Source organism: Lithobates pipiens, unplaced genomic scaffold, assembly GCF_037356315.1.
Source record: "Lithobates pipiens isolate NorthernLeopardFrog02 unplaced genomic scaffold, aLitPip1_a1.2 Scaffold_13, whole genome shotgun sequence".
Lineage (NCBI taxonomy): Eukaryota > Metazoa > Chordata > Amphibia > Anura > Ranidae > Lithobates > Lithobates pipiens.
In genome coordinates this window covers 532,851,429-532,923,517 of record NW_027507718.1, presented here as the reverse complement: position 1 = coordinate 532,923,517, position 72,089 = coordinate 532,851,429, and the positions used below count along the sequence as shown (strand labels likewise).

At 47.7% G+C, this 72,089-nt stretch overlaps 1 protein-coding gene across 1 annotated transcript; it reads left to right on the top strand.

The window, feature by feature from the left end:
• The first annotated feature begins 15,375 nt into the window (after nt 1-15,375).
• Nucleotides 15,376-37,412, top strand: LOC143975699 (resistin-like). Its single transcript, XM_077478194.1, has 3 exons — nt 15,376-15,537; nt 30,688-30,765; nt 37,050-37,412. The coding sequence occupies exons 1-3, from the start codon at nt 15,420-15,422 to the stop codon at nt 37,181-37,183; spliced, it is 330 nt and encodes a 109-aa protein (XP_077334320.1). The 5' UTR covers nt 15,376-15,419; the 3' UTR covers nt 37,184-37,412.
• Nucleotides 37,413-72,089: the final 34,677 nt, after the last annotated feature.

Sequence of the window (72,089 nt, the reverse complement as noted above, 5' to 3'; positions counted from 1 at the left end):
CAAAAAAGTATGCCGGAGGCCACACGGGGGGATTGTCCGGCGGACTTGAGTTTGCCGGACTTTTCCACTCGCTTGTTTGATCGTGTGTACGCGGCATTACTCTCATCTGGCTGCTGGGGTGACATGTCTCTGGTACTGTCTACTTGGTGCATGGATCTTATAGCCTGCAGTAGAAATTAGGCTTTTCCTCCCCCTCCTTTTTTCTGTTCAGGTGTGCAACAGGAAGTTGGTGGGAGGAGCTTGGGTTTTTTTTTTTACTTGTGTTTGGAAGGACGAAATCATTCAAATTTTTTAATTTACTTAAGGTTTATACTGTGATACAGTTTTGGGTAGAGAGCAAACACGAGGCACCCATAGTATTGTTGTAATATCGAGGTACAGAGAGAAGCCACATCATTTTGTAGAGAAAGCGGGCATAAGTGTTCTGTGCAGTTTAGTCTGGCGGTGTAGTGTACGGTAGTACAGTGCAATGGGCTTTTGTATGCATACACTGTGAGGGGTAGAGACATAATTCGGGGGGTGATCCGTGGTTGTTGAAAAATCATTTGTCATAGTTAATAGTTGGTTGTTAAAAGAGTGGTACTCTGTAGTGTGCCAAAAGTGTTGGGACAACAAGCCATAGAGTTGACACCTCGTTTAGGGTTTCTAGTTGGGGGACTGGACCAGTTATATAGGGGTTGTAGTCCATTGATCCACCATAAAAGAAGGCACCGGGGCAGTGCTCTCCTAAATGGGTGCAATGGTTTCCCTGGACACAGGGGTAAGACGATAAGCCGATTTGAATCACCATGGGCACTAGGGGCTCCCTGCAAGGGAAGGAATGTGAGGCTTCCCACAGTCAGATGGTTGCACAGTACTAGTTTTGGGGAAAAGGCCATTAAACCCCTTAACCACTTGCCGACCAGCGCACGACGATGTACGTCGACAGAATGGCACGGGCAGGCAAATGGGCGTACATGTTCGTCCCTTTAAATTTGCCGCCCTGCCACCGGCGGCGCGCTCCCGCACTGGTCGGGACCCCCGTGAGTCGGGTCGCGGGACCCGCGGACTCGATCGCCGCGATCGTCTCACGGAGCGGCCGAATGGAGAAATGCCTTGTAAACAACATTTCTCCATTCTGCCTAGCAACTAGTGACGCTGATCTCTGCTCCATGTGATTGGAGCAGAGATCAGTGTTCACTAAATGAAAGCCCAACCCCCCCACAGTTAGTAACACGCCCCTAGGAACACTTAACCCCTACACTGCCACCCACTGGTTAACCCCTTTACTGCCAGTGTCATTTACACAGGAATCACTGCATTTATATAGTGATTGCTGTATAAATGACAATGGTCCCAAAAATGTGTCAAAAATGTCCGATGGGTCCTCCACAATGTCGCAGTCACAATAAAAATCGCTGATCGCCGCCATTACTAGTAAAAAAAAAAATAATAAAAAATTATTAATAAAAATGCTATAAAACTATCCCTATTTTGTAAACGCTATAACTTTTGCGCAAACCAATCAATAATCGCTTATTGCGATTTTTTTTTTACTAAAAATATGTAGAAGAATACGTATCGGCCTAAACTGAGGGAAAAAAATGTTTTTTTATATATTTTTGGGGGATATTTATTATAACAAAAAGTAAAAAATAATGCGTTTTTTTTCAAAATTGTCGCTCTATTTTTGTTTATAGCGCAAAAAATAAAAACCGCAGAGGTGATCAAATACCACCAAAAGAAAGTTCCATTTGTGGGAAAAAAAGGATGTCAATTTTGTTTGGGAGCCACGTCGCACGACCACGCAATTGTCAGTTAAAGCGACGCAGTGCCGAATCGCAAAAAAGTGGTCTGGTCTTTGACCAGCAAATTGGTCCGGTCTGAAAGTGGTTAAAGATTGGCAGATATGGTCAGAGGGGACAGTAAGGTGTATTCCTTTGGAAGGTACTTTCGATGTCTGGAGGTATGAGACCCCAGAATAAAAATACCTTGGAAGTCGATCAGCTGTGGCTCCAGAAATCTGTAATGATGACGAGTTGATGGGTGTGTAGTACACGTTTGTGTGATTAAACGTTTTCAGGCCTGTTTTTGAGCTTTGTGTGGCTGATCCATGCAAAGATGTCAAGATGATGTCTGGTTTTTCCCCAATGTATTTTTTTTTCTATCTCTAAAAGAGTGAAGGCAGCATTCCATCTGCTTGTTTTTTTTTTTTTTTCATTTTTGTTTTTGGAACTATGAAATATCTAAATGTTTGTCTCATGCAGTAACAAGAAGATGTCTGAACCCACTTTGGCGGCCCTCTTAGCCCTTGTACACACGGTCGGAGAATCCGTCGGAATGTGTCCTATCGGACCGTGTCGTCGGATAATCCGACTGTGTGTGGTATGCATCGGACTGATTCCGTCGGAATATCCGTCGGACCCAATTTTCCAACTTGTTGGAAATATTTTCCGACCAACTGGTTCGATCGGACATACTCCAATCATGTGTAGAGAATTCCGATCGGACCAAGTGCCACACATGCTCAGATCAAATTCCTACATCAAAGCTGTTGGCTACTAGCCTGAATGTAGTCCCATCGTAACGAAATTACGTCATCACGTTCTGAAAGATCGGATTTTTTCGCCAACTTGGTCCGACCGTGTGTATGCAACAGTTTCAAACAAAATCCGACGGATTTGGTTGTGGAAATCTCCGACCCATGTGTACGAGGGCTTACGCGTCGCGGGTGTTGTGTTTTAGTAAGAACGTGAAAGTAAGGGTTAGAGAGGGTTTCGTTATTATCGGTTTTGAGGAATGTCAATGACAATTTACCGATGTACACGAATGTTGTATTATTTACCATTCTTTGAAGGACAGAGTAATAACTTTTGTTTATAAGTATCTTTTCAGGTCCGAGGAGTTCCTGAATGTGTATGTACATAGACGGCGGGTGTATAAGAAGGGTATTAGGCTATTTCACTGTTTCATTATTTTTCTGCACCATTCTAAGCCCTGCGTGTCTTCCTCCAGAAAAAAAAGGGGAGGGGATGAGAGAGGTGAGAATGACAATTTGCAAACCAATAATGCTAACCGCTCTAATTCTAGCCACGTTTGTGACACGTAACTGGGCCATTGTAAAGAAGCTTGATGGACGGGACAACTGGGGCCACGCCGGCCACTACAAGAAGCTGCTCAGCTACACCAAAGGGATGAGGAGTATCTTTGTTTATTTATATTTTTAAAGTGTATTTTCCAACCAGCTAAGAAAGTGAACAGGACACATGGCGGGGTCTACTCTGAGTCTCCACCGAGCTCTAAGTGCCCCATCATTGGTGTCAGTGGGGGAATAGTGCCCCATCATTGGTGTCAGTGGGAGGAATAGTGTCCCATCATTGGTGTCAGTGGGAGGAATAGTGTCCCATCATTGGTGTCAGTGGGAGGAATAGTGTCCCATCATTGGTGTCAGTGGGAGGAATAGTGTCCCATCATTGGTGTCAGTGGGAGGAATAGGGTCCCATCATTGGTGTCAGTGGGAGGAATAGTGTCCCATCATTGGTGTCAGTGGGAGGAATAGTGCCCCATCATTGGTGTCGGTGGGAAGAATAATGTCCCATCATTGGTGTCAGTGGGAGGAATAGTGCCCCATCATTGGTGTCAGTGGAAGGAATAGTGCCCCATCATTGGTGTCACTGGGGGGAATAGTGTCCCATCATTGGTGTTGGTGGGGGGAATAGTGCCCCATCATTGGTGTTAGTGGAAGGAAGAGTGCCCCATCATTGGTGTTAGTGGAAGGAAGAGTGCCCCATCATTGGTGTTAGTGGAAGGAAGAGTGCCCCATCATTGGTGTTAGTGGAAGGAAGAGTGCCCCATCATAGCAAAAAAAAAAGACACATATCTTGAGAGGAAAGGGTGCTGCTCACACCGAATGATACAATATGGGAAGATTCCCCCAATGGGGTTTTTAGGCAGCAATATTTAATGATTAAAAAACAATGTATGATAAAAGATTTTAAAATGCATTAGTAAATAATGTAAACATAACAATCACGATATAACGATTAGCATATATGCTCTGGTAACAGACTATTAAAATTCGTACATAAGATGCAAACACAAACTTGTCTATAACACTTGACATATTTCTGCATCTGTGCATAGTGAGTGGCTGACGCGTTTCAACCCCTAACACTGGGGTCTTCTTCAGAGGTTTTTGGTTTGCTGTAAAAAATTATAAAATGATTACATATTTGATTCCAAATCTTGCCCTGGTGTCTTCCAAAATGGCAAAACATGTAGAAAGTGCATAGTTACCAATTCGCTGTGTAAAAAGGGAAAGAATCCTTGCAAACCAGAGTTTCCACTAAAAGAACTTTAAAAGATCCCGATGGACTCCCCAGCCACTGGACACACCATCAAAAACTCAAAAATCTGTAGTCATCAAAATCTCGAAGACCTGAGGTAATCAAAAATTTGAAAATCAGAAGTCATCAAAATCCTAAAAAGTCGGAGGTAATCTGAAACTTGAAAATCTGTGGACATCAAAATCTTGAAAGTCTGAGGTCATCAACAACTCAAAAATCTGAGGTCATTAGAAACTCTAAAATCCGAGGCAAAAAAAAAAAAACAAGTAAAAAAAAAAAGCAAGATCTGAGGTCGTGAAAAATTTGAAGATCTATAGTCTTCAAAAACTCTAAAATCTGGGGTCATCAAAATCTCAAAAGTCTGAGGTCATAAAAAACTTGTCAATCTGAGGTCATCAAAATCTCAAAAAGTCTGAGGTCATCAAAAACTGGAAAATCTGAGGTCATCAAAAACTCGGGGGCATGGTTTGCCTAGAGAGAAGATGGCTGCTTAACCCTCAATCTTCGTCAGCCTACAGCCTTTACTCAGCTCTCCCTGGGGAGCAGCACTGCTGTTTGGCTTCTAAACATGGGGACCTCATCCCGCGGTACTTCGGCATCTAGATCGCGCTCTCCTAGAGAAAACAGCACATGCGCAAGCCAAAATATCCCGGAGATATTCCGGACTCAAAGGGCTAACATGGCGGCATCCTCTTCAGCTCCCTCACAGGGACAAGACGGGATCACCTTGTCTCCCACTGAACCGCCTCCCCCTCCTATGGTGGCAGGGTCAGTCAGTTTAATCACTAGCTGTTACTATTAGGTCCACAAAGGTCCTTTTTAAGGACTGGTATAGGTGTTCAGTATATAGGGTTGTACACGTATAATATACTTTCTTCCAAATATAGAAAGAATATTATACTTGACTGCTGCCCTATTCTGCAGCTCTTTTATCAGTGTAGGGACTGAGGTACAGTCTGCACATCACTAGCTACTAGGTCCACAAAGGTCCTTGTAAGGACTGGTATAGGTGTACTATTTGGTGTGCAGTATATAGGTGTGTAATACACGTATGAAATACTTGCACATATAGAAAGCATAGTATAGTGCATTTCCACTGTGCAGCATTGTGACTGCTGAGCGGTTCTGCAGCGATACTACAAAGAGTGACAAACGCAATAAAAAAAAGTAATATAACTGGTGTGATAGACCAGTGGCCCCCAAAAACGACAGATTGAATCAGGGTGTTATATACCTTCTTCCACATACATACTGCACTTCTCCAGAGACGTTTGTCACAGGGTCATTTAAAAAATGACAGGCAGAGGAAGAGGCAGGCCCTTCCGCAGGGGTGGTAGGGGTAGGGCAGGAGCAACAGACTTGAGCCAAAGTGGCAAATTGCAGAAGGTGCGTGCCATTACATCAAAGGACGCACCAGACTTGGTTGAGTGGCTCACTCAGCCTTACTCTTCTGCACCCTCCTCATCCTCTCGATCTGCACCCTCTTCTTCACTCTCTGCTATGTGCACCCCCAAAGACACTACCACCAACAACACCACCACCATATACCCTCCACTTGAGTCACAGGAATTATTTTCTGATCCATATCAAGACATTTCTGATGCACAGCCACTCTTGGTATTGGATCAGGAAGAGGAGGTATCAACAACCACCACTCAGCAGTCTGACGACAGTACCCAGATCAGCCCAAGGAGGAGGTTTGTCTCCGGTGTTGCTGCCTACTCCGAGATCTCTACTTATAGGGGTGGGGAAGGTGACGTAGATGATGACGTGTCTAGTGATGTCACGTGGGTGCCCACAAGAGAGGAAGAGGAGGGGAGTTCAGAGGGAGATATGGACCAGCAGATAGGGAGGAGAAGCAGGAATAACTTACATTGCACAGGAGGGACAAAGCAGACTGCAAATGTATCAGGAGCGAGTCATCGACCATGTACGGTCACATCTGGCGCTCCCAGGACGCCGCAGTGTGGGCTTTTTTAACGTGTCCACTGCTGACAATAGTGTTGCCATCTGCAATCTTTGCAGTCAACGCATTAGTCGCGGTAAGCCCAAAACTCACCTAGGGACGACCGCCTTAAGAAGGCACATGAGCTGCCATCACCGAGCCGAGTGGGAGCAACGGAACACACAAAGCCACACTCCAGGCTCTCACCATCCAGCCTCGTCTTCTACTTCTCCTTCTCCTCTCTCCTCACAATTGTCCTCCACTCCACCTTCCATCACGCCAAGCTCACGTTTTTCTGCAAAAAGGCAGACTTCCGTGGGCCTAATGTTCGAGCGTAAAAAAATTATGACGCCGGATAACCCTCTTGCCCAACGGTTGACGGCTGGCTTGTCAGAACTCATAGCTCGCCAACTACTGCCATATAAACTGGTGGACTCGGAGGCCTTTCGAAAATTTGTGGCCATTGGAACACCACAATGGAAGGTCCCAGGAAGGAAGTATTTCTCAGAGAAGGGCATCCCAGAGCTATATGGCCATGTTCAGCGGCAAGTGAATGTATCTCTGGCACACAGTGTCAGTGCCAAGATATATCTGACCAAAGACACGTGGTCTAGCAAACACGGGCAGGGAAGGTATATCACTTTTACTGCCCACTGGGTGAACCTTCTGACGGCCGTCAAGCATGTAACCCGTGGCACCCGTGTAGATTTGGTTTTACCGCCACGGATTGCATGCAGGCCTGCCTCTTCATCTCCTCCTCCTCCTCCTACTCCATCCTCCTCCCTCTCCTCCTCGGCTGACTCCTCCTTTTCCCCAGCTAGCGTCTCTTCTGCTGCGCCGCCCAAGCTCCCCAGAACCTATTTGACATGCCAGGTGAGACGTTGCCATGCCGTGCTGCGTCTGTTGTGCCTGGAAGCCAAGAGCCACACTGGCCCGGCACTCCTTTCAGCTTTGCGTTCACAGGCAGATCAGTGGTTAACACCGCTCAATTAAACAGTTGGTAAAGTGGTGTGTGACAACAGTGCCAATCTGCTTAGCACATTGAAACAGGGCAAAATTATGCACGTGCCATGCATGGCACACCTCTTAAACTTGGTCGTGCAGCGATTCGTTGTCAAATACCCTGTGGTCCTGGACATCTTGCGGCAGGCAAGGAAAATCTCGGCCCATTTCAGAAGATCTTACACGGCCATGGCTCGCCTTGCTGACATTCAGCGGCGACACAATCTGCCGGTCAGACGTCTTATTTGCGATTGCCCGACGCGATGCAACTCAACCTTCTATATGCTTTTTAGGCTGCTCCAGCAGAAACGTGCAGTTAACGTCTACCTGTATGAACTCTGCGGCAGAACCGGTTCTGGGGAGCTGTTTTTTTTTCACCACGCCAGTGGCTGCTCATGCGCGACGCGTGTCTGAATGGAGCACTTCCAGGCCTTATTTCGAGAAATGCTGCATTCTGCTTTTGCGTGCGCTGGCAGAGGAGCAATTCCCACTCCCAGAGAAGGAGTTGCGGGTACCAATCCAACAGCGCCTGCAAGAAGAGGCCGGTTTGAAGATGTGTTGGTGACTTCTGATATGAGGTCATTCTTTCAGCCGACCCATCGACAGGTGTCATCCGGATCCAGCATCAGGGAACGCCTAGACCATCAGGTGTCTGACTACATCGGGTTAACGGCCGATGTGGACGTTCTGAGGAGTGATGAACCCCTGGACTACTGGGTGGGCAGGCTTGACCTCTGGCCAGTGCTTGCCCAATTTGCAATGGAACTGTTGGCTTGCCCCTCGTCCAGTGTCCTGTCCGAAAGGACGTTCAGCGCAGCAGGGGGGATCGTGACCGATAAGCGTACTCGCCTAGCTCACGACAGTATTGACTACCTCACATTTCTAAAAATGAATGAGGCATGGATCTCGGAGGAATTCAACACATGTGACCAGTAGACCATGTATATCTCTATAAACAATTTATTTAATTGAGCACACGGACCTTTTTTCTAGATTTGGCTCACTTCCTTCTACAAAAAAAGCACACCGTACTATATGCCCCTACCCTCCTGTTTGAAGAGGTTGAGCTGTGTCATATTTTTGGGGCCCAGAAGCGAGTTGCTGGTATCAGTGCTGCTGTCAGTGCTCTCTATCTCAGTGCTGGTGTCAGTGCTCTCTATCACGGTGCTGGTGTCAGTGCTCTATATCACGGTGCTGGTGTCAGTGCTCTATATCACGGTGCTGGTGTCAGTGTTCTATATCACAGTGCTGGTGTCAGTGCTCTCTATCATGGTGCTGGTGTCAGTGCTCTCTATCATGGTGCTGGTGTCAGTGCTCTATATCTCAGTACTGGTGTCAGTGCTCTATATCACGGTGCTGGTGTCAGTGCTCTATATCACAGTGCTGGTGTCAGTGCTCTCTATCTCAGTACTGGTGTCAGTGCTCTATATCACGGTGCTGGTGTCAGTGTTCTATATCACGGTGCTGGTGTCAGTGCTCTATATCACAGTGCTGGTGTCAGTGCTCTATATCACGGTACTGGTGTCAGTGCACTCTATCTCAGTGCTGGTGTCAGTGCTCTATATCACGGTGCTGGTGTCAGTGCACTCTATCACAGTGCTGGTGTCAGTGTTCTATATCACAGTGCTGGTGTCAGTGCTCTATATCACTGTGCTGGTGTCAGTGCTCTATATCACTGTGCTGGTGTCAGTGCTCTATATCACTGTGCTGGTGTCAGTGCACTCTATCATGGTGCTGGTGTCAGTGCACTCTATCACGGTGCTGGTGTCAGTGCACTCTATCACGGTGCTGGTGTCAGTGCACTCTATCACGGTGCTGGTGCCAGTGCACTCTATCACGGTGCTGGTGTCAGTGTTCTATATCACGGTGCTGGTGATCATCTTCTGCACCCTCTTCATAGCCTACCCTGACCTTTCCTCTCCATTGCCTTCATGCGCTCCTGAGTCCTGAATTGTCAAAATTTCACATATAAAAAAAGAATGCTTGTAGTTGTCGATCCCAGATTCACCTCATACATGTGTTATGTCAGTGTCCATGTGGTGGGACTATGTGTGCACAGCTAGTAAGTATTTTGTGGCTGAAAATATAACCTGTGGGTTTTCAAAGTTCGCCTGCCATTGAAGTCACTTTCGACCGCGTTCGCAGTTCGCGTCCGCAAAACGTCCCGTCGGAAGTTCATCCATCTCTAATCTTTAGCGATCCAAAGGAACCATAAAATGGGATGGGGACCCTTGGAGAACCCCATAGTTCCTCAAGACCTCTTCAGATTATTAGAGACCTTTGAAGACTAACAGAGATTCTGAAAGATTCTAAGATACCCCACAGTTCCTCAGAGACCTCTGGTAACCACCAAAGATCTCCAAAGATCCTCAGAGGCCCTGACGACCAACACAGATCTCCTCAGAGACCACCATAAATCCCCATAGATTCTCAGAACCACCAGAGACTAACGCCGTGTACACACAAACTGACTTTTTGACAGCAAATGTTCTGACAGAACAAGTCGGTCGGACAATTCGATAGTGTGTGGGCTCCATCGGACTTTTGCTTGCCAAAAATTCGGCAGACTTTAGAAATAGAACATGTTTTGAATTTTCCCGCCGGAACTCCACCGGACCGAGAAATCTGTTTATGTGTATGCTAGTCTGATGGACAAAAAATGACGCTAGGGCAGCTATTGGCTACTGGCTATGAACTTCCTTATTCTAGTCCAGTCGTACGTCATCACATTCAAATCCATTGGACTTTGGTGTGATTGCTTGTGTCCAAGTCCATTCATTCAGAAAGTCCGCCAGAACTCCGCCGAAAGTCCATCAGGAAGACTGTCAGACCTAGTCCGTTGAAGTCTGGTCGTGTGTACACGGCATAAGAGATTCCCATATATCTTTAGAGATCCAAAGAGACCGACAATTATCACCACAGATCCTCAGAGACCACTATGAAGCAGTGGCGGCTGGTGCTCAAAATTTTTGGGGGTGCAAACAAACTGAAAAATTCTGAAACAAATCCTCATCAGTTGCAGCCTCACTGTACCATCAATCACAGCCACTGTGCCATCAAACGCAGCCACTGTGCCATCAAACGCAGCCACTGTGCCATCAAACGCAGCCACTGTGCCATCAAATGCAGCCTTTGTGCCCATCAATTGCTGCCACTGTACCATCAAACGCAGCCCCTGTGCCATCAAATGCTGCTGCTGTGCCATCAAATGCTGCTGCTGTGCCATCAAATGCTGCCGCTGTGCCCCATCAAATGCAGCCTCACTGTGCCCATCAAACGCAGCCACTGTGCCATCAAACACAGCCACTGTGCCATCAAACGCAGCCACTGTGCCATCAAATGCAGCCTTTGTGCCCATCAATTGCTGCCACTGTACCATCAAACGCAGCCCCTGTGCCATCAAATGCTGCTGCTGTGCCATCAAATTCTGCCGCTGTGCCCCATCAAATGCAGCCTCACTGTGCCCATCAAACGCAGCCACTGTGCCATCAAACACAGCCACTGTGCCATCAAACGCAGCCACTGTGCCATCAAATGCAGCCTTTGTGCCCATCAATTGCTGCCACTGTACCATCAAACGCAGCCCCTGTGCCATCAAATGCTGCTGCTGTGCCATCAAATTCTGCCGCTGTGCCCCATCAAATGCAGCCTCACTGTGCCCATCAAACGCAGCCACCGTGCCATATCAAATGCTGCCAGTGTGCCCCCCACCCGCCGTCTGTACTTTTGAAGTGATTGGATGAATCGATTCATCTGAGTGAACTGATTCGTTTGAAACTATTCGCTATGACCTCAGTACATAGCAGAGCAGCAGAGCTGGCAGTGGTAATATGATCCTAGAGTGAGAGAGCTCCGCCCCTCCCTGCAACCAATCAGCTGACTCAAAGCACAGCGACACTCAGGAACTGGATACAAACTTAAAACAAGAGCCAGGAATACACAACACACCGAGTTAAAAAATCATACAAGTTACCGAGTTAAAGAATCGTACAAGTTACCGAGTTAAAGAATCATACAAGTTACTGAGTTAAAGAATTGTACAAGTTAAAGAATCATACAAGTTACCGAGTTAAAGAATCATACAAGTTACAGAGTTAAAGAATTGTACAAGTTACAGAGTTAAAGAATCGTACAAGTTACTGAGTTAAAGAATCGTACAAGTTACCGAGTTAAAGAATCATACAAGTTACTGAGTTAAAGAATCGTACAAGTTACCGAGTTAAAGAATCGTACAAGTTACTGAGTTAAAGAATCGTACAAGTTACCGAGTTAAAGAATCGTACAAGTTACCGAGTTAAAGAATCGTACAAGTTACCGAGTTAAAGAATCGTACAAGTTACCGAGTTAAAGAATCGTACAAGTTACCGAGTTAAAGAATCATACAAGTTACTGAGTTAAAGAATCGTACAAGTTAAAGAATCATACAAGTTACCGAGTTAAAGAATCATACAAGTTACAGAGTTAAAGAATTGTACAAGTTACCGAGTTAAAGAATCGTACAAGTTACTGAGTTAAAGAATCGTACAAGTTACTGAGTTAAAGAATCGTACAAGTTACCGAGTTAAAGAATCATACAAGTTACTGAGTTAAAGAATCGTACAAGTTACTGAGTTAAAGAATCGTACAAGTTACCGAGTTAAAGAATCGTACAAGTTACCGAGTTAAAGAATCGTACAAGTTACTGAGTTAAAGAATCATACAAGTTACCGAGTTAAAGAATCGTACAAGTTACCGAGTTAAAGAATCATACGAGTTACCGAGTTAAAGAATCGTACGAGTTACTGAGTTAAAGAATCATACGAGTTACCGAGTTAAAGAATCGTACGAGTTACTGAGTTAAAGAATCGTACAAGTTACCGAGTTAAAGAATCGTACAAGTTACCGAGTTAAAGAATCGTACAAGTTACCGAGTTAAAGAATCGTACAAGTTACCGAGTTAAAGAATCATACGAGTTACCGAGTTAAAGAATCATACGAGTTACCGAGTTAAAGAATCGTACGAGTTACTGAGTTAAAGAATCGTACAAGTTACCGAGTTAAAGAATCGTACAAGTTACCGAGTTAAAGAATCGTACAAGTTACCGAGTTAAAGAATCGTACAAGTTACCGAGTTAAAGAATCGTACAAGTTACTGAGTTAAAGAATCGTACAAGTTACCGAGTTAAAGAATCGTACAAGTTACCGAGTTAAAGAATCGTACAAGTTACCGAGTTAAAGAATTGTACAAGTTACCGAGTTAAAGAATCATATCAGTTTTTAGAAGGCAGTACACTGAAAGAACCACGAGTCACCACCAGTAAAACAATACACTAAACCAATGAGGTAGCAGCAGTGATCAGGTGGTACGGACAGCCGAAGGCCCTTTCCCACTCGTGCGACTTGAGACTGCAAAGTCACATGACAAGTCACATGACAAGTCACAGCCCGTGATTTCCAACGAGTTCAGTTCATATCTGTGCCACTTCAAAGTAGTTTTTGTACTACTTTTGTCCAACTTTGATGTGACTTGTGGCAGAGACCTCCAGATTACACAAACATTGCTTCAAGTCGTGGCAAAAATCATGGCAAAAGCACTTGACTTTCAAGTCGCACAAGTGTGAAAATAGCCTTAACGATTGGATTTTACTACCAGGAGTACTTCCCCCATGGTAGTGGTAGTAAAATCTGATCATCATTCCTGCGCATGCGCTGTAAAGACTACGGGAAAATCTGATGGCTGGCAATGTTAACTGTGAAGTTGGCCCATCGGAATGCAGTTCACATGCACAAAAACCCGCTTTTCATTTAGGCTCCATTTCCACTTGTGCAACTTGTCCTGCGACTTTGTACTCTATGATTTCCAATGAGTATTATTCATATCTGTGCCACTTCAAAGTAGTCCCTGCGCTACTTTGGTCCCACTTTGATGCAACTTGAGATCCATAGACCTCCGGAATACACAGGCATTGCTTTAAAGTCACATCAAAATTGCGGCAGAATTGTGCAACTTTCAGGCTGCGTTAGCCTGAAAAGCCTGAAAGTTGCATTGATTCTGCCACGACTTGAAGCCATGCCTGTGTATTCTGGAGTTTATGGACCTCAAGTCACATTACAATGGGACCAAAGTAGTGCAGGGACTACTCTGAAGTCGCTTTGACTTGAAGTCGCACAGATATGAATGGTACTCATTGGAAATCATCGGGTACTTCTTGTCATGTGACTTTGCAGTCCCAAGTCGCAGGACAAGTTGCACAAGTGGAAACAGAACCTAAATGAAAAGCAGGGTTTGTGTGCATGTGACCTGCATTCTGGGGCAACTTCACAGGTAACATTGCTATCCATCAAATGTGTGGAAACCTCGGCTCAGGGCCAGTTCACACTGCTGTATAGTGCAAATCACAGGCGATGTCCGTGCAATGTGATTTCAGCCATACAGATAGTATGGCTGAAATCGTATCGCATTCGGACTAAACTCGCACGGGACACTTTTTTTGGTCCGCATCAGAATCGGATCGCATAGCACTCATGTGATCCGATTCATGTCCAAACTGACACTTTGCAGTGCGACATGCGAGCTGAAATGGGGGTGTCATTAACTTTGTATGACACTCCCCAGCAGTTCGCATATGTCGTTGTGAACTGTCGTGCGAGTCGGGTGCGATGCAGGAACCCGCAGTGGAATCGCAGGGTTCCCGCATCGCACAAGTGTGAACCCGGCCTAACACAGCTGTTTGTGTGTCACCAAAATTCATGACACCGCGCTAATCTGACAACAATTGGCTTGTGCTCTGCACCAATCAACTACATCAAAGTAAACGTCTGGAGGAGGACCTGCCAACCTCCTGTGTGAATCCGTCTTCTGATTCTACTCATTTAATATGGTTGAATCAGAGCTTCGGTTCACTTGCTTGTCAGTAGACTCAGCAAAGTGAACCGAAGAACCGAAGAATCGATTCATTGAATCGCTTCATTTCAGTGAGCAGTTCGAAAAGAACCGATTCACTTTAAAGATCCGGACTTCCCATCACTAGTACATATATGCTAATTGTGCTCTATAGCACCCCCAGAGGAAGCGGGAGGTGAGTCGGTCAGCTGGCTTACACCCTGCACAGTCCTATTTTCCTTCACAATATATTAACTAACCAGTCAGGTTGATAACAAAGTCAGAGTGTTTTTTTGTTCTGCCAAAGTTAACAAAAGCAAAATGTTTGCAGCCAAAACTCAATTCTATAGCATTATGTTGCAATCGGTGAGGTCTCCTCTGGAGTGTCAGCTCTGTGGGCACCAAAGTGAGATGTTATCTCAGAGAATACACATCCTATCCTCTTCCAGGATATCTCTGGCTGAAAAGTGGCTGGACTCCAGCAGGGGGGGGGGGGGGGGGGATTCCCTGCTGTGATTGGTGGAAGGTCGGTCCCTATCAGGTATATAAGTGTCTCCTCACCTTCAAGTCATGTAGAACTTCTCTCACATCCATCAGGTAAGTGTTATGGGGGTAGGAAGGCTCAGTCCTGTATGGGGGGTATATTTATATTACTGAGATAATGATGATGAGTTAATGGGTTAGTGCACCATATATATAGAGCTCAGGGGGGATTTACTAAAGGAGTGGAGCACGGTCACTTTCCCAGTAACCCCCATTACTATCTATGTAGGGACATCACACCAGAAGTAAATGGAGTGCATAATTCATTTTCTGTAATCTTCCCAAATATATTCAGAAGGTATAAAACTCAATTTATAAAGTTGCTCCAGACTTATCCAGTTTACTGCACCTTAAAGTTGGTGACATCAACTATTTTCAGTGGAGGAAGCCGGAGGAGGAACGTTCCTCAAGCTGGTGTTACCCCGTTCCATTTATTTTTATTCTTAATGCAATTTGGCTGCTTGTTTAACTTTTTTCCTTCATTTACATTCCAAGTTCCCAGTGAAAGGTCTCCTCATTGGGGATGGAACAGGGAAAATGTATCAGTAAAATGAATTGTCATTCCTAGAACCCCGTTCCTGGTGTAGACAGATGTTGGGATTCCTTGTGATGTCATACTTGGTGTCGCGGTTGTCAGCTTGTATAATGAATAGTTATTTGTGCAGTTTGTGGTAGCAATGAGGTTCTCCGCACATAATGTCACCTGTCTCCGTCCTTCTCAGGTGTTCCTGGACTCTGGAAGATGAAGCTTCTGCTTTGTTTCTTTCTCCTGTCTGCAGTCACAGCAGAAACCAGTACCTGTGCCGGGGAATGTTGTCTGAAAGATGTCATCTCCCTCACCAACCTCATGAAATCTATGGGTAGGTCCCATTCCGCTGACTTGTGGTCTTTCCATCTGCTAGATATGTCTGATCACTGCATGCTTCTGAATCAGTCTGCATGGCCGGAGGGCCTGGTCATTGTATTACACAATGGCCACCTTTGCACTCTCCCTCTTCACTATCCCTTCCCCACTTTACTTATTTATTTTATTTGTGTGTTGTGTGTCACGTTTTATGTTTGTCACTTCACATTTGACGAGTAGGGTGTCGGTCCTCGGGTCAACCCTGAAAGTCGTGTAGGAGGGTGGACATAGGCCTTCTGGCTTGGTTCGCCCTCCCTTTGGGGGAGCCCCTACCCTAGTACCTGGGTGGGTCTGCTTCGGTAGACCTTCCGGCAGGGCTGGACTGGGACAAAAATTTGGCCCTGGACTTCATTATGACCGGCCCACTTTAATTTTGAGTGTCTCCATCAGCACTTCCCCTTACATCAGAGTGTCCTCCCTCTCTTCCCCCTCCCATATGTACTCACAGTTTTGAAGGCAGCTTCTCGTTCCTCTCTTGAGTCATGTGATAAGTGACAAGTGATAAGGGGAGAGAGGATGGAACATCTGCCAGCTGTCTATCTCCCTCTGCAGACTGGAGGGAGCTAAAGCCTAATGCTCTCTCCAGCAAGTGACGGCAGCTGCTCCTCCTAACAGGAGTGAAATCACGATCACTCACTGTCAGAGAGGAGTGACTCCAGGACTGCACCTGACCGGCCCACTGAGCCATCGGCCCACCGGGAAACTCCCTGTAGTCCCGATGGCCAGTACATGCCTGCCTTCCGGAGAAAGGCGGTCGTCCGGCTTTGGCCAGATGGGACATGCATTTGGTACCTCAGTCCCCGTCTGAAGCCTAACGCCCCGGGGGGGATCAGGGTAAGGTCCCTCCTTGTGGAGGACAGCAGACACCCGTTGCATGTTTTTGTGTGTCACTCTTGATGTGTGGGCACTTTTTTTGGGGGGGTGGAAGTTTCTGGGTGGTTTTTTTTTTGCACGCCATGGGCTTTTCAATCGAAGTCTGCATCACCAAAAAGTTTCCATATCGTTTCCTCAGGACAGATCCAATCTTTGGTAAATTTTTTTGGGCAACAGAGATGTGCACGGCAGAGAAATGTTGTTTCTGTTAGGATTATTCTTCTCCTGTGATCAGTCGAAACTCCAGATGTATTGGAAAGTAGATCATTTATTTCAGATGTGTCACACAAAAGGATGAAGCTTACAAGTCGAAAGATGCAGTAAGAATCACACAAAGGGATGTACATCCCTCCTCCTAATATCTACAATACGCTTCTATTGGCTGAGGAAACACAGATAGCGTGCCTGGTACAAAATGGCACTTTATTTGGCTAGTTAGTGTTTCCCATTCAGTCTTGTTCTACCATATATAGGTAAACCTAATCATCCTACAACTTACTATGGAGCTAGTTAAAGAAAAACGATACAGCAAGTTAATACAACAACGTGCTCAGAAGTCATCTTAAAAATCAGTCTCAGGGTTATTGTTTTTCTAATGCCGCGTACACACGACTGGACTTTTCAACATAAAAGGTCCGACAGAACGATTCCGGCAGACCAATCGATCGTGTGTGGGGCTGCAGCGGACTTTTGATTTGCAAAAGTCTGACAGACTTTAGAAATGGAACATGCTTCAAATTTTTCCGCCGGAACTCCGCCGGACCCAGTTCCTACTGAGAAATCCGCTCGTGTGTGTGCTAGTCCGACGGACAAAAAACAACGCGAGGGCAGCTATTGGCTACTGGCTATGAACTTCCTTATTCTAGTCTGGTTGTACGTCATCACGTTCCAATCCGTTTGACTTTGGTGTGATTGTGTGTGGCCAAGTCCGTTCATTCGGAAAGTCCGTCAGAACTCCACCAGAACTCCATCAGAACTCCGTCGAAAGTCTGTCGGACCTAAGTCCCTCGAAAAGTCCGGTCGTGTGTACGTGGCATAATAGTTTTTTTTCTAATAGTCACACAATAAACATTTCAAACTTTTCATTTCGGATTCATTCGTTAAAGTTGTTGCAAAGGGTCAAGGATTTCTTTACCTTCATACATTCTATGCAGGAAGGTAAAACTCTTCTCTGTGCAGCCCCCTTTAATACTTACCTGAGCCCGATCTTCCTCCAGCGATGTGCATGAGAGCCTCAGCTCCAGGGCCGTTTTTAAGGCAGGGCAAAAGGGGCGGCTGCCCTGGGCCCTGTCATTGTTGTGGGGCCCAAAGCAGCTGCCTCATACTTGCCAACTATCCAGGTTTAAATTCCCTCGTCCCTTGAAGTTTTAGTCCCGTGCTGTGTCCTGATATCTCAGTGTGAAGTGCTGCTACTAATGCTGCCCAGCTCTGCCCTATTGTTGTGTACAGACGACTCACCTGCAGACCCTGTGTTTACATGTAAATTACCTGCATTGATATGTAAATTAGCAGCATCCGGTGGCATCGATATGTATATCATGCCCCCCTGAGGTCATATCCACAGTAATCTCTAGCAAGTAATCAACAAGCAGAAATCATGTGCTGTAACCTCTAGCAACTAATTAGTGAGCCGTAATGTGTGCTGTAACCTCTAGCAACTAATCAGTGAGCGGTAATGATACACTAACCTCTGGCAACCAATCACAATAGCTGCCTGATCTGATTCAGTAAACTGATTTTGAGTTTAGCTGCTAATTATTGTATGTCTCAGAGCAGGTGGAGAGCTAAACTGCATGGAGGGGGGGGGGAGGGGCCGCCAGGAAAAGTTTTGCCCGGGGACCAATCAATAATAAAGACGGCCCTGCTCAGCTCTCCAGGGACTCTCCCTCCACATTGGCTGAGAGAGCAGTTGGCACCATTGGCTTCTGCTGCTTTCAATCACAGCCAGTGAGCCAATGAGGAAAGAGAGGGGCAGGGCCAGGCTGTAGTTCTGTGTGAGAATGGGCATGCAGAGCAGTAGCTCGGGAGTGAGCCTGCCTGGGTGCCGCCACAGCAAGCTGCTGGCAGGGGACCCAAGAAGAGGAGGATCGGGGCTTCTCTGTGCAAAATCACTGCACAGAGCAGGTAATTATGAAATGTTTATTATTTTAAAGTAGAAAAATCAGAAGCTTTAATGTCAGCCCAAAGTAGGAATTATCTTATTTCACTTTTTATACCTTACTGCATTTATTGCAGGGCTCAAGGGTTACTCGCCACAAGTTGTCTCACCCAACCCCACCCCGCCCCTAATTCCGCCCCTAAACACATCCTCATAAATAATCACATTAAATGACACTTAAATGTTTTATGCAGAATTAAGTTATAAAATAAATATTAACAACAATAACAACATCTGTGCCCACCAATGCAGCCTGTCTGTGCCCATCAATGCAGCCTGTCTGTGCCCATCAATGCAGCCTGTCTGTGCCCATCAATGCAGCCTGTCTGTGCCCACCAATGCAGCCTGTGTCCACCAATGCAGCTTGTCTGTGTCCACCAATGCAGCTTGTCTGTGTCCACCAATGCAGCTTGTCTGTGTCCACCAATGCTGCCTGTGTCCACCAATGCAGCCTTTGCCCACCATGCAGCCCGTGTCCACCATTCAGCTTGTGCCCACCATCCACCATGCAGCCTGTGCCCACCAAGCAGCCTGTACCCATCATGCTGCATGTGCCCATCATGCAGCCTCTGCCCACCATGCAGCCTGTATGCACTATGCAGCTTGTGTCCACCATGCAGCCCATGGCCCCTATGCAGTCCATGTCCACCATGCAGCCTGTGCCCACCGTGCAGCCCGTGTCCACCGTGCAGCCCGTGTCCACCGTGCAGCCCGTGTCCACCGTGCAGCCCGTGCCCACCATGCAGCCCATGGCCCCTATGCAGTCCATGTCCACCGTGCAGCCCGTGTCCACCGTGCAGCCCGTGTCCACCGTGCAGCCTGTGCCCACCATGCAGTCCATGTCCACCATGCAGCCTGTGCCCACCGTGCAGCCCGTGTCCACCGTGCAGCCCGTGTCCACCGTGCAGCCCGTGTCCACCGTGCAGCCCGTGCCCACACTGCAGCCCATGGCCCCTATGCAGTCCGTGTCCACCGTGCAGCCCGTGTCCACCGTGCAGCCCGTGCCCACCGTGCAGCCCGTGCCCACCGTGCAGGGGAGGAGAGGAACAGGATAGCTGCCCAGATGATCGGAGCTCAGGGAACACAACAATAACAACTTTCATTTAAATTGCTGTCAGATACAGCCCCGCCCCCTGGCCAGGGAACTTTGATTGACAGATCATCCATCCCGGGATTGGATGTTTGATCTGTCTATCAAAGTCCCGGGACCAGGAGGAGGGGCTATATCTGACAGAGAGTGGCAGGAAACACAGCAATGTGAAATGAAAGCTGTTATCTTTGTGTCCCCTGCGCTCTGATCATCCGGGCGGCTCTCTCTCTCTTCCCCTCCGCGATCGTTGGGAGAAGGACTCCCATTCCACATTCCACCCAGGCTGCCGGAGGTGCCCCCCCCCCCCCGCTCCCAGGCAGCCATAGCTCGCCAGCCCTCAAAATCCACTTGCAAAATGTGAAGAGGCAAGTGGAATTTTTGAGGGCTGATTTATTGAAATATGTTTCCATTTCTAATTTGTAATTAATTTTTCTAATTCAAATATATTTTTTCAGATTCAAATTCATTTTCAAATTCTGATAATTAGTTTGGTTATTTTTTTATTTTGGATTTGTTACTATTGTGATTGGGAAATTTGGATACATCCAATTCTCTGAATAGTGTATATGTAAAAAGGCTCCTGCGCTCTATGGCAAAAGTTGAAGTCCATTCGAGACGTAACGCGTAGGAAATCGGAAGTGACGTTCGTATCATTTCATCGATCCGTCTAGTTGTGTGTGCCTGTTTATTCGCTCCTGTTTGTGAGTAGATATAGTTTGTTTTACAAATAAATCGTTCATTTTAAAACTACTACACTATGGAGGATATCTTTTACTTGTTATTTTGAGCATTGTTGGTCGGCTAAAACTACAAGGAAGAGTGGCACTGTCAGAAGTCCCAGTCACAGTTCATCTGACCCCCTGGAATTGTCCCCTGGAAATTTACTTTCTCGCTGTAGCCTTACAGCTGTGAGGTAATTATTTAGGATTATCCACACTAACACGGGATACCGCTTGGAGGAGAGCTACTTTGGCACATTTGCACTTTATGTTTGGTTGTGAAATCACATTTTAGATCTGCACGATTGGACTGTGTATGGGACACTATCGAGATTTACTATTTGTTGCTACTATTTTTTTGCTATTTTTTTCCTTTTTACTAAGGATTATACTGTTGGCTTTTATGGTTTTTGCACTTTTAAACCGTTCATAGATTTTTTTGGACTATTTACTACACTAAGTTATTTATATACTATGTTTGTAGTTCTATTTTAGATGTCTGACTCCCCCTTTTTTGTTTTTATCTTAGACGATTCACTTTATTTTATATAGCTATTGCAATTCACTTTTTGCACAATATAGCGGGAGCTCCCCTCCCCCGTTTTTTATCGGTTCTTATTGTATAGGCACTAGTAAGATGCACTATTAAGATATATATATATTTTTTTTTATATCAGATGTTCATTTCTATGCACTTTTACAGTACCACACATTTTGCACTGGTTTTTGATATTTTGTGAAGGATTGACAGTCACTTTTTATCACATAAGCTTATTGTTTATTTTTTTCTTTTGGTATTTAAGGAAGCGCAACACACCCCCCTTCTGGTTTGTCAATTCTCTGAATAACTAAGATCTTGAAATGAAATTAAACGGATTTCATATGTCTACTGGGTAGCATAGGCTGGGGTTTTGTCAGAGGACTTTTTGCACCCATGCTCGCGCATGGATAGGGTAGGGATATACACAATGGCGTGGCTATTTCAAATGGCATCCAAACGGGTTGCTGGTTTGTCGTCAGCTTCCCGTTTGTACCTGTTTCTAGTTTTGCCATATCTAACAACCTGCTGTGACCCGGACTGTTTTTGACTATGCTGCTGTTCTCCTCGATCTAACCCTTGGCTAGCTCAACTTTGCCTGATCTGCCTACATGTGTTTGACCCTCGGCCTGCCCAACAGACTTGCTTACATGGATTTGACCCCTGGCCTGCTTTACGCACTTGTTTACTTCCTCTTGTGCCTGATCCCTTGCTGTGTTCCGGATTGTCCGCTAAAACTCTGCATCGGATCCTCAGCCAGTTCCTAAACCTCGGCTCACCCTCTGCACAGCTCTACAGACTTCTTCAGGAACTTACACCTGCTGGTGGCCCATGCCTCTGCATGCCACCCGCTCCCTGTACCACCGCCGGGGGATGGGGTGCGCGTAGTCGCAAGGGCGAACCACTCTTGGCATCTCAGCCTCGGTAAGTACTTCTTGTGACAAGTTGGCACTCACAGATGATATTTGTTTAAGTGTCAGCTTGAAGAAGTACCAGGAGCCCTTTAGCTCAGGCACACAAAGAAAAATGGGCAACAAACCATGGGTGACCCTTATATGAAGCCCTCGCTGGGCCCCACCAATCCTAACAACCTAAGAGCCATCTAGTTGTTCCTGTTTCCCTTCAAACTTCTAGAATGCCTCGTCTACACCCCCCTGAGATACCCCCTCACTGATAACAACCTTCTTCACCCCCTTCAGTCTAAATTTTACCCGAAACAATTGCTTCACTATGTATTAACTGCTAAACTCAATGGTCACTACTCTGTACTCTTATAGTTAGACCTCTGCGCTGCCTTTTAATACAGTTGACCACCTTCTCCTTCTCCTCAAAAATTCTCTTGGTCTCTGTGGTTCTACTCTTTGCTTGTTCTCCTCTAAATTATCTGAATGTACCTTCAATGTAGCTTTTACCTCTACTTTCTCTTTCTCTACTTTCTCTCCTTTTTTCCATTGGGTACCCCAAGGTTCCATCCCCTGACTTCTTTTATTTGTTGTGTACACCTCCTCCCTGGGTCATGTGATAGCCTCCCATGGCTCCCCATATCATTTCTATGCTGATGACTCCCAAATCTATCTCCCTATTCCTCTACCCACCATGTTATTGTCTTGTGCATCACTAATTTACCTATTAGGACTTATTAGTGTAGCACCAGCTCCTGAAGAGCACGCACTGTGTGTTTTTGAAATTTAAGGTTACACCTAAACTGCAGTTTGGTTTGGGTATTATTATTCCATATTTTGACCTCAGCATCAGTCTGACTGGACTATAGGGTGGTGGCCATAGGGGGCACTGTCTCCTCTGGTAGGCATGTAAACACAGTCTGGTTGGGTGCTTTAAGGTTACTTTCTCTCTGAACCAGCCCAGTGGGAGTGTCACTCTTGCTGTGCCTTCTGGGAGAGGGTACTTAAGAGCGGATGTCACGTGGTTCGGGGTTCCAGTTGAGAAGTATGTTCTGACTCCTAGAGGCGATTCAGTTCGCATTGTGCGCTATACAAGTATTTCATTCATTCATTCACTCCATGACCAGCCCCCAGGACGCCTATGGCCTGGGGTGCGAATCCACCTGACTTTACGTCTCCGGGCTGGCTAGCCTGAGGCAAGAAAACTAAGGAAGCGATTCGGAAGTGGTCCAGTGCCATCTCAAGTTGTGGAGAGGCCCAGCAACTTCGTAGTTATCCAGGGGAGGACTCTTCAGAAGGAGGCCACGCGAGGGTTGGCTTCTTAGCAAGAGCCTGGTAAGGCTGAAGGACCTAAGTGAATCCAATCTTGTGCGGTATCGCTGGACCGGCTGCAAGATACTGGTACCGAATGAGTGTTCTACAAATTTTCCAGTTTCCTTGTTCATGTTTTACAACAAAGTCTGTGGCAGAGACTTGTTCCTGACTCAAGCACTCTGTTGGCTGAATGAATGAATGAATGAAATACTTGTATAGCGCACAATGTGAACTGAATCGCCTCTAGGCGCTGTGGCGAGCTTTGATCATCTGCTAAAAGAGGAAGGTCTTGAGTTTTTTCCTAAAAGCCAGGTGATTTTCTTCCAGGCGGATGTTGATTGGTAGAGCATTCCATAGCCGAGGCCCTTGGACAGCGAATCTCCGATCCCCCTTGGATTTATACCGGGCTTTGGGCACGAGGAGGAGGTTTTTGTTGGCTGATCGAAGACTGCGGTTTGGTGTGTAATGATTTATTTTCTCCATTAGGTATTGCGGAGCTTCTCTATGCACGCATTTGTGGGTGAGGCAAAGGGTCTTGAACGTGATCCGATTTTTTACGGTTAGCCAATGTAAGCTCCTCAGTGAAGGAGAGATGGATTCCCAGGGTTTTTTTCCTGTTATCAGCCTTGCCGCCGTGTTTTGGATCAGTTGTAATCGCGCAAGTTGATATTGTGGTAATCCTATGTAAAGCGAGTTTGCGTAGTCCAGTCGTGAATTAATGATTGTTCCAACTACCACTGCTTTGTCATTCTTTGGGATAAAAGGGATGAGTCTGCGAAGCATGCGCAGCAGATGGTGAGATCCACTGACTACAGATCCTATTTGCGCATCCATTGACATTTGTGCGTCTAAAATAACCCCGAGACTCTTGGGTTTGGTCTTTGGGGAGATAGTCTGCCCAAAGACGGTTGGTGGAGACCAGGAGGTTTTGGTTGCGGGCTTATGATTTGGGTGTAAGATAAGAAGCTCTGTCTTTGATTGGTTCAGCTGGAGGGAGTTGGTGGTCATCCAGTCCTCTATTGATTTGAGGCAGTTTTCAAGTTGTTGTTGGTGATCTTTTTTTCCATTGATCCGGAAATAAAGTTGCGTGTCGTCAGCGTAAGAGTGGAAGCAGAGATCTGAGCATCTGATGATTTGAAGGAGTGGGCGAATGTAAATGTTGAAGAGAACGGGTGACAACGGAGAGCCTTGAGGGACTCCGCAGGTGACTGCCCGAGTTTCGGAGAGGAAGTTTCCTAGTTTCACTGTCTGTGACCGATTTCCTAGGAAGGACGCGAACCATTGGAGATCTATGTCTTGGACTCCGGCTACTTCTGTGAGACGGACGAGTAGAGTATTGTGATCTACTGTATCGAACGCTGCACTTAGGTCTAGCAGTACGAGGAGACACGGCTCTCCGTCATCTGCTGCTTCGAGGGCGTCATCCCAAATCTTGAGGAGAGCTGTTTCTGTTCCATGACCCGGGCGGAAGCCTGATTGCAGCGGGTCCAGGAGTTTGTGAGTATCCAGGTGAAGTTGTAGCTGATGTACTACAGCTTTCTCTATGATCTTAGAAATGGTGTTGAGGCTTGTAATCGGCCTACGGTTGTTTGGATCCTGAGGGTCCAGGTTTGGTTTCTTGAGTAGAGGTTTGACGATGCCTTGTTTGAGGATGCTGGGAACAATCCCTTCGTGGAATGATCGGTTTATGAGGTGGGTTATGGTTGGAGCCACGATGTCGGAGCATTCTTTCAGTAGTTTTGTGGGGATGATGTCAATAGGTGAGGTACTGTCACGCAGTTTATTAATGATGTTTTTTGCGGTGTCTACGGTAATTGGGGATAGTGAAAATTTTGGCGGTTGCGGTATGTTGGTGCAGACATCCTCTTTATGTATTTGCTGGCTGAGGTTGGATGTTTTCTTCTGACAAATTGTTTCCCTGATGGTTTTGACTTTATCGATGAAAAAATCCGACAGTTTGTCACAGTAATCCTGGGATTCGCTTTCTGGGGGTTCTAGGCACACCGGATTCATTGATTGATTAACCAGTTTAAACAGTTCCCGTGGTTGGTTTGTGGCCGTTGAGATTGTATATGAGAAGTGGTCCTTTTTGGCTTTGAAGATTGCTTTCCGATAATTCTCTGTCAGACCTTTGTAGTTAAATAGGTTTTCCTCGGTGGGATTTCTTCTCCATGTTCTTTCCGCTCTTCTGCGTTCTTGCTTTAGTACGGAGAGGGAGCTATTAAACCATCCAGCATTTTTCTTCCTGATGAGAGCCCTGCGTTTTGGTGCTACCGAGTCTGCTGATTGCAGTAATGCCTTGTTCAGGGAGTTGAGTGTTTCCTCCGTAGAGTGGTTTAAGGTTATTGTAGATATCTTTTTGGACAGAGTGGTTTTGAAGGCTTCGGAGTACAGTTTTTTTATGCGATCTGGTCCAGTGCGTTGTTACAGGTTTCCGTTTTGCGTTGGTGATGTTGGTAGTGATTTTGAATTTGATGGCGTGGTGATCCGTCCATGGCAGAGTTATGTTGTCGAGTATGTTGACGTCGATGTTCTGTTTGAAAATGAGGTCCAGGGTGTGTCCTGACCCATGCGTGGGATTCTTTATCAGTTGCTGTAGACCCAGTTCTTCTAGTTGATTGATGCAGGCAGTCGCGATGGGGTCTTTAGGCTCGTTTGCCCAAAGGTTGAAATCTCCGAGTGCCAGGAAATTTTGGAATTTTAGGGTGTGCATTGCAAAAGATTCCGTGAGGGGTGAAAGAAGATTGGACTTTGGTCCCGGTGGTCTGTAGCACAGTAGAATATGAGTGGTGTCATGGGGTGTTGGTTGAAGATGTAGCATCAGGGTTTCCATAAAAGGAACTGGGTTCTGAGATGATGGTTTAGTGAGATCCAGGTGACCTTTAAAGATCACTGCTAGGCCTCCTCCTTTTTTCCCTATCCGGTGTTCGGTTAGGATCCTGTAGTTTTCCGGCACCAATTCGCTGCACAGGCTGCTAGGCCTTGTGAGAGAAGGACTGTCCAACTCGAGTGAGGATCCAGTTGTGAATGGCTATTCTCTGGATTTATTCAAAGTAAGAAAGTCCTTTATACTAGCTTTGACACTAATGCCGCATACACACGAGCGGATTGTATGGCGTACTTAGTCCGTCATACAATCCGACGGACAGTCCGTCGAAATTTACGAACGGGCTACTTGCCCACACACGGCACTTTTTGAGCGGACTAATACGGCGTACTAAGTCCGCCGTACTATCCGCCCTACTTTTGAAATGAACGGACTCGCCCACACACGCGGAGGAAAGTCCGCTCATTTTGAGCGCGTCTCCAGGTAGGCGGGGCCCGCGAAGGAGACGTCGCTGGCCCCGCCGCCTGGTATGGACTTAAAGGGGAACCCCAACGCCGAAAAAAATCGGCGTGGGGGTCCCCCCCAAGTCCACAACAGACCCTTGTCCGAGCACGCTACCCGGCCGGCCAGGAAAGGGGGGCGAGCGAGCGCCCCCCCTCCTGAGCCGTACCAGGCCGCGTGCCCTCAACATGGGGGGTGCCTTGGGGAAGGTGGGGCCGCGCGGCCCCCCCACCCCAAAGCACCTTGTCCCCATGTTGATGAGGACAAGGGCCTCTTCCCGACAACCCTGGCCGTTGGTTGTCGGGGTCTGCGGGCGGGGGGCTTATCGGAATCCGGGAGCCCCCTTTAATAAGGGGGCCCCAGGATACCGGCCCCCCACCCTATGTGAATGAGTATGGAGTACAACGTACCCCTACCCATTCACCTGTAAAATAAAAGTACAAAAAAAAAAAACACAACACACGAGATAAAATACTTTATTGCACAGCTCCGGGGGTCTTCCGTCTTCGGGGGTCTTCTCGCCGGACTCCTCCGCTATCTTCTTGTAGCTCTTTTGCTAGCGGAGGAGTCCGGCTTTCTTCCTCGCCGCCGGCCTCTTCTCCCGACTTCGGGGGTCTTGTCCCCCTCTTCGGTTCTTCTGCCGGGCCACCGCGCCTTCTTATAGCTCTTTTACAGGCGGTGGCCCGGTCTTCTGTCGCCGCCGCCGCCTTCCGTTCTTCTTCTTCTCCAGGAGATGTTGACTCGACGATCTCTCCGGCCACAATGCCAGGGCCGCGCTGCGCGGCCACTTATATAGGGACAAGGGGCGGTGTCATATGGCTTTATGTCACATGGGTTGGTGTCACATGGTGACCCCGCCCCCTTACGATGTCATAGTCCCCATGTGACATCAACCCATGTGACCAACCCATGTGACATAAAGCCATGTGACACCGCCCCTTGTCCCTATATAAGTGGCCGCGCAGCGCGGCCCTGGCATTGTGGCCGGAGAGATCGTCGAGTCAACATCTCCTGGAGAAGAAGGAGAAGAAGAAGAAGAACGGAAGGCGGCGGCGGCGACAGAAGACCGGGCCACCGCCTGTAAAAGAGCTATAAGAAGGCGCGGTGGCCCGGCAGAAGAACCGAAGAGGGGGACAAGACCCCCGAAGTCGGGAGAAGAGGCCGGCGGCGAGGAAGAAAGCCGGACTCCTCCGCTAGCAAAAGAGCTACAAGAAGATAGCGGAGGAGTCCGGCGAGAAGACCCCCGAAGACGGAAGACCGTGCGGCCCCCCCTTCCCCAAGGCACCCCCCCATGTTGAGGGCACGCGGCCTGGTATGGCTCAGGAGGGGGGGGGCGCTCGCTCGCCCCCCTTTCCTGGCCGGCCGGGTAGCGTGCTCGGACAAGGGTCTGTTGTGGACTTGGGGGGGACCCCCACGCCGATTTTTTTCGGCGTTGGGGTTCCCCTTTAAGTCCATACCAGGCGGCCGGGCCAGCGGCGTCTCCTTCGCGGGCCCCGCCTACCTGGATAGCCGCTCGAAATGAGCGGACTTTTCTCCGGGCGGGAAAAGTCCGCTCATTTCAAAAGTACGGCGGACTGGCATACACACGGGCGGATTGTCCCCCGAAATGCGAGTACGACGGACAGAATTTCGAAAAATCCGAAATACTTAGTACGCCGGACTGCACGCTGAAAAAGTCCGCTGAAGCCCACACACGAGCGGACTGTCCGCTGAAATGTGTTTTGGCGGACTAAGTAGGCCATACCGTCCGCCCGTGTGTACGGGGCATAAGAGTATCTGGAATTTTCATCTAACCCTCTGATCCTATACTAAGAGACTGTTGTTAACTACGTTCTTGCAAATAAAAATCCCTTTGAGCAGATCTGTCGACAGTCTCTAGAGTTTCTGGTCCATCTACCACGGGAAACCCCTAGACACAAATCGAGGTGAAGAAGGTAACGGTAAGCCCAATCAAATTAGCCGCTCCCTCGGGAGTCAGAGCTACATTAGCATGGATGTTATAACACTTCCCACAATCTATTTAAAACTGAGCTTGTAAAATGTCTTCCCCCTATTTCCCCTCCCATGACTTCTCTGTCAGGAGCAATGGCACAACTATCAGTCCCTCCCCTCATTCCAGAATACTAGGTGTGTTCCTGGACTCTGACCTCCTCTTTCAGCCCCACATCCAATCATTGTCCAAATTTTGCCAACTTCCCCCTTCCAACCCATCCTAATCAATGACATTGCAAATCGAATTCACTCCTAAATTATCTCTTGTCTTAATTTGCAACTCCCTCCTCGATGGATTACTTTTACATAGACTATCCCCCTCTGTGCATCAAGATTGCCACTGCAAGACTCATCCACCTTACCATCCGTTTAATGTCAACCACCCCTCTCTGACAATCCTCAATTCAGTGTCCTCCACCCCTTTCTGCCAATCCTTCCACAAGTCTCAAATTCAGTGTCCTCCACTGCCAATCCCTCCACCGGCTTCCATTCAGTGTCCTCCACCCCTCTCTGCAAATCCATCCACTGGCTTCCATTCAGTGACCTCCACCCCTCTCTGCCAATCCCTCCCCACTGGCTTCCACTCAGTGTTCTCCATCTCTCTTTGCCAATCCATCCAATGACCTCTGCTGTGTGTCCTCCACCCTACTCTACCAATCCCTCCACTGGCTTTCATTCAGTGTCCTCCACCCCTCTCTGCCAATCCCTCCACTGGCTTCCATTCAGTGTCCTCCACCCCTCTCTGCCAGTCCCTCCACTGGCTTCCATTCAGTGTCCTCCACCCCTCTCTACCAATCCCTCCAGTAGCCTCCATTCAGTGTCCCCAACACCTCTCTGCCAATCCCTCCACTGGCTTCCATTCAGTGTCCTCCACCCCTCTCTGCCAATCCCTCCAGTAGCCTCCATTCAGTGTCCTCCACCCCTCTCTACCAATCCCTCCACCGGCTTCCATTCAGTGTCCTCCACCCCTCTCTGCCAATCCCTCCACTGGCTTCCATTCAGTGTCCCCAACACCTCTCTGCCAGTCCCTCCAGTAGCCTCCATTCAGTGTCCTCCACCCCTCGCTACCAATCCCTCCACTGACCTCCATTCAGTGTCCTCCACCCCTCTCTACCAATCCCTCCACCGGCTTCCATTCAGTGTCCTCAACACCTCTCTGCCAATCCCTCCACTGGCTTCCATTCAGTGTCCCCAACACCTCTCTGCCAGTCCCTCCAGTGGCTTGCATTCAGTGACCTCCACCTCTCTCTGCCAATCCCTCCACTGGCTTCCACTCAGTGTTCTCCATCTCTCTTTGCCAATCCATCCAATGACCTCTGCTGTGTGTCCTCCACCCTACTCTGCCAATCCCTCGACTGGCCTCCACTCAGTGTTTTCCACCCCCTCCACAAATCCCTTCACTGACCTCTGCTTTGTGTCATCCGCCCCTCTCCACAAATCATCCACTGGCTTCTGGTTGCCAAACAAAAATTCTAAACACGAACACCATACAAAGTCATCCACAACAGCAGGACTGGCTTCCATTTATGTAACCACTGTGACAGCTAATCACAGAGGTCACACGATTGGGCAGTCCTTTCCACACCTGTGTAAGGGATGGCAGGTTGGGAGGGAAGGGACTAAAGTGTAAGTATGTGCAAACAATATACTGTTAAAGGAATTTTGTTGAATCTGTTCGATAAGTGCAAACTAATACCAGCTCTTCCTGGTAAATCATGTGGGCTGATGACTTTCTGTGCTCGCTATTATCAGTTACATTGTTCCCAGATATCTATGAGGATTCCACGGCCTCCTCTATATTTTATGTGAGGAGAGAAGGGGTGGCATTTTGTAGTCCATTCCAAGAGTGACAACTCTGCGCCTCCATAGGTATAGTACAGTACAGTGCGAGTGGTCACCCTAGTGCAGGAAATTTGGTAGGATCACCAAGTGAAAATAAAGGAAAAAAATTAAATAAGAAAACAAATGGAGCCGTCACATCTAAGGAGTAGTAAGTTCCAATATATTTTTGTTCTTAGGTTTGAATATACTTTAATAATTTAAGTCTCTGCCACTAATTTTCCACCAGACATGATAACAGTGAGCAAAATGATATGTGATTTGTTTCTGCAGATGTGTACAGGTTGTGTATAATATTACATGTCGGCAGACATTTCTGCTCCTTACCAGGTCCCTCATATCTTCTCTTCCAGCTTCTACAATCCTGGAGAACACTAAACTTGATTGCTATGACCACAGAACGAACGGAGCATACTCTATTTGTCCTCCAGGTAAATGATCACAAGACCTCGAATAGAGCTCAATATCAGTGTGAGAGTGACATATACTTCAGTCCAGACCAGCCAAGAGGTCTTAGAGGTCTCAGACCAACTAGGAGCAGAACATTTACAATTGAGGGTTTGTTGACCCTGACATTATGGGGGCTTTGATCTGCTCATCATATCCACCCATAAGGTCCCATAAATCTCGCACCACCAGAGAGTAGAAGTTATAGCCAAGGTTTACACATGTGTGTATATTGGCCTTTGCATTATGGGGCAATTGTTCTCCATATGCTTCAGTCCAGATCAATCGCAAGGTCCTAGAGAACTCCTAGACCAGACCTAAAACTAGACCAACTAAGAGAAGAAGTTACCTCCAAGGTTCATATTTGTGGGTGTGTTGACCTTCACATTATGAGGCCTGTAATCTATTCCTCATATGCTTCAGTCCAGATAAACCACGAGCTCCTAGACATCTCAGCCCAGTTGAGAAAAGAAGTTACCTCCAAGGTTTATATTTAAGGGCTTGTTGGCCTTCACATTATGGGGCCTTTCATCTGCTTAAATATACTTCAGTTCAGTTCAAATACGGGGTCCTAGAAATCTCAAAAGAAACCCCAGACAAATAGGTTGGTCATAGAGTGGAATATTTCTCACTTAGAACGATAAGTAAGGAACCATCAACCCGTCCTCTGTACTGCCAGTACCTGCCACCAGAGACCCCCTACAAAGTTATCAGGCGAGTTTTCCTCTAGTCCTTGTTATGGCACCTTAGGAAAGCTCTGAACATCCCAATTCTAATTCCAGTTAATTTGTATTGGCATTGGATCAGGGGCAGCATCAGACTCTCAGACCTTTGTAAATTGCTGACACACACGCAGCCTCCACTGTAGATGACTGACACATGGCCTCCTCTGTAGATGACTGAAACATGGCCTCCTCTGTAGATGGCTGACACATGGCCTCCACTGTAGATGACTAACACATGGCCTCCTCTGTAGATGACTGACACATGGCCTCCACTGTAGATGACTGACACATGGCCTCCTCTGTAGATGGATGACACATGGCCTCCTCTGTAGATGGATGACACATGGCCTCCTCTGTAGATGATGGGCACAATGCCTCCTCTGTAGATGATGGGCACAATGCCTCCTCTGTAGATGGATGACACATGGCCTCCTCTGTAGATGGATGGCACATGGCCTCCTCTGTAGATGGATGACACATGGCCTCCTCTGTAGATGGATGGCACATGGCCTCCTCTGTAGATGGATGACACATGCCCACCTCTGTAGATGGATGACACATGCCCACCTCTGTAGATGGATGACACATGCCCACCTCTGTAGATGGATGACACATGGACTCCTCTGTAGATGGATGGGCACAATGCCTCCTCTGTAGATGGATGGGCACAATACCTCCTCTGTAGATAGATGACACATGGCCCCCTCTGTAGATGATGGGCACAATGCCTCCTCTGTAGATGATGGGCACAAGGCCTCCTCTGTAGATGGCTGACACATGGCCTCCTCTGTAGATGGCTGACACATGGCCTCCTCTGTAGATGGCTGACACATGGCCTCCTCTGTAGATGGATGACACATGGCCTCCTCTGTAGATGGATGGCACATGGCTTCCTCTGTAGATGGATGACACATGGCCTCCTCTGTAGATGGCTGACACATGGCCTCCTCTGTAGATGTATGACACATGGCCTCCTCTGTAGATGGATGACACATGGCCTCCTCTGTAGATGGATGACACATGGCCTCCTCTGTAGATGGATGACACATGGCCTCCTCTGTAGATGGATGATACATGGCCTCCTCTGTAGATGGATGACACATGGCCTCCTCTGTAGATGGATGACACATGGCCTCCTCTGTAGATGGATGACACATGGCCTCCTCTGTAGATGGATGACACATGGCCTCCTCTGTAGATGGATGACACATGGCCTCCTCTGTAGATGGATGACACATGCCCACCTCTGTAGATGATGGGCACATGGCCTCCTCTGTAGATGGATGACACATGCCCACCTCTGTAGATGGATGGGCACAATGCCTCCTCTGTAGATGGATGACACATGCCCACCTCTGTAGATGGATGGGCACAATGCCTCCTCTGTAGATGGATGACACATGGCCTCATCTGTAGATGGATGACACATGCCCACCTCTGTAGATGATGGGCACAATGCCTCCTCTGTAGATGGCTGACACATGGCCTCCTCTGTAGATGGATGACACATGGCCTCCTCTGTAGATGGATGACACATGGCCTCCTCTGTAGATGGATGACACATGGCCTCCTCTGTAGATGGATGACACATGGCCTCCTCTGTAGATGGATGACACATGGCCTCCTCTGTAGATGGATGACACATGGCCTCCTCTGTAGATGGATGACACATGGCCTCCTCTGTAGATGGATGACACATGGCCTCCTCTGTAGATGGATGACACATGCCCACCTCTGTAGATGATGGGCACATGGCCTCCTCTGTAGATGGATGACACATGCCCACCTCTGTAGATGGATGGGCACAATGCCTCCTCTGTAGATGGCTGACACATGGCCTCATCTGTAGATGGATGACACATGGCCTCCTCTGTAGATGGATGACACATGCCCACCTCTGTAGATGATGGGCACAATGCCTCCTCTGTAGATGGATGACACATGGCCTCCTCTGTAGATGGATGACACATGGCCTCCTCTGTAGATGGATGACACATGGCCACCTCTGTAGATAGATGACACATGGCCTCCTCTGTAGATGGATGACACATGGCCTCCTCTGTAGATGGATGACACATGGCCTCCTCTGTAGATGGATGACACATGGCCTCCTCTGTAGATGGATGGGCACAATGCCTCCTCTGTAGATGGATGACACATGGCCTCCTCTGTAGATGGATGACACATGGCCTCCTCTGTAGATGGCTGACATACGGCCTCCTCTGTAGATGGATGACACATGGCCTCCTCTGTAGATGGATGACACATGGCCTCCTCTGTAGATGGATGACACATGGCCTCCTCTGTAGATGATGGGCACAATGCCTCCTCTGTAGATGGCTGACACATGGCCTCCTCTGTAGATGACTAACACATGGCCTCCTCTGTAGATGACTAACACATGCCTCCTTTAGATGGCTGACACATGGCCTCCTTTAGATGGCTGACACATGGCCTCCTCTGTAGATGACTGACACATGGCCTCCTCTGTAGATGGATGACACATGGCCTCCTCTGTAGATGGATGACACATGGCCTCCTCTGTAGATGGATGACACATGGCCTCCTCTGTAGATGGATGACACATGGCCTCCTCTGTAGATGGATGACACATGGCCTCCTCTGTAGATGGATGACACATGGCCTCCTCTGTAGATGGATGACACATGGCCTCCTCTGTAGATGGATGACACATGGCCTCCTCTGTAGATGGATGACACATGGCCTCCTCTGTAGATGATGGGCACAATGCCTCCTCTGTAGATGGATGACACATGGCCTCCTCTGTAGATGATGGGCACAATGCCTCCTCTGTAGATGGACGACACATGGCCTCCTCTGTAGATGGATGACACATGGCCTCCTCTGTAGATGGATGACACATGGCCTCCTCTGTAGATGGATGACACATGGCCTCCTCTGTAGATGGATGACACATGGCCTCCTCTGTAGATGGATGACACATGGCCTCCTCTGTAGATGGATGACACATGGCCTCCTCTGTAGATGACTGACACATGGCCTCCTCTGTAGATGACTGACACATGGCCTCCTCTGTAGATGACTGACACATGGCCTCCTCTGTAGATGGATGACACATGGCCTCCTCTGTAGATGGATGACACATGGCCTCCTCTGTAGATGGATGACACATGGCCTCCTCTGTAGATGGATGACACATGGCCTCCTCTGTAGATGATGGGCACAATGCCTCCTCTGTAGATGGAATACACATGGCCTCCTCTGTAGATGGATGACACATGGCCTCCTCTGTAGATGGATGACACATGGCCTCCTCTGTAGATGATGGGCACAATGCCTCCTCTGTAGATGGATGACACATGGCCTCCTCTGTAGATGACTGACACATGGCCTCCTCTGTAGATGGATGACACATGGCCTCCTCTGTAGATGGATGACACATGGCCTCCTCTGTAGATGATGGGCACAATGCCTCCTCTGTAGATGGATGACACATAGCCTCCTGCACCCAAGAGAAGTGATTCCGCTTACCCACACTTGTTACTTGTACACAGATGGCAGCCAAAGTACAAATTCTAGCTAAGGAGTGGGGGGAGGGTAATTAGTGTTGAGGTACAGTTACTAGGAGCAAGCTTCATACTCAGGGGTTTGGTTGTATTGACAATGTAGATCTGCTGATTTGCTCATCTGCACAAAGTATAAAATGTATCCGTGGATGAAGAACATGACACCCGGGGAGCTCTTCCTTCACACAGGGACCACTACCACCAACCCCAGCAGAACAGAGTGCGAGCAGACTAACAAATGACAGAGGAGTGCTGGACATTTATAGAAGGGTATTTTGGGAGTACACCTTGGGGGTCCCAAACATCTACATGTATATATGTATTATTGTATAATGATGATACAGTGGTGTGAAAAAGTGTTTGCCCCCTTCCTCATTTCCTGTTCCTTTGCATGTTTGTCACACTTAAGTGTTTCGGAACATCAAACCAATTTAAACAATAGTCAAGGACAACACAAGTAAACACAAAATGCAATTTGTAAATGAAGGTGTTTATTATTAAAGGTGAAAAAAAATCCAAACCATCATGGCCCTGTGTGAAAAAGTGATTGCCCCCTAAACCTAATAACTGGTTGGGCCACCCTTAGCAGCAACAACTGCAACCAAGCGTTTGCGATAACGTGCAATGAGGCTTTTACAGCGTCCTGGAGGAATTTTGGCCCACTCATCTTTGCAGAATTGTCCTAATTCAGTTACATTAGAGGGTTTTCGAGCATGAACGGCCTTTTTAAGGTCATACCACAACATCTCAATAGGATTCAGGTCAGGACTTTGGCTAGGCCACTCCAAAGTCTTCATTTTGTTTTTCTTCAGCCATTCGGTGGTGGACTTGCTGGTGTGTTTAGGATCATTGTCCTGCTGCAGAACCCAAGTTGGTTTCAGCTTGAGTACACGAACAGATGGTCGGACATTCTCCTTCAGGATCTCTTGGTAGACAGCAGAATTCATAGTTCCTTTTATCATGGCAAGTCTTCCAGGTCCTGAAGCAGCAAAACAGCCCCAGACCATCACACTACCACCACCATATTTTACTGTTGGTATAATGTTCTTTTTATGAAATGCAGTGTTCCTTCTACGCCAGATATACTTGGACACACACCTTCCAAAGAGTTCCACTTTTGTCTCATCGCTCCACAGAATGTTGTCCCAAAAGTCTTGGGGATCATCAAGATGTGTTGTGGAGAAATTGAGACGAGCTTTGATGTTCTTTTTGCTCAGCAGTGGTTTTCTCCTTGGAACTCTGCCATGCAGGCCATTTTTGCCCAGTCTTTTCCTGATGGTGGAGGCATGAACGCTGACCTTAACTGAGGCAAGTGAGGCCTGCAGTTCCTTGGACGTTGTTGTGGGGTCTTTTGTGACCTCTTGGATGAGTCGTCGCTGCGCTCTTGGGGTAATTTGGGGCGGCCGGCCACTCCTGGGAAGGTTCACCACTGTTCCATGTCTTCGCCATTTGTGGATAATGGCTCTCACTGTGGTTCGCTGGATTCCCAAAGCTTTGGAAATGGCTTTATAACCCTTTCCAGACTGATAGATCTCAATTACTTTCTTTCTCAATTGTTCCTGAATTTCTTTGGGTCTCGGCATGATGTGTAGCTTTTAAGGATCTTCTGGTGGACCTTACTGTGTCAAGCAGCTCCTATTTAAATGATGCCTTGATTGTGAACAGGTGTGGCAATAATCAGGCCTGGGTGTGGCTAGAGAAATTGAACTCAGGTGTGGACAACCACAGTTATAGTATGTTTTAACAAGGGGGGCAATCACTTTTTCACACAGGGCCATGATGGTTTGGATTTTTTTTCACCTTTAATAATAAACACCTTCATTTACAAATTGCATTTTGTGTTTACTTGTGTTGTCCTTGACTATTGTTTAAATTGGTTTGATGTTCCGAAACACTTAAGTGTGACAAACATGCAAAGGAACAGGAAATGAGGAAGGGGGCAAACACTTTTTCACACCACTGTATTTCATCACTGCCTCTTCTCATTTTATGCAGAGTACAGCACCACGGGGTGTTCCTGTGGGATGGCCTGTGGCTCGTGGGACATCCAGTCTGAGAGAAATTGTCACTGTCAGTGCGCCAATATGGACTGGACAACGGCCCGATGCTGCAGGCTCAAATCTAAGTAGAGTCTGACCACCAGAGGGCAAACACTCTGGGATGGGGGATGGGAGTGACACCACTGAATAATTTCTTCTATTGCAATCGGCTTCAATTAAAATATGAAAATAATGATGGAGGAGACAAGTCTCCGCTCTCCATGGCCAGGAGAGAATGGACCAGAGAGCCAATTATAAAAGGTTGAAAACTATATTTTGTGATTTATTGTGTTACAAATAAAGGTTTTCTGAAACTTTAGTTCAATTGCTTCACCCTAAACCCGGACGCTGGAGAAGGATCTTTCCTCGGGCTGACTGTTATAGATTGGGGGTGTACTGAGGGGTACAGGTATTTGGATGTCCTTAAGTATCAACCAGCATGCTGACTAATTATCACAAAATTCCTCAACGTTTCTCAATCTGGACAGAAGCTAGTGGGCAAAAAAACACAACATTCACATATTACAGGCTTATGAGGAACCCGACTCCTGACACTTCGGGTCTGCATACTCAGCTCTCCAGCAGACTGACACTCAGGACACACTGCAGAACCAGACATTATCACTATTAGAGTCAGTATGAACACCTATTCATAGTCTCTTACCACCAGCCACCACTAGAGGGTGACTCTACCAAAAATCGAACTGGTTGGTCACACACAGGTAGATGCAAATCTCACACACGGTCTGGTTCTCTGTCTTCTCCTTTGTCAATCATCTTCTTCAACACAGAGGAACTCTGATAGATCCTCAGGGGTCTGAATCAGGATCGGCAAGCAGATCACCCTGTGGGTCAACTTCATGTGATGGCTTCAAGCTACACACTTGGCCAATGCATTAGGGACATACCTCTCTGTACTTTTTACCCCCCTGGTAATTACCCCTTCTTTCCCTTTATATAATCCTATTAACGTTACTCTCTACATTTTACCCTCCAACCCAATAATCAGGCCACACAGGAGTTTGGAGTATAAAATGGCCATAGCAGCCTTTTATTAACACTCTTCAAACCAATAACTTAAATAACTTTATTAAATATATATATATATATATATATATATATAACAACTTTTTGGTAACGGCAATTTTAAAAGAACTCCCAGTCAGTTGGTCTTTGACGGTACCACGTTCCACCTTTTTAAACATAACCTTTTCCACCATTACACTGCGGGACCACCTTTTACCATACCAGGCCTCCGCCCGTTTATAAGCCTGGAGACAACCACCTTCCCGCAATGCCACCAAATCCCGTATTCCAGCCAACCCTTCCACTGGGATACACCAAAAGGGAGGGTCCATATCCCTATGAGCTCCCCCCCACATTTCCATCATCTGTTTCCTTTTGCCCCATCAAAGACCAAAAGACACCGCCGCTACAGCTGCCATGACGACCCTCATCACCGAACCTGCAAGAAAAACAAAAACACCGACAACAGAACGACCACAAACACCAAATATCACCTCATCTAATTCTTTTTTTTTTTTTTATGTAATCACATAATCATTTAGGTATTGCTTTATTTATTTATTCACCCCTTTTTACTTTTTTTTATTTTTATTTTTTTTAATTACGGGACGGGTGGGTGGGCAATTCTCTTCCCAGACTGAACCATGCTGCCCTCTACGCTCCTCCCCTTCCTTTTATTATGCTCCGCCCCCGTCTTTCTTTCTTTTTTCTACACTCCACCTCCTTCTTCTCCTCGTTACGTTAACCCCCTACGCTCCTCCCTCAGCATCTGTCATGTCCGGCCCTCCACCCAGCCTCTGGCTTAATTCCGTGCCTCTCTGGAAGGGTAAGAGCAAATCTATCATGGTGTGCTGTTATCATTCTAAGACATCTGAGTATACTTTAAAGACCTGGTTATTGCCACTGGTCCTGGTCATCTGGGAGAACTTCTTAGACCTGGTGATTGGCACTGGTCCTGGTCATCTGAAGGTACTTCATAGACCTGGTTACTGGCTCTGGCTCTGGTCACCTAGGGGTACTTCATAGACCTGGTTACTGGCATTGGTCTTGGTCATGGGGAGGTACTTCATAGACCTGGTGACTGGCATTGGTCTTGGTCATGGGGTGAGTACTTTATAGACCTGGTTACTGGCTCTGGCTCTGGTCATCTAGGGGTACTTCATAGACCTGGTTACTGGCATTGGTCCTGGTCATGGGGGGGTACTTTATAGACCTGGTTACTGGCATTGGTCCTGGTCATGGGGGGGTACTTCATAGACCTGGTGACTGGCATTGGTCTTGGTCATGGGGGGAGTACTTTATAGACCTGGTTACTGGCTCCGGCTCTGGTCACCTAGGGGTACTTCATAGACCTGGTTACTGGCATTGGTCTTGGTCATGGGGGGGTACTTCATAGACCTGGTGACTGGCATTGGTCCTGGTCATGGGGGGGGGTACTTTATAGACCTGGTTACTGGCTCTGGCTCTGGTCATCTAGGGGTGCTTCATAGACCTGGTTACTGGCATTGGTCCTGGTCATGGGGGGGTACTTTATAGACCTGGTTACTTGCTCTGGCTCTGGTCATCTAGGGGTGCTTCATAGACCTGGTTACTGGCATTGGTCCTGGTCATGGGGGGGTACTTTATAGACCTGGTTACTTGCTCTGGCTCTGGTCATCTAGGGGTGCTTCATAGACCTGGTTACTGGCATTGGTCCTGGTCATGGGGGGGTACTTTATAGACCTGGTTACTGGCATTGATCTTGGTTATGTGGGGGTACTTCATCAGCAGAAGACCTCTCCTCACACTGATTGGGTTCTTCCAGACTGGCATCCAATCTAATCAACTCGTAGGAACTCTATATGCAATCAGCTGCTGATGAATCAGACTGGACTTGGTCAGATTTGCTTCACCACCTTGTAAACGTCCCTCTGTGGCACACAGTAGTGAATATACAATTTCTTAAGTGTGGTGACAGAGAGAGAGGCCACATCTCACAAGAGGTTGGAGGCACACGTTGATGGTCCTCATCAGGTTGTGTCCTGCGATGTTGGTTCTGACACATTCTTCTGACACACAGTCAGTTTTGTTCACAAACTGTTACAGAAACCCTTTCCCCATAATGCTGTACAACCACACAATCCCCCCTTCCCGAATTTCAGAACATTCACCTCAAGCTGTGGATAAAGTGAAACAAACAGTTCTTTGTCTTCTGCTCATCTAAAGTGCCACCAAGACCCAGACAGGGACACGTCCCTTCTTCCTTTGACCACCTCCGACCTTCTCTGCGGTTGCAGAGACATCAAGGCTAGACATGTGCACTGTCAGTAAATGTGTTTTGTTTCGTTACGTTTCGTACGAAAAATAATTTGTATTTCGGAATTTGTGTCCGAAATTCAATTCGGATTCGTGCGAAATACGAATTTTCGTAAAATTTTTGTAAAATAACGAAAGTTCATTATGATGAATTTATTATTATGAGGGGCTCCCACCATCCCTGTGCTGTGCTGACTTCCTCTGATTGGTGAACAAACACCAGTCACCTTTCTGTTGTAATGGAATTTGGATCTGAAATTCGTTAACTAAATTTCGTATAAAATTCGTAAGCATAGAAATTCCCATAGGGTTAATTTTGTTTATTGAAAATCTTACAAACAACAACTTATATACAATAAAAACATAATAAATAAATAAAACATATTTACAAAATAATTGAATATGACTATACAAACCAGAAAGAACAAGAACAAAATAAACGGTGCAAAACAAATTGCGCATTACATAATCCCTATGGGAGAGCCAGACTAAGGAACATCACCGTCACCATGCATGGAGCCTTTTATCAAAATTATATTGGATCTGAAAATCTAGGGGAGTGAAAGAAGAATACAAAGAAAGCCGCACACCCCGAGATCAACAGGCAGAAGCTACAGAGCCCTGATATTCCTCCACGCCTTTATCCAGGCCTCCTGCTGCCACCGGTCTTTCTCAAGACCCCGAATCTTCCCAACCTCACCCAGAATGTTCTGCACCACCACTTCCACAGGGAGGATTTTACCCCGTAAGGATACCTGACACCGTGCACTCCACGTGAAATAACGGACTACAAACTAACTAAAAAAAGTGTTTCCAAATCATAATCCCGACGAGTCTGAAAAGCCCCATACACCCACTCTGCATAACTCATATGGGGGAGGAAGGGTATACTCAGAGCCCTCCCCACCCTCTTGTACACCTCTATATTAAAAGGGCACTGAAGTAGGAAGTGATCCATGGACTCCACCACTCCTCCACACTCCACACTCGGGCAGCCCCGATCACTCATGGAAAGAAACTTCAAGTTGCCCTTCACATATAGTTTTCCATGAAAGGCAAGCCAAGCCTGATCCCTAAACTTCATTGGGATTCTCTCCAAATTAATCAACCGCAAACCCACCCCCAAAACCAGGCTTGGGCAATCCCTCAAGGCCAGTGGCTCGCAAAAAACAGAGCTCATGATCCGCTTCTCAAGAAGTTTCCTTGGAAGAGATCTGACTTCTCCTGCTGTTACTTGCCACTGCCTAAGTATTTTCAAACACGGGGCAACATAAGCCGGGAGCTTATCATGCTTGACCCTCAGGCTTTTCACTGGCCCACCATTTTCCCAGTCTCGCAGAAAGGGCCTAAACCAGGACTGGAAAATACCAACCCACCCAGGCGGTCTCTCTGCCAACATGTTACCAAGATTGTACTTCACAAACATCAGAGAGAAAAAGACTACAGGGTTGATCATCCCTAGACCACCCTCCCGTCTAGAAAGGTAAGTCACATTCCTTTTGACAAGGTTTATCCTGTTCCCCCATAACAGCTGGAAGAAACACGTATAGACCCTGGTATAGAGAGAAGCTGGCAAAACGCAAACAAAACTGACATATAGAAAAATCGGAATCAGGTAAGTCTTGATCAGATCAACCTTTTCCCTCAAGGAAAGCTGCCAACCTTTCCAGCTTGCCACCTTGGCATCGGCATTCTCCAGCCTGTTCACCCAATTTGCATGACCATAGTCACCTGGGCCAAATTCAATGCCTAGAACTCTAATTTTTTGCTGGGGCTCCGGGAAGTCATCCGGGAGAACAAAGCTCTCACCTTCCACGCCCATCCAGAAAGCTTCACACTTGTCCTGGTTGACCTTTGAACCTGATGCCTCTGAATACTGCGTTATCACTGAGACCACCTCTTGCGCCTCCCCAGTCCCAGAGACAAAAACAGAAACATCATCAGCATAGGCCACAACTTTCAAAGGAGGCTCACCAGCAATGCCCAAAGGTACCCCACACAATGGCCCATTCTCCAGCCTTCTAATGAAGGGGTCAATTGCAAATGCATATAACAGAGGACTCAATGGGCACCCCTGACGCACATCCGAGCCGACCACAAAGGGTTGCCCGACCCAACCATTAACCAGAGGAAAGCTTTCAGCCCCTTTGTACAAAATCTTGAGCCAATCAATGAAACCCCCCTCCAGGCCATATCTGCCAAGAAGGAGCCATAAGTACTCATGATTAACCCGATCAAAGGCCTTAGCCTGATCCAATGTCAGCAAAAATTTACCCCAACCAGCAGCCCTACAACGCTCCAAGGCCTCCCGGACGGCTAACACTGCTGAGAAAGTGCTTCTACCTTGGACCGAACAGTGCTGGTGGTGGGATAACAAACTGCCTGACACTGGCGATAATCGCCATAAAAAAATCTTTGCCAGTATCTTTCTATCGACATTAAGGCCAGGTTCACACCGCTGCGATGCGGGAACGCCGCGAATCCGCGGCGTTTTCCCGCATCGCACGACTCCCGCCGGCAGTTCACACTGCCCTATGCGAACGGCTGGGAGTGTCAATGATATGTTAATGACACCCCCAGATCCGATCGCATATCGCAGTGCGATCTGCCGACTCGCACAAGAATCGGATCGCATGGTGTGAACGCCCATGCGATCCGATTCTGTTGCGGACGAAAAAAAGGGTCCCGTGCGAGTTTGCTGCGGGACCGCTGCGAGTTCAGCCATACTATCTGTATGGCTGAACTCGCAGCGCTACGGAGATCGGATGTGATTTGCGGTGCGAATCACATCCGAAACTCCCCCCGCAGCAGTGTGAACCCAGCCTAAGAAGGCTAATGGGGCACCAATTCTCAATCATCGAAGGATCTTTACCCTTTGACAGAAGGATCACTGCAGATTGCCTCATGGAGGGAGGGAGAGAACCCTCATACAAACAGCTATTAAAAACCTCCGCAAGGTAGGGAGCCAGGATCGTCTTAAAACATTTATAAAATTCAGCTGTCAACCCATCTGGCCCTGGCGTTTTCTTGATGGCCAGTTTATCAATAGCCTGGACTACCTCATCTGCAGTGATTTCATCTGTCAAACCCATCAAAGGAACATTACTTTCCAGTCCTGGTGTAGAGTCCAAAAAACCCAACATCCTTGTCGTTAGGTTCGTTAACGTGTACGAACGTTCTTTACGATGAATTTAAAGGCAAAAACATTGCTTATTATGCTTATTATGACTTGCAGAAGACTTCTGTAATAGAAGTCAATGTAAGTTGCCTGAAGACATCAGTGAAGGACTTTCCTCCTCTCTGGGCTGCCAAGAAAAGAACAAAGTGATACAATGGTTCTTCTTCAATGGGCTGAACTCCCTGTGTAAAAGTTCTCAGTTTAACCATTTAAAGACTAAATCTTTTCTGACACTTGTTGCTTACAAGTAAAAATCCTGTATTTTCTGCTAGAAAATCACTCAGAAGCCCCAAAAATTATATATATATTTTTTAGCAGAGACCCTAGGGAATAAAATAGCGGTTGTTGCAATATTTTATGTGACGCAGTATTTGCGCAGAGGTCTTTCAAACGCAAGTTAGCCCTTTTTTTTCGGTTGACCTCTAGAGAGCAGACATTAGCAGCGTGACATACAGCAATGACACCTGCACCGTGATAGAGTGATCTGACACCAGCACCATGATAGAGAGCACTGACATCAGCAGCGTGATATACAGCACTGACACCAGCACCGTGATATACAGCACTGACACCTGCACCGTGATAGAGTGATCTGACACCAGCACCATGATAGAGGGCACTGACATCAGCAGCGTGACATACAGCAATGACACCTGCACCGTGATAGAGCGATCTGACACCAGCACCGTGATAGAGAGCACTGACATCAGCAGCGTGACATACAGCAATGACACCTGCACCGTGATATACAGCACTGACACCAGCACCGTGATATACAGCACTGACACCTGCACCGTGATATACAGCACTGACACCTGCACCGTAAGCAGCCCCAGGAGGAAGTCAGCATAGCACAGGGATAGTGGGAGCCCCTCATAATAAGCAGCCCCTGGAGGAGGTCAGCACAGCACAGGGATGGTGAACTTTACAAACCTACAGGTCCTATTTGCAGCCACAAAATAATTACTAGCTGTGCACACAAAGTCCCACCATATGGCCAATGACATAACACATGTATGAGGTGAATCTGGGATCGACAACTACAAGCATTCTTTTTTTATATATGAAATTCTGAAAATTCAGGAATCTTGAGACAATGGAGGCGAGGGAAGGTGAGGGTAGGCAAAGAAGAGGGTGCAGGAGATGATCACCAGCACGTGATATAGAGCACTGACACCTGCACCGTGATAGAGTGATCTGACACCAGCAGGGTGATAGAGAGCACTGACATCAGCAGCATGACATAAAGCACTGACACCAGCACCGTGATATACAGCACTGACACCTGCACCGTAAGCAGCCCCAGGAGGAAGTCAGCATAGCACCGGGATGGTGGGAGACCCTCATAAAGAGCATGATCACGGTGCAGGTGTCAGTGCTCTATATCACGGTGCTGGTGCTGGTGATCATCTCCTGCACCCTCTTCTTTGCCTACCCTCACCTTCCCTCGCCTCCATTGTCTCAAGATTCCTGAATTTTCAGAATTTCACATATAAAAAAAGAATGCTTGTAGTTGTCGATCCCAGATTCACCTCATACATGTATTATGTCAGTGGCCATGTGGTGGGACTATGTGTGCACAGCTAGTAATTATTTTGTGGCTGCAAATATGACCTGTAGGTTTGTAAAGTTCACCATCCCTGTGATGTGCTGACTTCCTCCTGGGGCTGCTTATTATGAGGGGCTCCCACCATCTCTGTGCTATGCTGACTTCCTCCTGGGGCTGCTTACAGTGCAGGTGTCAGTGCTGTATATCACAGTGCTGGTGTCAGTGCTGTATATCACGGTGCTGGTGTCAGTGCTTTATGTCACGCTGCTGATGTCAGTGCTCTCTATCACGGTGCTGGTGTCAGATCACTCTATCACGGTGCAGGTGTCAGATCACTCTATCACGGTGCAGGTGTCATTGCTGTATGTCACGCTGCTAATGTCAGTGCTCTCTAGAGGTCGACCAAAAAAAAAAAGGGCTAACTTGCGTTTGAAAGACCTCTGCGCAAATACCGCGTCACATAAAATATTGCAACAACTGCTATTTTATTCCCTAGGGTCTCTGCTAAAAAATATATATATAATTTTTGGGGCTTCTGAGTGATTTTCTAGCAGAAAATACTGGATTTTTACTTGTAAGCAACAAGTGTCAGAAAAGATTTAGTCTTTAAATGGTTAAACTGAGAACTTTTACACAGGGAGTTCAGTCCATTGAAGAAGAAACATTGTATCACTTTGATCTTTTCTTGGCAGACTGCCCAGAGAGGAGGAATGTTAATCAGGCGCAAGTCCTGCCCCCTTACAGAGACGTCCAAGACCATGCATCTCCCAATCTCTACCTCAATTACCCGCCGGCATGTTACCATACCAGAAAAAAGGACTGCAACCCCGCTGTAAGGCTCGGCCGCAAGAGACCAAAATGAGGGACCACGTCTCCACTCCTTCTTTGCCAGATGTATATCGGCCAGACTATTAAGATGGGTCTCTTGTAAAAACAAAATGTCAGCATCAAACTCGCTGAGCAAAAATAAGGCCATATGACGAGCGCTTACTGATCTTAAGCTGGCAACATTAATGGTTGCCACTTTTATCGGAGTGGGAACTGCCATTAGGGTAATTGAGGCAGACGTTTCTTAGCCTGACTACTCCCTCTCCCTGGAGAACCAGCACGCTTTGTTGCGCCCTGGCACTCATCATCCATGGAGGACGCTGAACTGAACGAGTCCCAATCATCATCGTCCGACAGGACCTTAAACTTATTTTCCAAAGGCAAAACTTTAGGATTGAAGGGAACTGAACCCCTTTTTTTCCTTCTTTTGCCCCTCCTATCCTCCAACCACTCCATATCATCCTTGGATAAACCAGAACCAGCCTCCCCACACCTATCCTCCCCTTCAACCCCCCCCACTCTCCCTTCCCTTATCTACCACCAGGCCAGCCTCCCCACTCCTCTGCACCCCACGATCTGCAATAGAAACCCTGCAGCGTCGGGGGAGGGGGACTGGCACCACACCTGACGCACCAGCCTCAGCACCTCTTGCTGCCTCTGCAATTTTAGAAGACACAGAAGGTTTGGACACATTCTCGGCAACTGAAACTTTACATACAGACTGGGAAGACACACTAGGTACACGCACAGACTGGGTAGACACAGACATACTGGGTATTGGTACAGACTGGGGCACCACAGACTGGGGAGACACAGACACATTGGGTATGGGCACAGACTGGGGAGACACATTGGGTATTGGCACAGACTGGGGAGACACAGACACATTGGGTATGGGCACAGACTGGGGAGATACAGACACATTGGGTATTGGCACAGACTGGGGGGACACAGACACATTGGGTATGGGCACAGACTCAGATGGACTCACAGGCCCACCAGCTGCTGAGCTCTGTGCATCCTCCATGTCCAGACGGAAGAACTCTCTCATGAGCTCAGGCTTGTTGTGCATTGCCTCAGGACACTGACTGTAAGGATGTCCCACCGCATTGCACAGATTACACCTGATGATATTACAGCCAAATGCCCTATACCCTGACACAGAGAGCACTTCATCACTGGACAGGAGGATGCAAGATGCCCTTTATCTCCACATTTATTGCAGAGCTTTGGCTGGCCCGGGTAGAAGATGGTCAGCCTGTCCCTCCCCAGGAAAGCTGAGGATGACAGATGCTGGACGACATTGTCAATGACCTTTAGTTTCAGCTGCACAGACCATCCCCCTGTCCATATTCCCCGATCGTCCAAAATCTTTCTTAGGGGGCTCAGGATGTCCCCGATACCTCCTCAACCATACAGTCAGATCCCCTTGTGGTATGGATTCATTGCGCACAAGTATTGTCACCATTTTAATAAGGGGCTGGCGCGAAATAAGCTTGGGGATGAGCCCTTTCCAGTCCGGCAGGCCCCTACACACGTGTTCAAACTTCTCCCAAAATATGTCCAGAGACTCGGGACGGATAAAGGACAAATCATATTCATAGGAACCTGCCGGACTGATCAGGGCGAAGATATCCGCAGGCCTAAACCCCATCTGCAGGATTTTATCCACCACTGTCCTCCTATGTGGGGGGTTTCCATCACCTTCCCATTTCAACTGGACAACATTCCTCCTTTTAAACAGGGAGGAAGATAGAACGTCTCCATGCTCCCTCCCTGCTTGCTCCCCCTTCCCAGATCCTGTGGCAGCAACACCAGCATAAGTTTTTCTTCCACCACCAGCATTTGCAGTCTTGTCCTCAGATACATTCAAACCTGCTGGCAGAGAGTGTGAATCAGCTGGGATAGCAGTCTTCTGATTAGCAGGACCCACCCCCTCCCCCGAACACTCAGCTTCAATCCTGGGAGCCATCACAGTCTTGGCTGCTGTAGACTCCTGGAGAGTTGTAGTACTACTTCTCCCAGCATCTCCTCCACCATTTACAGGAACAGCCGCTGTGCCTGGTCCAGGCAAAGTCTCTGTATTGTCCATGGACCTCTCTGCAGACTGAAGCTGACAGTTATTAGCAGATGTATTTGCTTGCAGTACATTGTCTATGAGTCTGGGCTGACTGTCTGTAGTACTACAACCCTCAGCAGGCCCATTGTCATTAAAGTTCCCACCATCCTGCAAACACACAGTACCTGCACCTGCTCTCTCCACAGGTCTTTCCTTCACAGGACTAGGAACGGTGTCCAACTTCTCCTCACCATCCTGGGAAATTGTATCTGGAGGTGACTCCAGTTTACTGATGAAATCCAACATGTCAGAACCTTCAACCTCCTGCTCAGATGTTCCACATTGCTGGGGGGGGGAAGGGGACAGAGGCCTCCGCCATTGAGGGCTCAGCAGATGTCTGAGGTGTTGAAGAGCTGGGCTCATCCTCCGGGCCACTTTCTCACTCTCTGCTGTCTGTACTTGCATCTCCTCACTCTCCATGCAGGAAGAGGCTTCTCTTCTCATTTGGTTAAATCTTTCTTCATTTCTGTATTTCTCTTTAAATGCTCCACTATTCTCCTTCAGAGAACTCACCAATTCCTTCTGCTTCCGCAGAGCTTGTTCCAGGTCCTTCAATTCAGGCCTCAGAGCCGGTCTCTTCTTACTGAAGACTTTGGCACAAATCTGCTTTTTCTTTTTAAATTCAGATTTCAAAGCTCCCAACTTCTCCTCTTCCTTCTCAATCCGCTTCAGCGTTTCCACAATCCTCCGTCTAAAGGCAGACAGAGATTCATCCTTCCTTGGGCCAGGCCCAGAATCTTCCACAGGCTGCGGCCTATCCAGGGGGCCCCCGCCAGGGTCCTCCCCAGGATCCAGCATCCTTCCTGGGGCAGAGGAGTAACTCTAGCCCCTGGTCTCTGGAAGCACAGGAGCAAAGGGACTAGCAACCTCTCACCTCGCTGTCAAGGAGTGGAATGGAAGTTTCTCTCCATCCCTGTGCTGAGTTCCCGGGTCTGTACACCCGCTGTGCCCATTATGAGGGGTTCCCACCATCCCTGTGCTGAGTTCCCAGGTCTGTACACCCGCTGTGCCCATTATGAGGGGTTCCCACCATCCCTGTGCTGAGTTCCCGGGTCTGTACACCCGCTGTGCCCATTATGAGGGGTTCCCACCATCCCTGTGCCGAGTTCCTGGGTCTGTACACCCGCTGTGCCCATTATGAGGGGTCCCCACCTTTCCTGTGCTGAGTTCCTGGGACTGTACACCCGCTGTGCCCATTATGAGGGGTTCCCTCCATCCCTGTGCTGAGTTCCTGGGTCTGTACACCCGCTGTGCCCATTATGAGGGGTTCCCACCATCCCTGTGCTGAGTTCCCGGGTCTGTACACCCGCTGTGCCCATTATGAGGGGTTCCCACCATCCCTGTGCCGAGTTCCTGGGTCTGTACACCCGCTGTGCCCATTATGAGGGGTTCCCACCATCCCTGTGCTGAGTTCCCGGGTCTGTAAACCCGCTGTGCCCATTATGAGGGGTTCCCACCATCCCTGTGCCGAGTTCCTGGGTCTGTACACCCGCTGTGCCCATTATGAGGGGTTAATTTTGTTTTATTGAAAATCTTACAAACAACAACTTATATACAATAAAACCATAATAAATAAATAAAAACATATTTACAAAATAATTGAATATCATTATACAGACCAGAAAGAACAAGAACAAAATAAACAGTGCAAAAACAGATTGCGCATTACATAATCCCTATGGGAGAGCCAGACTAAGGAACATCACCGTCACCATGCATGGAGCCTTTTATCAAAATTGTATTTGATCTGAAAATCTAAGGGAGTGAAAGAAGAATACAAAGAAAGCCGCACACCCCGAGATCAACAGGCAGCAGCTACAGAGCCCTGATATTCCTCCACGCCTTTATCCAGGCCTCCTGCTGCCACCTGTCTTTCTCAAGACCCCGAATCTTCCCAACCTCACCCAGAATGTTCTGCATCACCACTTCCACAGGGAGGATTTTACCCCGTAAGGATACCTGACACCGTGCACTCCACGTGAAATAACGGACTACTAAACTAACTAAAAAAAGTGTTTCCAAATCATAATCCCGACGAGTCTGGAAAGCCCCATACACCCACTCTGCATAACTCATATGGGGGAGGAAGGGTATACTCAGAGCCCTCCCCACCCTCTTGTACACCTCTATATTAAAAGGGCACTGAAGTAGAAAGTGATCCATGGACTCCACCACTCCTCCACACTCCACTCTCGGGCAGCCCCGATCACTCATGGAAAGAAACTTCAAGTTGCCCTTCACATATAGTTTTCCATGAAAGGCAAGCCAAGCCTGATCCCTAAACTTCATTGGGATTCTCTCCAAATTAATCAACCGCAAACCCACCCCCAAAACCAGGCTTGGGCAATCCCTCAAGGCCAGTGGCTCGCAAAAAACAGAGCTCATGATCCGCTTCTCAAGAAGTTTCCTTGGAAGAGATCTGACTTCTCCTGCTGTTACTTGCCACTGCCGAAGCATTTTCAAACACGGGGCAACATAAGCCGGGAGCTTATCATGCTTGACCCTCAGGCTCTTCACTGGCCCACCATTTTCCCAGTCTCGCAGAAAGGGCCTAAACCAGGACTGGAAAATACCAACCCACCCAGGCGGTCTCTCTGCCAACATGTTACCAAGATTGTACTTCACAAACATCAGAGAGAAAAAGACTACAGGGTTGATCATCCCTAGACCACCCTCCCGCCTAGAAAGGTAAGTCACATTCCTTTTGACAAGGTTTATTCTGTTCCCCCATAACAGCTGGAAGAAACAAGTATAGACCCTGGTATAGAGAGAAGCTGGCAAAACGCAAACAAAACTGACATATAGAAAAATCGGAATCAGGTAAGTCTTGATCAGATCAACCTTTTCCCTCAAGGAAAGCTGCCAACCTTTCCAGCTTGCCACCTTGGCATCGGCATTCTCCAGCCTGTTCACCCAATTTGCATGACCATAGTCACCTGGGCCAAATTCAATGCCTAGAACTCTAATTTTTTGCTGGGGCTCCGGGAAGTCATCCGGGAGAACAAAGCTCTCACCTTCCACGCCCATCCAGAAAGCTTCACACTTGTCCTGGTTGACCTTTGAACCTGATGCCTCTGAATACTGCGTTATCACTGAGACCACCTCCTGCGCCTCTCCAGTCCCAGAGACAAAAACAGAAACATCATCAGCATAGGCCACAACTTTCAAAGGAGGCTCACCAGCGATGCCCAAAGGTACTCCACACAATGGCCCATTCTCCAGCCTTCTGATGAAGGGGTCAATTGCAAATGCATATAACAGAGGACTCAATGGGCACCCCTGACGCACACCCGAGCCGACCACAAAGGGTTGCCCGACCCAACCATTAACTAGCGGAAAGCTTTCAGCCCCTTTGTACAAAATCTTAAGCCAATCAATGAAACCCCCCTCCAGGCCATATCTGCCAAGAAGCAGCCATAAGTACTCATGATTAACCCGATCAAAGGCCTTAGCCTGATCCAATGTCAGCAAAAATTTACCCCAACCAGCAGCCCTACAACGCTCCAAGGCCTCCCGGACGGCTAACACTGCTGAGAAAGTGCTTCTACCTTGGACCGAACAGTGCTGGTGGTGGGATAACAAACTGCCTGCCACTGGCGAAAATCGCCAGAAAAAAATCTTTGCCAGTATCTTTCTATCGACATTAAGAAGGCTAATGGGGCGCCAATTCTCAATCATCGAAGGATCTTTACCCTTTGACAGAAGGATCACTGCAGATTGCCTCATGGAGGGAGGGAGAGAACCCTCCTGCAAACAGCTATTAAAAACCTCCGCAAGGTAGGGAGCCAGGATCGTCTTAAAACATTTATAAAACTCAGCTGTCAACCCATCTGGCCCTGGCGTTTTCTTGATGGCCAGTTCATCAATAGCCTGGACTACCTCATCTGCAGTGATTTCATCTGTCAAATTCATCAAAGGAACATTACTCTCCAGTCCTGGTGTAGAGTCCAAAAAACCCAACATCCTTGTCCGATCAAGGTTCCTTCCTCCCAGGAGATCTGCATAGTATGACCTGACCACCTCCAGGATCCCTGACCTAGACTTCGTCAGGGAGCCCGTACTGTCCTTCAGGCCATGGACCGTCTTAACTGCTACGCTCTGTTTACAGTTCTGGTAAGGGTCAGGTGAATGGTATTTCCCGTAATCCCTCTCCTGAACCAAAGAGGCGTGCCGGTCATATTCATGTCTCCTAAGGAGGAGCTTCACCTCAGAGATCGCCCCAGAATCTCCTCCATTCGAAACAAGGCGGTCAAGTTTCCTCCGCAAACGCTGGTAGGTGATATACTTATCTTGCTGCTTCTTTCTTCCTATGGCCTTGAAAAGCCTAACAGTCCGCTGTTTTACAAGCTCCCACCATTCTGACTTGCTGTTGCAAAAGTCTAGGATCGTTACCTGTGCTTGAAAAAAATCCTCAAAGGATTGTCTTACTCTCTCGTCTTCCAGGAGGGCCGAATTCAATCTCCAGATACCCCTCCCCCTAGGTGGCATGTCTGAGGCATTCAGAGTCACAGACAGAATACAGTGGTCAGAAAACTCCACTGCCCGACACACAGGGGCCGAAAAAGCAGAGTCTCCCTTTAAAAAAAACCTATCTATCCTACTCTGACTACTACCTCTCTGAAAAGTGAACCCCGTGCTGTCTGGGCAACGCTTAATGTGCGCATCTACCAGACCTGCTTCCCTAACTATCGCATTGAGAAAAAGGGTGTCATAGCCCAGCTTATCTCTGAAACCTCTCCTGTCTTTAGACCTAGTAATGGTGTTGAAATCACCTCCAAAGATAACCTGCTGGGCCGTAAAAAGAAAAGGCTTAATCTTTGTAAGGAGGCATTTCCTGCCCCACTTTGTCTGGGGACCATAGATGTTAATCAGGCGCAAGTCCTGCCCCCTTACAGAGACGTCCAAGACCATGCATCTCCCAATCTCTACCTCAATTACCCGCCGGCACGTTACCATACCAGAAAAAAGGACTGCAACCCCGCTGTAAGGCTCGGCCGCAAGAGACCAAAATGAGGGACCACGTCTCCACTCCTTCTTTGCCAGATGTATATCGGCCAGACTACTCAGATGGGTCTCTTGTAAAAACAAAATGTCAGCATCAAACTCGCTGAGCAAAAATAAGGCCATATGACGAGCACTTACTGATCTCAAACTGGCAACATTAATGGTTGCCACTTTTAACGGAGTGGGAACTGCCATTAGGGTAATTGAGGCAGACGTTTCTTAGCCTGACTACTCCCTCTGCCTGGAGAACCAGCACGCTTTGTTGCGCCCTGGCACTCATCGTCCATGGAGGACGCTGAACTGAACGAGTCCCAATCATCATCATCGTCCGACAGGACCTTAAACTTATTTTTCAAAGGCAAAACTTCAGGATTGAAGGGAACTGAACCCCTTTTTTTCCTTATTTTGCCCCTCCTCCTCCTATCCTCCAACCACTCCATACCATCTTTGGATAAACCACAACCAGCCTCCCCACACCTATCCTCCCCTTCAACCCCCTCCCCCCCACTCTCCCTTCCCTTATCTACCACCAGGCCAGCCTCCCCACTATTTTCCCCACTCCTCTGGCCCCCACGATCTGCAATAGGAACCCTGCAGCGTCGGGGGAGGGGGACTGGCACCACACCTGATGCACCAGCCTCAGCACCTCTTGCTGCCTCTGCAATTTTAGAAGACACAGAAGGATAAGACACAGAAGGATTGGACACATTCTTGGCAACTGAAACTTTACATACAGGCTGGGAGGACACAGGCACATTGGGTACTGGCACAGACTGGGGAGACACAGACCCATTGGGTATGGGCACAGACTGGGGAGACACAGACCCATTGGGTATGGGCACAGACTGGGGAGACACAGACCCATTGGGTATGGGCACAGACTGGAGAGACACATTGGGTATTGGCACAGACTGGGGAGACACATTGGGTATTGGCACAGACTGGGGAGACACATTGGGTATTGGCACAGACTGGGGAGACACATTGGGTATTGGCACAGACTCAGATGGGATCACAGGCCCTCCAGCTGATGAGCTCTGCGCATCCTCCATGTCCGGACGGAAAAACTCCCTCATGAGCTCAGGCTTATTGTGCATTGCCTCAGGACACTGACTATAAGGATGTCCCACTGCATTGCACAGATTACACCTTATAATATTACAATCCTTTGCCAAATGTCCTATACCCTGACACAGGGAGCACTTCATTACTGGACAGGAGGATGCAAGATGCCCTTTATCTCCACATTTATTGCAGAGCTTTGGCTGGCCCGGGTAGAAGATGGTCAGCCTGTCCCTCCCCAGGAAAGCTGAGGATGGCAGATGTTGGACAACATTGTCAATAACCTTTAGTTTCAGCTGCACAGACCATCCCCCTGTCCATATTCCCCGATCGTCCAAAATCTTTCTCAGGGGGCTCAGGACATCCCCATACCTCCTCAACCATACAGTCAGATCCCCTTGTGGTATGGATTCATTGCGCACAAGAATTGTCACCATCTTAATGAGGGGCTGGCGGGAAATAAGTTTGGGGATGAGCCCTTTCCAGTCCGGCAGGCCCCTACACACGTGTTCAAACTTCTCCCAAAATATGTCCAGAGACTCGGGACGGATAAAGGACAAATCATATTCATAGGAACCTGCCGGACTGATCAGGGCGAAGATATCCGCAGGCCTAAACCCCATCTGCAGGATTTTATCCACCACCACCCTCCTATGTGGGGGGTTTCCATCACCTTCCCATTTCAATTGTACAACATTCCTCCTTTTAAACAGGGAGAAAGATAGAAAGTCCCCATGCTCCCTCCCTGCTTGTTCCCCCTTCCCAGATCCTGTGGCAGCAACACCAGCATAAGTTTTTCTTCCAGCATTTGCAGTCTTGTCCTCAGATACATTCAGACCTGCTGGCAGAGAGTGTGAATCAGCTGGGATAGCAGTCTTCTGATTAGCAGGACCCACCCCCTCCCCCGAACACTCAGCTGCAATCCTGGGAGATATCACAGTCTTGGCTGCTGCAGACTCCTGGAGAGCTGTAGTACTACTGCTCCCAGCATCTCCTCCACCATTCACAGGAACAGCCGCTGTGCCTGGTCCAGGCAAAGTCACTGTATTGTCCATGGACCTCTCTGCAGACTGAAGCTGACAGTTATTAGCAGATGTATTTGCTTGCTGTATATTGTCTATGGGTCTGGGCTGACTGTCTGCAGTACCACAACCCTCAGCAGGCCCATTGTTATTAAAGATCCCACCATCCTGCACACACACAGTACCTGCACCTGCTCTCTCCACAGGAATAGGAACGGTGTCCATCTTCTCCTCACCTTCCTGGGGAGCTGAATCTGGACTGGCCTCCAGTTTGCTGATCAGATCCAACATGTTAGAACCTTCATCCTCCTGCTGGGATGTTCCACATTGCTGGGGAGGGAAGGGGACAGAGGCCTCCGCCATTGAGGGTTCAGCAGATGTCTGAGATGTTGAAGAGCTGGGCTCATCCTCCGGGCCCACTTTCTCACTCTCTGCTTCCATCTCCTCGCTCTCCATGCAGGAAGAAGCTCCTTTCCTCAGTTGATTAAATCGCTCCTCGTTTTTATATTTTTCTTTAAAAGCTCCACTATTCTCCTTCAGAGAACTCACCAATTCTTTCTGCTTCCGCAGAGCTTGTTCCAGGTCCTTCAATTCAGGCCTCAGAGCCGGTCTCTTCTTACTGAAGACTTTGGCACAAATCTGCTTCTTCTTTTTAAATTCAGCTTTCAAAGCTCCCAACTTCTCCTCTTCCTTCTCAATCCGCTTCAGCGTTTCCACAATCCTCCGTCTAAAGGAAGACAGAGATTCATCCTTCCTTGGGCCAGGCCCAGAATCTTCCGCAGGTTGAGGCCTATCCAGGGGGCCCCCGCCAGGGTCCTCCCCAGGATCCAGCATCCTTCCTGGGGCAGAGGAGTAACTCTAGCCCCTGGTCTCTGGAAGCACAGGAGCAAAGGAACTAGCAACCTCTCACCTCGCTGTCAAGGAGAGGAATGGCAGTTTCCCACCATCCCTGTGCTGAGTTCCCGGGTCTGTACACCCGCTGTGCCCATTATGAGGGGTTCCCACCATCCCTGTGCCGAGTTCCTGGGTCTGTACACCCGCTGTGCCCATTATGAGGGGTCCCCACCTTTCCTGTGCTGAGTTCCTGGGACTGTACACCCGCTGTGCCCATTATGAGGGGTTCCCTCCATCCCTGTGCTGAGTTCCTGGGTCTGTACACCCGCTGTGCCCATTATGAGGGGTTCCCACCATCCCTGTGCTGAGTTCCCGGGTCTGTACACCCGCTGTGCCCATTATGAGGGGTTCCCACCATCCCTGTGCCGAGTTCCTGGGTCTGTACACCCGCTGTGCCCATTATGAGGGGTTCCCACCATCCCTGTGCTGAGTTCCCGGGTCTGTAAACCCGCTGTGCCCATTATGAGGGGTTCCCACCATCCCTGTGCCGAGTTCCTGGGTCTGTACACCCGCTGTGCCCATTATGAGGGGTTCTCACCCTCCCTGTGCTGTGCTGACTTCCTCTGATTGGTAAACAAAACACCAGACATGTTTCTGTTAATTTGGATTTGAAATTCCAAAATTCGTTAACGAAATTTCGTATTTCGTATAAAATTCGTAAGCATAGAAGTTCTCATAGGGTTCCCACCATCCCTGTGCTGTGCTGACTTCTTGGGGTTTTAACTTTTAGGTTTGTTAACTTTTCGCAACAATTACAAATTTTCGTTATGAATTTGGATCCAAATTGTATTGTATTTCGGACGGAATTCGTAAGCATAAAAATTTGTATTTCGGATTCGTACGAAACTAATCGCACATGTCTAGTCTCAGTTGGTTGGTCGCTGTGGGCTTGCATCCTTTACAGGCATGGTGGGTGGTTATGGGTGGGGTTGGCCGCAGGAGTGACCATAGTGAAGAGCAGAGTGTAGGGAGACCCCATGAATGGTAATTGAAGAATGATAGAAGGACAATATATGAAATAATAGGAGGACAATGTCTTGGTGGATATTCATCATCAGATTTACTCAGAATTCTTCATCCAGATTACAGACAGACGTTGAGCATCTTCAGATCCTCCAGATACAGGAAGTCAGTCAGAGGATGATAAGCTGTGACAATGTTATACTTTCCATGTCATATGACTGTCTGCTGACCATAAATAACTACGTGTAACTTTCATGGCTCTAATGTATTATAGGGAAAGAAATATACAATAAAAACCTTGATTTTACCCTCATCAGTGCCGCCCAATAGGCTCATATCTATAACTACACATACAATACCAACTATGACATCATCATCCTCCATATTGGTGCTGTAAAATGGACACACATCCTCTACACTATATCAGCCATGACATCATCATTCTTCTGATCAGCACCATCCAATAGGCACACATCCTCTAAAATATACACAATATCCAGCATGCCATCATCATCCTTCTGATTGGTGTTGTCCAATGGACACATATCCTTTACTACAAATACTAAATCAGCCATGACATCATAACCCTCCAGGTCAGTGCTGACCTGCCCAATGAGCACACATCCAATACTATATATCATCTATGACATCATCCTCCTGATCAGCACCATCCAATGGACACACATTTACTACTACATATACAATATCAGCTGTGACATCATCATTCTCTTGATCAGTGCCATCCAATGGGCACACATCCAATACTATATACACAATATCCGTCATGACATCATCACCCTCCTCACTGATAAGCCCTCCTGCCTGCAGGACCCCACTATTGCTGAGTAAAAGTTGTGGGAAAGAGGACCTTGTCATCATCAAGATGGGGAGAAGGTGCTTTTGCAGGGGGTCCCCAAATTTGCCAACATTCCCTCCTATTTTAAGGGCACACAAGCTTTCCCTCCCTTTCCTGGCCTGCCAGGCTGCATGTTCAGATAAGGGCCTGGTATGGATCTTTAGGGAGGGCACTTTTTTCTGGTTCCCCCCTAAAATTGATTCCATATCTGTAGGGCCTGCCATGAATTAGGGGTAACCCCATGCCTTTTTTATTGTAGCGGGGACCATAGTAACATCTCTACCAGATCATGATCCAGGATAAGGGTCTGCTATAGATGAAGGGGCTCCCGAGCGCTGTGTTTACTATCAGAATGAAGAGGCTGGGAGATGTATAATTACTGGAAATCTAAACTGAATTTTTTCTTGTAAATGTCAGGCCCCAATAGCCCCTGTTCACATCTGAGCGGCCTGTCACTTGTAGATGGACGCCCATCACTGGAAAAAGTACATGAGATACTTCTCAGGCAGAATTGAGCCTCTTCCTGACAACTCCCCGCCGACCCCCTGCAATGAACTCATGCTCGGGCCAAACCATTTGCCCAACACTACTGATGACTTGTCAGCTGTCAGCGAGCTTTCCCACTGACAGATGAATGTAAACCAAAGAATGGCAGCAATAATAAATTAAAAAAGAAAAAACAGCGGGGGCGCCCCAAAATGCATACCAGACCCTTACCCAAGCATGTAGCCCAGCAGGCCAGGAAAGGGGGGATGACGAGCACCCCCCTGAACCATACCAGGCCACATACCTTAATATGGGGACAAGGACCTCTTCCCCACAACCCTGGACGGTGGCTGTAGGGGTCTGCGGGTGGGGGGCTTATCAGAATCTGGAAGCCCTTTTTAACAAGCCCCTTATTAACAAGTGATGTGCACCGCCACAGCTGCACCGAAAAACCCCCCAAAAACCTCTGGTCTCACCAAAGGCCCCCGCCATCTGCCTGCTCTTAAATAGCTAAGGGGTGGAGTCACCCGATGACATCAGTGACTGAGGCATGGTGGGTTTATGATGTCACAAGGGGGTGGGGTCACCTGCTGACGTCATTGGGTGACTCCACCCCTTAGCTTTTTAGGAAATGTCAGATGGAGGAGCAGGCAGTCGGCGGGGAACCTTTGATACATGCATATCACGCCTGTCTAGACTCTTATAATTCGGAGTCTAGATCTCTGGTAAGGAGGCATTTTATATCAATATCGGTGGAGGGGCACTTGGGTGATCAAATCACACATCAATTATACTCATTGTTACTGGATGCTCATCAAGGAATTTATCTGCACTATTTAGAACAGCACTAGTTGTTCACACTTTATGGAGACTTGTTTATTCAATATCTATGTTTAGCGTGACAATATTTTGTGATTAAGGCTCCCGCTGCTGTGTGAGCCAATGAGAAGAGAGAGACCCGGGAGAGCCACAGCTCTCGTGCACATCGCTTCCAACTCATATGACCAGCCTCTTGGATAACGGGACTTGCCATTGATTTTCCCACCATGAATGCACAGTGCAGACTAGCCGGTTGCTCGGTATATAAAAATGAAGGGAAAAAAAATAATTCTTTTTTTTTTTGGAGTTAAAAACATCAAAATAAAATATAAAATTCTTAAAGATGCCGATACCCAGCAGAGGAGGCCAGTGGACAAGCACCATAGTGGAGAAGCGTCACCAGCCCCTCCCGAGTATATTGATGAAAAAGAAATGGACTTTCTCATCCTGGAAATGGGTCACCTTCTGTCATCAGCTATTTTTAGCAAATGTAGATTTTGGGGCTCATTCACACCGGGGGGGTACGGGGCTAATCTGCAAATTCTAGCAGCAAAAAGCAGCAGATTCTAGCGGCTGCAATGACAGGTGTGTGCAAAAAGCTCCATCCCAACACAGTATGCAAGGCCTGACCATGGCCGCAGCTGTTCCCGCCTGTTCGGGGGGATTCTGACACAGTGATTAGCCAAAACGGTGATGATGTGTCCAGAATTGCAGCCTATTGGTGCGTGTCCAGATGATTCCACACAGGCGAGAAATGCTGAGGCCGCTGTCAAACTGTCATCACTTGGCCAGATGTCATTGAAGCCTCAAACATTTTGCAGATTTTGCAGGTTAAAGCGGTTGTATACCCGCTGGATTTTTTAAATTTGTTTTTACTCACCTGAAAAGGTATACTAGCTCATTATGAAATACTTACCTTAGAACGAGTCTCCAACATCTGGCCTGATCCACACCGAGGGAGCTGACATGTTCTCTCTGCGTTTCTTCCGGGTATCGAGGCTCCGGCGCTGTGAGTGGCCGGAGCCACGATATCGACACTCCCGCGCATGTGTGCGCGGGAGATTTCTTTCCGGCAGGGTCTGGCGTCTGCCGGACTTTTAGCTGAGAATCCCCTGTGCACAGAGTATATAGGGAATATAGATTTTTTTTTACCTACAGGTGAGCATTATTATAGGCCTTATTATAAGCTTTCATGTAGGTAAAAGTGCCAAAATTGACTATACAACCACTTTAACCCTGTGCAGGTGGATGATGAACAGAATGTGGATGTTCTAAAGCATGTTGGTTTTTGCAGCAACATAAGCTTCTGGTAACCTGCAGGTGAAGAGGAGGACCAGAAAGAGGAGCCACCAAGCAAAGAAACTGTGTCCACTGCAAGCACCTCTTCGAGTATCACCCCCCTTACCAGAAGAGTAATTACCATCAACACTAACACCATGCCTGCGGTCTCCTGACAGAAGGACTTGACCAGTGTAAAGCCCTTGTACACACGGTCGGAGAATCCATCGGAATGTGTCCGATCGGAGCGTTTTGTCGGATATTCCGACTGTGTGTGGTCTGCATCGCACTGTTTCCGTCGGAATATCCGTCGGACCAACTTTTCCAACTTGCCGGAAATATTTTCCGGCAAAATGCTCCGATCGGACATATTCTGATCATGTGTAGCCTACTCCGACGGACAAAGTGCCACGCATGCTCAGATCAAATTCCTAGACCAAAGCTATTGGCTACTAGCCTGAACGTAGTCCCGTCGTAACGAAATAACGTCATCACGTTATGTATAATCAGATTTTCCGACAACTTAGTCCGACTGTGTGTATGCAACATCACTTCCGGACCTCTTCCGGAATTAATCCGTCGGAATTACTCCTACGGATTTGGTAGTCGGAATCTCCGACCGTGTGTACAAGGGCTAAGACAAATGACCCCCATCTCTAACTGTTATGCACCTATACCCCCCTTCCCCTTCTTACTCCCCTAAAATAACTGAGACCACACCTTGCTTTTGGAGTATAACTGGCCATAACAGCCTTTATTAAAACAATAATTAATACCTCCTTTTTTCCTCATCCTCTTTTTTGGAGTCATCCAGCTTTACCATATTCATATCCATCTTGTCTCGGACCTCCTGCTTTAAGTGTGCCCCCAGTGGACCCTCGAAGCACACGTACACCTCACATCTCAAACCTCATTGCGTCCGCAATCCTCACCACATCCGTCCTGGCTGCAGGCTCCTTACTACCTTTTTTACCCTTTTTCGGGGGCCTTCTCCCCCACTTCCATCCCCGGCGTGTCTGCCCCCATCTGTGCCACCATGTTGGATGCCCCTGCACATGCCTCCACCGACCCCTGCTCCAAGCCAGTCCATGGGGCCACCTGGGGGGCCGGAACCTGCCTGATTTCAAACCTCCCTACTAATGCCTTCAATCCCTCCAACAGCTCCCGCATTTGTGCTCCTGACCCGGAACTGGCCTGCCTTCGAACCACCAGTTGCTGGTCCGGTGTCCCCATTACTGTACCACCTGTGACTGCTGCGACCACCCCAAGCAGATCGTTCAAAGCATTAGATAAAGACATGTTATCATTAGACTTACCGGGCTGTCTGGGCACCTGCTTCACCGCCTCAGCACTGGCCGGGATTGCTGGCGCTTGTTGTTCATCCTCCTCAGACAGTTCCCCTTTGGACCGGTCACTCTGCTCGATGATGGGTGGCACTATCAGCCCCCTGGGTGAAGTGTCACCGGAAGCCATGTCATTCTGTCCTTGTGAGGGCCGACTCCCTCCTGCTGCTGAGCCCCTCGCTGAGCCCCTGTTTGGAGTCGCCCTGGTCATCCTCTGGCTTGCTGGTTGCTGACCACCACTGCCATCTTGGCTCCAGGTTCTTCTCCCTATGGAGCCCCACCCCCCCTGCAGCCCTGTGTACTGCTCCATGCTCTCTACCGACCGCTGTGCTGTCTCCCCTCTCCCCCACTAACCCCCCCTGCTCTCCCATGTCCCGACTGGGTATCTTCCTCCCCTGCAGCATTCTACTCCCTGGGGGGGGGGGGGATGCGGCACCATGGCGGCCCATGGCCCCACCCCATGCTGTAGGCCTGCGGCGTGTGGACCGCTCTGACCCTGTGGTGATGATGAGAACCGGCCGTTTCGCTGGCAGTACTGATCGTTCCTCCCTGGGGCTCCTAGTTTGCCATACAGGCCAAGACGCCGGCCCGGGTGAAAACCGCGGCAGAGGCCGTGATCTCCGCGTACGGGGGAGTCCCGATTTGCCTGCTCAGCCACTCTGTGCCCCTCATCGCTTCTGCTGCCCGCAATCTTGCTAAAAGGACATCAATCTCTGCCATGCAGATTTTCTGGTCGGAGGAGCAGCGTGTAAAAAAAAACTGCCTCCTCCGGTGGTTTCTCCTTCCAACAGCCCCCTTCCTGGCATCTCCTTCCACCTATATACGACCACTCCCCTTTGTCCACAAAGTTCCTTATCCTCCTCCCTCTTCTTTCCTCACAAACTTTCTGTAAGATCAGACCTATCCTGTGTTTCCTTCTCCAAACTGTCTTGTCCAGCCCTCCGTTATCACTCCTTTCAGTTCTTTCCACTCCGTGCCTCACTATAGGAAGGGCCACCAGAGGCAAGGGGCAGGGACAGAGGTTCAGCAGGCTGGTTGACCTTATAGATCAATATGACACAGAAAATAGAGGAAGCCAAGGGATTCCCGGAGAGTCTAGAAGACCCAGGGAGGACGTTTCATGTCATCACCAAGTGGAGCCATCTTACCACCAACTCCTGATCCATAGGCTTAACCCCACATACCTTCTGAACCCTTATACACACGATCAAACTTTGTACAAACTTTCCCGTGGACTTTTGTACAAAGGGCATAGTCCATAAACTGGTATTGCATACACACGATCGGATTTTTGTGAAACAAAAACAAATGTAGGGACGTTACAACGTTTGACGACGCTTCAAAAGAGGACGTTCAATTCTCTGGCGTCACCCTTTGGGCTCCTTCTGCTAATTTCGAGTCAGTAGACGTTTGGTCGATGCTGATTCATGGTTTTTCCGTTCCGTGCGTTTCGTGTTAGTTTCCGACCGTTTTGGCCAACTAGCCATGTTGCGCGATCCTAGGAGAGAGCGTGCTATTTATGGGCTTGGAGTTGTTGCTGTGACTTTAGCCCAGTCTAGGAATAATAAGAGTAGTAGGGTGAGGAGTGTTTGGGTCAAAACTTGGCTACTTAATCATGGCCAATTTAGCCATATGCCCTCATTGCGTGAGCTGCAGGAGAATAATCCGAATGATTATCGTAATTATCTCCGGATGACGAACTCCTGCTTTCAGCAACTATTGTCCTTGGTGTCCCCCTATATCATGAAGCAGGACACCTGCATGAGAGCTGCTATTCCAGCAGAACAAAGGCTCATAGCCACGACAGGGAGGAGTCTCCAGGATATCAAGTTTACCACTGGTATCCCTCCCCAGGCTCTCGGAGTCATTATTTCTGAGACATGTAGTGCCATCATCCAAGTCCCGCAGAAGGACTATATTTGTGTAAGTTTTTCGCTTTAATATCACCTTCATGTTTTCCAATAAATTTTATATTTTTTGTATTCCATCCTTCCCATTTTTGTAATATGCTGTGAATGAATGTCCTCTTTGCCCTCATGCATGTTGTAACCTTTTTTGTGGCCTACGTGCATATTTCCCTTCACAAACCTCCCCAGCATGCTACCCTGGGCCCATACACACCTAGCCTAGTAGTTAACACTGTATTTATTATGCTTCATTCATTACCCTAAACACCACCTAAAATGTGTCCCAATCTTATTCCTACCCTTAAATTCATGCAGAATGCAAGAGTCCCTTTTTTGTGTTTCACACACTTATCTTGAACACCCCCCAAAAAAAAAAAAAAAAAAAAACAATACTAAAAATGCAGAGTAAACCAATACAACTACTCTATCTGCAGATTTAGCTAAACAGCACTGAACAAATGCAGCTGTACCTTTAAATAGGGCCACTGGCGCCAAACCGCGCTAGCGTGCACACGTGTGCACATGGGATGCATGCACACGTGCCCGTTGCGCACACGCATGCGCCTGAGGTGCATACTGGCGCACACACGCGCAATGCTTAGATTGCCTAATGGCGCACATGCGCATGTGCTCATGCAGATTTGCCTGCAAAGCGTGAGCAGAGCCCTGACAATAGTTCTGCTGTCTGTGGTGTCAGCCAAATATGTTTTTTTGTACATTGATGTTGGGATGCATGGCCGTCACTCTGATGGAGGTGTGCTGATGCATACAGAATTTTATGACCGGCTGCAGAAAGGGACCTTACATTTGCCACCTGCTCAGGACAATATTGAGGGACTAAATTTTGTGTTCGTGGCAGATGATGCCTTTTTTTGGGGGGAACATATTCTAAAACCCTTTCCAAGGAGGAACCTAACCAGAACAAAGGATTTTCAATTATCGCCTCTCTCGTGCCCGAAGGGTAGTTGAAAATGCCTTTGGCATTCTTTGCAGCAGATTTTGTCTCTTTTTAACTGCCATAAACTTGGCAGAATATAAATTTAATCATGTGGTTCATCCTCCATAATTTTTTAATGATGAGGCTTTTTCCGGAACAGCTGAAGGGGCTGTGATGCCAGCTCTTGAAAATGGGCATGCTGGTTTGGGCTCCCAGAATGGCCGTCTTGTCCGTGAACAATATATGGACTACTTTGTCGGTAGAGGGGCAGTGCCTTGGCAGCAAAATGTCCTTGCTAAGTTGTAAATAGTTTACTTATTCCTAAAATAATATTGCATTTCAACTACTGTTGTCTGTGTTTCTTATGTTTGCAAATAGCCATGATCTTTGTCCTTTTCCCCACAAGTTTAAACCAACCTGATGTGCAACATGAGGTGACAATCTCTCTATGAGCTAACTTTTATATTGGGCTGTATCTCGGCTACACACATTTTAGAGTACAACTTTAACAAATATACTGGTATTGAGCATTGAAATAAGAAGCCACACATTGTTTTTTTGTTTTTAGTTTAACTTTTGTGTTAAATGTGCGTTTTTTTATCACTTTTTTTTACATCAAAAAATATAGAATTTTTTTTTGATCACTTTTTTAACATCAAAATATATAGATTTTTTTGCTCTGCAAATTATTTTAGGTGTTTGTTTTTTTTTAAAACATGTTTAAAATGGAATAACAATAAAATTGGAATGTGGACATCGCCTCAACATCATGCAGCAGGAAATGAAGAAAATTATTTATGTATACATAGATTACGTGAAGCTGGGGTGTCAGACACTCACCTGGTGGAGTGTACATCCCTGTCACTTCCTCCACCTCTCTTTCCTCTGCCTCCTCTGGATTGCTGGGGCTAATTTGCCACTCAGACTGGCGAGGTTGGGGTTCCTGGCGAGGTTGAGGGTTCTGGTGGGGTTGGGGGTCTCAGCGAGGTTGGGGGTCCTGGTGGGGGTTGGGGGTCCTGGCGAAGTTGGGGGACCTGGTGGGGTTGGGGGTCCCAGAGAGGTTGGGGGTCCTGGCGAGGTTGGGGTGGTTGGGGTCCTGGCGAGGTTGGGGTTCCTGGTGAGGTTGAGGGTCCTGGCGGGGCTGGGGGTCCCGGCAAGATTGGGAGTCCTGGTGGGGTTGGGGGTCCTGGCGAGGTTGGGGTCCTGGCGGGGTTCGGGGTCCCGGTGAAGTTGGGGGTCCTGGTGGGGTTGGGGGTCCCAGCGAGGTTGGGGGTCATTCAGGCTGGCGAGGTTGGGGTTGCTGGCGAGGTTGGGGGTCCTGGCGGGTTGGGGTCCCAGCGAGGTTGGGGGTCCTGGCGGGGATGTTGTCTGAGTCTTTTCTCCCCTATCTGAATTAAACGAAAGGTATACTTTAGCACACAGATCTGAAACATTGCTTTGAGGTGGTGTACAATTGTCTGTTTATGAAGAGATCCAAGTTGAAGACAATTAAAGTGGAAGTAAACCCTTATGGGTTTATTTCCTCTTTGATTCCCTGCAAAGGTAAAGCATAATGGACTGCTATGCATCGCATCGCATCACATCGCATTGCATAGTAGTCCAGTATGTGTCACTTACCTGACACAGGATCCAGCGAAGTCACCGCTGTCCCCTTGTGTACGGAGCCACCATCTTCTTGGTGGGTCTCGCTGCTCCGGCGCTGTCATTCGACGGAGCCGTGATGACGTCACTCCCGCTCACGCGCACGGGAGCCGCCACTTGCGGCACATCGCTGTTAACAGCGGCGTGCTCAGTGCGCCTGCGCGCCGCTGTCTACGGCGCATGCGCCGTAGACAGCGGTGCCTGTCTTTTGGCAAATATCTCCTAAACCGTGTAGGTTTAGGAGATATTTCTTGGACCTACAGGTAAGCCTTAATCTAGGCCTTAATCTAGGCTTACCTGTAGGTCAAATTGGTTTGTAAGGGTTTATAACCACTTTAAATTTCCCTTTTAAGCAACCTTAAATACTTAACCTTTCTTGCCCAAGTTTCTCTGATGTCGCACACTAGTGCTCCTGAGTCCAGATGTGGAAACAGCTGGTATATGCCCTCTCCTTCCATTCCACTCAATCTATTTAGCAATTAATTCAAATTTCAAAGACAGCTAAACAATAATGTTATAAACTTCACTCAATATGACAAATGATCCCGACCAAAACAGTCATAACCCTGGATCAGTTAATAACATCGTATTCACTAATAAACAATCATCCTATGAATGTGGTTCCTGACTACGAACTGTGGTTCATACATACAAACGGTATGCATACAAGTTGCTATTTATAATGGGAACGCATGACAGGTACTTACTTTTTTGAAGCGCCTTCTTTATTTTGAGGTACTGTTCCGGCTCCCTCAGTTTAATATCAGACCAGCGCTTCCTCAACTGGTCTTTGGACCGTCGCACCCCAAACTTCTCCTCCAGTGTTCACCATTCTAGTCATGATTTGCTCCTTCAATAAATTGGGATGCAGGTATGGGCCATGTTTCCCATCATAGTCCTCCCTCCTCAAGATGTCCACCATCTCCACCACTTGTTCAAAGGCCATGTTGGTGGCCTTGAATCTCCTCCTCCTACATCGGGATTCCTTCTCACTAGATGCTGACACATGAACCTGCATCTGTGTCTCCGCCATGTTTACTCCGACTGCGCAATGAAGAGAGAAGGGGCTGGGAACATTACAGAAAAGGAACGTCAGGGGCGGGCGACGCGAGCGGAGTTTCACGCATGCGTAGTGTATGCCAAGCTTAACATGTATATATGTCCGATCCGAACATACGACGGACCCCACCTCATACACGATCGAAAATTTTAAGCACTGAACTTTCTCTTTTGCTAGATATGTGTATGGAAAGTTTATCCCCTTGCAGATGTGCATACTCGGCTTCCGGGGCTTATATCGGGATGATGCCCGCAACTGCAGTATACCGTTTTTCACAGCGGGCGATCGGCTATCTAGCCATAACCCATGTGGCTAAAAGCCGCTCGGCTGTTATGCTGGAGGAGCGGGAGGGGACGTCCCCCCCTCCCACCGTCTCCCGCCGCTCTTACCGGTGCTCCCGCTCAATCGGGAGCACCGATACACAATCCGATGCCTCCGGCTGCTGGGCAGGGACTGGAATGCAGCCGTAAGCAGCTTCATTCCAGTCTCCTAATAGTAAACACGGAAGCGACGTCATGACATCACTTCCCATTTACTCGGCTGCCAATGGCGCCGGTTTAAAAAAAAATATACAGTATTCAGAATCGCCGTTTTTAAAGCACGAACGTGTGATGCAATGTAACGTTCAGAATAGGCGGGAGACGAATGCAAGTGGACGCAAGCTGAAGGTCAACACGAAAGGAAGGTACGTTTCTAAAATTTGTTTGTTTCAAATCCGGTAGAAATATTTTCAAATTTGGTTGAAATATTTTGGAATGCGACCGATTTTTCGAATTCGGTAGAAAACGAAACGAAATCCAAAAACGAATTTAACGAATATAACTAAACAAAATTCATTAATTAACGAATTAAAATGAAACGAAACTAAACAAATTTTTACCTTTCGCACATGTCTATTCGGCTCCAACATACAGCCCGTCCCTACAGCTTAAATAAAGGCTCCTATTGTGAGCAGCTTATGAGATATACGCCACCCATTATGGTTTGTTTTTTATTATGTTTTGCAGAGATCAAAATGGCGAAGTCAAGTTTAAATTCTCACAAATTCCTTACACAATTTATAGAAAAATACAGGGAGCTCACTTGTCTGTGGTTAGTCAAACATAGAGACTATTGCAATAAAATCAAGAGGATGGCAGCTATTGGGCAACTGGTGGAATTGGCAAAAACTGTGTACCCCGGAGCAACCTACATGTTTGATCAAGACGAAAATTAGGGGCCTCAGAAGCATGAATAACAGGGAGCGAAAGAAGATAGAGGAATCCAAAAAGACTGGAGCAGCAGCTGAAGAGGTCTAATATGTTCCCAAGCTCTGGTATTTTAATAGCCTCCATTTTTTAAGGGATCAAACAGTACCACGTAGATCGCTCTCTACACTGCGCTCCGCATCAGTTGAGGCCACCGATACTGAGCCTGATCCTACACAGGATGAAGAGGAGGAGGAGCTCAGCTTGACCCAGGTATAGCATTGTTTAAAAGCTTGGCTAAAAAATATATATATATATATATATATTGTAAGGGATCTTCCCGGGGTAGGGTGTGTTTGGACACAGTTCACAGCAGACTTGGAATTTGATAAAGCAGATCTTGGCGTTTATTCGTGGTACAAACAGTCCAGCAAACAAAATATACAGCAACACCGTGCTTTCTAAGTACAACAAAAATAAAAGTCCTAGCCCGGCTGGGCGCTTACTAACAGGTTCTGCTCACCTATCTGACACTTACAAACACAGCGTCTTTCGCCTGGATATCGCAGGGTGAGTTTTAGCTCCAGCAGTGGCTGTGCTTGCAGCTTCCTTCAACACACAGATTGTTCATTCCCTGGCTGAGAGCAATCACCTGCAGACCCTACAGAGCCTTTAGCTTCCCAGGCTAATTAGGATCCAAGCTCACCTGATCCCAAACCCAGAACTGGATCGGGGGATGTGGAATGACAGGTCCCTCTACCAAACCTACCTGCCATTCCATATAAACCCAGGCCCGGCAAAATTAAATAACAATTCAGCAGCATATCGCTGCTGAGAAACTGATCCATCCTGTATTTACCATCTCACACTGTGTAGCAACCTAGGTGAGATGTACACCCCCTCGATCACTTCTCCAGTGACATGTCTACATATCCCCCCCCTCTTTTTCAGACCGGAGGGCTGAGCCTTTTGTCCCCACAGACAACTTACCCTTGACAATGCGTCAGCATTTGCCTGTAATTTCCCTGGCCTGTGTTCCACAGTGAAATTAAAGTTTTGTAGGGAGAGAAACCATCTAGTCACTCTTGCATTTCTCTCCTTGTTTAACTTCATCCATGTTAGGGGGGCATGGTCTGTCACCAACTTGAATTTCCTGCCTAGCAAGTAATACTTTAACGATTCTAGGGCCCACTTTACTGCCAAACACTCTCGCTCCACAATGGCATAATTTTTCTCGGCCGGGGTTAATTTTCTACTCAAGTACGTCACCGGATGCTCCTCACCATTCACTACTTGTGAGAGTACTGCACCTAAGCCTGTGTTAGAGGCATCTGTCTGGACCAGAAATTCTCGTTTGAAATCGGGGGTAACTAAGACAGGTGGTTGGCACAAGGCAGACTTAAGGCTTTGGAAAGCCTTCTCGGCCTCTGGGGTCCACGTGACCATTGCTGTCTTTCCGCCCTTTGTCAAGTCAGTTAGTGGAGCAGCAACTGAGGCAAAGTTCGGCACAAATCTACGGTAATACCCCGTAATACCCAGGAAAGCTCTAACCTGTTTCCTTGTCAGGGGTCTAGGCCAATTCTGTATTGCCTCAATTTTATTTAGCTGTGGCTTAATCAACCCTCTCCCAATAATGTAGCCCAGATATTTGGCCTCTTCTAGGGCTAGAGCACACTTCTCGGCATTTATGGTCAACCCTGCATCACTTATGGCATCCAACACGGCCTGTACCTTACAGAGGTGACTTTCCCAATCAGGGCTAAAAATGACCACATCATCGAGGTAGGCAGCTGAGTAATCACGATGTGGTCGCAGAATCAAGTCCATCAACCTCTGGAAAGTTGCAGGCGCTCCATGTAACCCGAATGGCATCACTACATACTGGAATAGCCCATCAGGGGTGGAGAATGCAGTTTTCTCTTTAGCCTCACCAGAAAGTGGAATCTGCCAGTAGCCCTTTGTGAGATCGAGGGTGGTTATGTACCTGGCGTTACCCAACTTCTCAATCAACTCATCTACCCTGGGCATAGGATACGCATCGAACTTGGAGATCTCATTCAACTTTCTGAAATCGTTACAGAACCTCCAAGTTCCATTGGGCTTTGGGATTAGCACAATTGGGCTGGACCATTCACTCTGTGACACCTCAATTACCCCCAGAGCAAGCATACGTTTTACCTCGGCAGATATGGCTTCCCTACGTGCCTCGGGTATCCTATAGGGCTTAAGGTTTACTCTACTTCTAGGCTCAGTTTCAATGTGATGATGGATGAGGTGTGTACGCCCTGGGAGGTCAGAGAACTTGTTTTTGTTTTTCTGTAAAAATTCCTGAGCCTCCTGTTTCTGTGACACTGACAGAGTATCACCTACCTTGACTGGAGGGATTGGTGGTGACAAATTATTAACAGTATTTGTCGCCATCAAGGATTCCCTGTCTTTCCAGGGCTTGATCAAGTTTATGTGATAAACTTGGAAAGGCTTCCTTCTACCTGGTTGGTGCACCTTGTAGTTCACCTCACTGATCTTTTCAACAATTTCATAGGGACCTTGCCACTTCGCCAAGAATTTACTCTCAACAGTGGGGACTAGTATAAGGACCCTATCGCCTGGGTTGAATGTCCTGATTCTTGCGGACCGGTTGTAAATTCTACTTTGGGCCTCTTGAGCCCTCTGGAGGTGTTCCCTTACCAGGGGCATTACAGTGGCTATACGGTCCTGCATTTGTGCTACATGCTCAATAACACTCTTGTATGGGGTGGACTCATTCTCCCATGTCTCTTTTGCAATGTCCAGTAGACCCCTAGGGTGACGACCATAGACCAACTCGAATGGTGAGAACCCTGTGGACGCTTGGGGCACCTCCCTAATAGCAAACATGAGGTAGGGTAATAAATGATCCCAGTCACGACCATCTTTTGCCACCACTTTCTTCAACATATGTTTCAAAGTTTTATTAAATCTCTCCACCAATTGTAAGGGATCTTCCCGGGGTAGGGTGTGTTTGGACACAGTTCACAGCAGACTTGGAATTTATAAAGCAGATCTTGGCGTTTATTCGTGGTACAAACAGTCCAGCAAACAAAATATACAGCAACACCGTGCTTTCTAAGTACAACAAAAATAAAAGTCCTAGCCCGGCTGGGCGCTTACTAACAGGTTCTGCTCACCTATCTGACACTTACAAACACAGCGTCTTTCGCCTGGATATCGCAGGGTGAGTTTTAGCTCCAGCAGTGGCTGTGCTTGCAGCTTCCTTCAACACACAGATTGTTCATTCCCTGGCTGAGAGCAATCACCTGCAGACCCTACAGAGCCTTTAGCTTCCCAGGCTAATTAGGATCCAAGCTCACCTGATCCCAAACCCAGAACTGGATCGGGGGATGTGGAATGACAGGTCCCTCTACCAAACCTACCTGCCATTCCATATAAACCCAGGCCCGGCAAAATTAAATAACAATTCAGCAGCATATCGCTGCTGAGAAACTGATCCATCCTGTATTTACCATCTCACACTGTGTAGCAACCTAGGTGAGATGTACACC

Coding starts and splice junctions, on each gene's coding strand:
- LOC143975699 (XM_077478194.1), top strand. CDS start 15,420: ATGAAGCTTCTGCTTTGTTTCTTTCTCCTGTCTGCAGTCACAGCAGAA. Junction 15,538..30,687: donor CAACCTCATGAAATCTATGG/GTAGGTCCCATT, acceptor CTTCTCTTCCAG/CTTCTACAATCCTGGAGAAC. Junction 30,766..37,049: donor ATACTCTATTTGTCCTCCAG/GTAAATGATCAC, acceptor CATTTTATGCAG/AGTACAGCACCACGGGGTGT.